Genomic DNA, 62762 nt, shown 5'->3' with positions numbered 1-62762 from the left:
GTCTGGAGAGAACAGGGGTGGTCATATGAAACCCTCTCATTCTTGAGAGCCCCCCAACTCTAACGTTCTTATACCTTTTTCCTTCCCATTCCTCCCACCAGCGGGGGCTGAGGCTCCAAGCAGAGCTAGAGAGGAGTCTGGGGTGGGGGGGGGGGCACCTGCTGGAGGTCGTGGACCCAGCAGCCCGAGCTCCCTGGTGTTGGGTGGGGGGCGAGCAGGGAAGGAAAGGGAAACAGGCTGGGGCCTTTTCTCTTACCCCCCTTGCCCCCCACCAAGCAGCCCATGTCCTCACCTCCGGGGCTGTGAGCTGCCTGGGTCCGGGGGGCTGCTGCCGCCGCCGCTGGAAGTACGGGCGGTTTCGTGGGCGCTGGGGCTCAGGCCGGGAACCATCAGTGGGGCCTTGGCTGGGCTTGGTCTCTCCATCCCCACCTTCTGTGGTAGGCTGCTGGGGTGGCCTGGGGCGGAAAGGCCTGGGGAGACAAGTGGGGGACCCTGGAGGGGGCAGGGAGCCTGTGTGTTCCGTCTCCCTCCCTCCCAGGGCTCCCCCAGCAGAGAGGGTCCAGCCTGTTTCCCACAGCTCTGGGCATCACTCAGCTGCCCTGCCCCCCTTGTCACTAGCCTCAGGCTCCTCTTAGACTCACTCTTCCCCTCCCCCCCCAATACTGGACAGTAAGGGGAAGACAGCCCCAGAAAGGGAGTTTTACCTTCGGTACCGAGGCCGGAATCTGGGAGGGGGGACGCGCTCGTCTCCCTGTTGGTCCCCCTCCAATGGGGCTGTCTCTTTGGGCTCTACCCCGTCGGTGCCCTAGGAACACACAAAGGCCTGGGGGAGCGGGGGGACCACCTGCCGCCCAGGACCCCAGCATTGGGGGCCCTTCCCAGCCTTCCTCCACTTCCTCCGGAGACTTGGAGAACTCTGTCCTCACCGGCGCCCCCTCCCTTCCCAGGATGTGGCAGCAGCTTCCACGAGCCTAGGACCCCCACCTCTATAGGCTGCTGCTGGTTGGGCGGCCTTGGGCCTCGCACAAAGCGCCGTCGGTAGAAGAAGGGAGGTGGGCGCCGCCGCCTGGGCCTCTGCCCAGAGTCCTCGGCTCGCTCCCCTTCGCTGCCCGCTTCCGTCCCACCTGATGGCGCCTGTGCCACCATGGGTGGCGGGGCAGCTGGACGAGGCCGGGGGGTGAACCTACGGAACCTGCGTCGGTTGGGGGCGTAGCGGCTGCCCTTCACCGGCACGCCGCCGGGCCCGGTTACGTTAGCGGCTTCCGCACCCTGGGGGGGAGGGGGGCAGTGAGCTCACTCAGCCTGCATGCCCCACGTTCCCAAACCTGCTTCCCCTTCTGCCAGCTAACCACCCCCCCCCCAGCTTGCTGCAGCTCCTCCACTGCTGCGTTTCCTGCCCTCCCCCAGGGGCCTGGGCCTGCGTGTGGACCCTTCTGGGAGGGCCCCCTCTGTAACTTGCCCTTCCAGAGTAGCTGCTACTGGAGCCTCTTGCGGGGGGAGAAGGTGGGGGGGGAGGAGGGTGGACTGGGGACACGTGGAGTACAGACTGGAAGGGCTCGGTGCATGACCAAGAAACCCGGATGTTGTCAAGGGACGAGAGGGACGCCGTCTGTAGGACGCCAGAGTGGCGAAGGCCGAGCAGTGCTCCTCGGGAGAGCGTGGCCCCGTTCCCCTGGCCTGGGCTAACTGGCCCGCAGAAATGGGGACCTCCCTCCCCCAGCCCAGCCGCCCCTGCCCCGCAGCAGCGCGAACCTTCTCTCCCTCCACGACATCGAACTCCACTGTCTCCCCGTCTCCGACGCTGCGCAAGAACTTCCTGGGGTTGTTCCTTTTAATGGCCGTCTGGCAGGGGAAAGGCCACGAGAAAGGTGAGGGCGGCAAGCCCGGGGTCTCCCTCACCCCTGCTGGGTGCGCCACCCCATTTCGTTGTGTTCACCGTCAGTCATCCGTGTGGCCCGGCCGGAGGGCGGAGCGCGGCCGCAGGCCAAGTTCAGTGGGGGAGAAGCCGCAAAGCAGCCCAAAGCAGCCGTCTCCCCGCGCCTGTGCCCTCGGCCTGTCCCTGGGACGCTCTCCCTCCTCCCTTTACCCCTCAGGGACTTCCCAAGGGGAGGCCGCAAGCAGGCCTGCAAGCAGACCCAAGCGCAGAGGCGCGCTAAGCGGCAGCGTGGGCGGACGGCTCTGCGGGGCTGGCCTGGGAGCTCCTGCCCGAGGCAGCGGCATCACCTGCGAGGCTCGCTCGAGGCCCGGGCCTCCCCCAGCCTCACTGCCTCGGCAGCTCTGGGGTGGGGCCGGAGTGGGCAGGGCAGGGGATGCTGCTGCCGCGGGGACCACGCTTTGAGAACCATGCACCCACGCGTCCCTAGCCTGCGCCCTCTCCCTCAGAACACGGCCTAGGCCTCGTTCTCGTGTTAGCAGGTCCTGACGGAGGGCGTGAGCACTCCAGGGCCGGGGGGCAACAAGCTCACTTCTCACGCAGACAGCGTGGCACACGTGCGGCCAATGCGGCTGATACGGGCACCTGAGGCGAGGGGGAGGCGGGACCATCGCCCGGCGGACACGCGGTTGTGGGGGGGGAAGCGGGGGAAAGGCCGCATGTCGCTGCTGCCGAGGCTGATGGCAAAGGCCTTCCGAGAGAGGGTGGTTCTCCCCCACTCTCCTCCCCCCAGCTCTTACCTGGTGAACAAAGACATCCTCCTTGGTGTCATTCCTGCAGAACAGGAAGGGTTGTTAGGGGGGACCTTGGTGAGGCCTCCCCAGCTGCCCAAGCCTAAAAGCAGCAGGCCCCTCCTTACTGGCCTCCCCTGGCTCCTGGCGGGGGGGTGGGGGGGGGAGGCTGGAGACGGGGCCCAGGCAGAGACAAGAGCCAGAAGTTGGTATAAAGAGAAGTATAGCGAAAACCTCAGTGAAAGCCCTGAGCTTCCTTAGGGCGGAGGGGAGAAGGCAAAGTCACCTTGAAGACGCTGGGCCAGCGCTTTACCTGCTGAGGACTCACCTCTCTGCCCCAGGGGCACCTTAGAACCTGGCAGTGCTGAGTGTAACTATCCCTGGCCAACACCCCTGCCCCAGCCCCTATCATGGCTGGAAAATTCCTCTCCATGTCTTCCCTTCTAGTCTAGAAGAAGGGAGAAAGTGCGGACAGGAGAGAGGTGTAGAACGAGCTTGAGAAGGGGACAATGTGTCTAGAACCTGCTGGAAACATCCCCAAGACTTTGTTCTCACCCTCAGCCCAGAGGGGAACCCCAGAGGCAGGACCCCGCTCAATATACCAAGGGACCAAGGGTGAGAAAGAAGATAATATTCCACCATTCTCGATCACGACTTGCCTATTACCCCAGTTTATCCTAGCACCCCATGGCTGGGAGGGGAGAATGGAGAGATTTTCCTTCAGAACTTCCCAGGAGCCCTCGGTTTCCAGAATTAGAGAGGGACCCTTCCCTAGATCAAATGTTCTCGCTCTAAAGCACTTGGATCTGCACAAAGGTCAGCCTGCTAAGAGGGAACTGGGGCCTCCCAGGAGGGCTGGGCTGGGCAGGGTGCCCAGGCTGGGGAAGGGCCCACTGGGGGAGACCTGGCTCCTCTCCCCAGTAGCGGCAGGGTTGGGGCTGTCCAGCTGAAGGAAGGCAGCAGCCTCTGCCGGGGCTGGCTTCCTTCCCCAGCCTGCCCCCCCTTAGCCTCCGTCCTGCCAGGGTCAGGTGGGGGGATTCAAATGAGCCAGCAGCCCTCTAAGGGAGATGAGTCAGGGGAGTGCTCCTCCAGCTGCCCGAAACAGGAAATGAGTGAGGATTTCAGCCCCGAGCCCTGAGGCGCAGATAGCAGGTACATTCTGCCCCCAAGCCAAGCAAACTAAACCCACAGGGTGAGACAGACAAGCTGGGCCGCTCAGAGCCAGGTTTGCTAAGTTCCGAGATTAACTCTCTCCTGCCCTCGGAGAAGCAGAAGCGCGGGAGCTTCATCTTGCCCGCATTTGCGCAGCGGCTAAAGCCTTTCAATCAGCATCAGCTGGACGTTGCAACCCTGTGCCTCAGCAGGGGGAGAGAGAGGAGGTCGGGAGGGTGTCCAGTCCCACAGGCCAGTTTGGAAGACACCCCTGCCACCCCCTCCCCAGGTTTCTCAGATACCTGTTGATGAATCCGTAACCATTCCGGACGTTGAACCATTTGACAGTGCCCAGGACTTGGATTGCTGCCAGGCAGGGATGCAGTGGGGGCAGTAAGATGGGGGGGAAGAGATGGAGTTGGGCTCAGTTTGGAGACACTCCAAATGCAATCTACCTCCCTTTACCTATTAAGCATCACTTCAAGCCACCGGTTTCACCCAGTAGCTTCAAGGCATTCTTTCTGATCCCAGGTCCACCAAATGGAAGCGCCCACACAGCGGGGCTCAGGCTTTCAAGACACTTCCAACTTTAAGTCACGTTCATCGTGGGCTACAAATCCAGGCCCTTCACCTAGAACCGGGCACTCACCGGGCCCACCAAGTCCTGCCCTCCCAATGTAAGGGTTCCCAGTGCACCTGCTTCCCTAGGCCCGAGTCTCCTGCCGTGGGGCTGTGCCCAAGGCCCCAGCAGGACCTGCCCACCACGCCCTCCCAACAGCGAAGGCGAGGCGGGATTTCCCACCAGGCGAACTCACTTGGGTCAGCTGCCCTCAGCCCAGCGAGTCCTTTGAGCCTCGGGCCAGGCCGGCCTTCGGCTCTCGGGACCGCGTGGGTTCCGCGATGCCCCTCCCCCAGCCCGTCGACCCCATAGAGCCGCTCTGGCACGCGCCCGCCCCTCACCCAGCACCGGCTTGTCCGCCTGACTCCGGGCCGGGGGCGCGGGAGTCCCCGACGCTGCCGTCGCCGGGTTGCCAGGGGTGCGGGGACCCGGCGCCGAGGGGGTCCCGGCAGCGGGGCCCGAGGCGGCTCCGACCCCGCCGCCGCCCGCCCCGCCGCCTGCTTTCTGTGGCTCCCCCGCGGGCACCGGTACCACCACCGCTACCACCCCTGCCGCCGTCGCGGGCACCGTCGCCGCGGGGGCCGCTGTCGCCACCGCTGCCGCCTCCGCCTCGCTCATCCCGCCGGGTCCGGTACCGGCCCCCGCCGCCGCCACCTCCTCCGCCTCCGCCGCCGCCACCGCCCCGGCCCCTCCCCCCGGCTCGCGAACCCGCCGCCCGGCTCGGTCCTCGCGCCCCGAGCCTCGCCCGCACGCCGGCAGCGGGCCCCGGACCGAGGCCAATCGCAGCCCGCAGCTGCGGCGCGCGCAGGCCCCGCCTCCCGGCCACAGGCCAATCGGAGAGGAGCAGCTCCCAGCCCGCACGCCGGCCACGCCTCCCGGACTTCGCGCGGAGGCCGAGGCCAGGTCTCACCGCCCCGTAAGTACACCTGAGCCCCGCCCCGCGGCCGTCACATGACCGCCGCCAGCCCAGCCTATTGGCCGACGGCCCCTTTCCCCTCCCCCTCCGCCCCTCTCCACCGGCCGCGGGAAATCAAACGGGCTGGTCGCGCCCCAACCGCCACCTGGCCTCTACGCGCAGGGCGGGGCGGGGGCGCAGCTCCAGGGTTGCCCCTGACGACCCGGGTGGGGGGCCGGCGCCGTCAGCCTCCGCTCGGGCTGTGGGCGGCACCGTTCCCCTCCGCCCTCGAGACTGCCGGTGCTCGCACACCGCCACTCCCCGGGGATGCTCCGCATGCTCCAAGCCGCGTACCCGCCCGCGCCGTAGAAGGACGACTTTCTCAGCTCACTTTTGCTTTTGAGGTAGAATTCCTAGAACAAAATGCACAACTCCGTTTATCCGTGCGGCCAACACCCTGGTCAAGGCTGTTTTGACCTCGCCCGAGGCAGGACGTTCCCTCGAACCCCCCCCCCCAGCCTCCCCGCGGACCCCCCGTTTCGGGGTCCCGCGCGCCCCGGTCGCCCCGTCCAGCTCCCGGGCCGCTCCGCCCGCCTTCTTCCTTTCCCCCAACCGGCCAGGCTCTGCGGCCTCTCGGCCTTTGCACGGGCACTTTCCTCCACCTAGAACGCGCCTCCGTGATTCTCAGGATGACCTCACTAGCACATCATCCTTCATTTTTCTGCTGGCGTGCTTGAAGATCTGAGTGTCTCTTGCACCTGCCCGTTTGTTCTGTCCCCCCTGCCCCCGCCCCGCGAGGCTGAACTGCAGGGAGGTAAGGACGTGTCCCCATTCCGCAGATGGGAAGACTGAGGTCCCGGCGCGAGGCTTGCCCCAGGTTTCAAGGGAGCCCGGGTGCTCGCCCCAAGCTGCAGTGCCCCTCCCGGACTAATGCGGCTGCAGAAGTCGCTCCTCCAGAGCGCCGCCCTCACCCCCCGACCCGGGCGGCGCGTATTTTTAGCCGGGACGCTGAGCCCTAGCCAGCCCTCGTGCCCGCACGCGCCGCGGGCGCCACGTGCGCGTCCCCAATCCCGGGGTCCGCTCTCCAGCCGTGGCCGCAGCCGCGGCCGCAGCCGCAGCCGCAGCCAATCCCGGTGCCGGCGCGCCCTCTGCCTGCCGCTCCCGGAGGTGCCGGCGTCCTCGCGGCCCTGCCACCGGCTCCTCCGCCCGCCCACCCCTGCGGCCCTGCCCGGAGCGACCGTTCTCTCTGTCCCAGCGCCTCGGGCAACGCGGAAAGAAAAAGGGGGGAAAGTGAGAAAACAACTAAATCACCAGGCAAGGCCGTGAAGGATGCAGAAATGACCACCGTCCCTTGGACTGTTAAGGACCGAGGTTCCTGTGTCCAGCCCCTAGCTCGAGGAAGGCAGAAGCAGGAGGCAGGAGGGCAGGAATGGGGCAAGACAGGAGACCACACAGGGTGGCACGGCAGCAGAGGGAGTTCTGGTGTGGACTGGGTAACTGCACTGTGAGAAGGGTGAGCCCTGTCTGGGGTAAGGTTAAAAAGATGTCAGGAGACCCCCCGGGGTGAGGGCAACAGCTCCGATGCAGGAAACCATTCTTGCTCATACAACAGAGACATGGTCTTTATCTCCACCGACAGGAATGAGCAGATGCTACAGAGATAAGCAGTTAATTTCCCTGTTCAATGGAAGGGTTTGCCCGTGTGATTTTCCGGTGATTTAAATATATTTGTGGGCTAGAGCTAGCAAGGGCTCCAGGCATTCTAGCCAAAAGGCTTCTTCCTCTGCCACCCTCCATTCCCTTCTGTCCATCTCGAGTTCACTGTCTTGCCTTGTCTTGTTCACTGTTTTTAACAAAATAGAAGCGAAACCCCCGCCTCCTTAATTGTCGTTGCCCTTCGCAGCGCCATCAAAGACACCAGGCTTCCTGAAAGCAGTCTTGACGGTCTCTGCTTCCTCGTGTTTCACTCACACCCCACCAGCCCAAATCTGGTTTCTCCCCTGCCACTCCACCGAGATGTCTTCGGCAACTGTCCACCAGCCCTTCCTAATCGAGACAGTCACTGCCTGGTGTCGGGTTCTCTTCCCACTCCGTCCAGAGCCCCGAGGCGGCTTTGCCATGCCCTCCTGCCTCTCCTTCTGCGGCTTGTTCTCCTCCACCGGCCTCTGTCTTTTCTGGACTGCCTTCTCCTGCCTTCTGCCACCTGCCTTCTGCAGGTCATCCTACTCATTATTCACTCCCCCCAGTCTGGGCGGCCACCTGCCACGGATGGCTCCGGAGCCTGCATGTCCAGCCCTGAGCCCCTCCCACCTCCTAGCAGACTGAGCCGGTTCTCTCTAGCTAGTTGACCCCAGGCTTCTGAAACCTGACAAGCCTACATATAACCTCCTCCTTGCCCCCCTGCCCCCCCGCCGCTCCTCGCCTCGCACCCACAAGCAATCATTCTTTGGTGCCCATCACTCACTTGTGGAAGTTTCCCTCGGCTGCCCAGGCGTAGCACAGCAGAGGTGAAGATGCATGATATCAAACTGAGATACTGTCTGAACGATTTAAAAGCTGGTGCCGTCGGTGCCCCTCGTTCCAGGTACTCCCCGCGACTCCCCACCCCAACACACTCACCTTCTCGCTGCCCAGACCAGAGTTGACGCCTTGTCTCCTCTAACACCTGCTCTCTGTTTTCTCAGCCACTCCAGAGAGTGCAGACCTACAGCCTTCACCTCTGCTCCCTGTCCCCTCTTTCCAAGCTCGCCTAGCGCTGCCAGATCCTTGACCTTTCCTCCGCATCTGGTATTACTTACCACCTCCTTGTGGAAACCTCCTCCTTGTTTCTTTTTTTTAACCTGTTCGTAATAAGAGTTAATATTTATTTAGCACCTCACCATGTGCCACACACCATGCTAAGCATCTTAGGTGCCCTCAATCATTAATTCCTTAACAACAACCCTGGGAAATGGGTACTGTCATTATCCCCATTCTTCAGATAAGGAAACTGAGGTGTCGGGGGTTAAGCAACCAGCCCAAGACCACACAGCTGCAGAACAAGCCAAGTGGGGCTTCAAAAGCAGGGCGTATCTTCTGAATCACCAACCTCCTTCCACCGCGCTGGGACCACACTTTTCTATCCCTTCTAGTTCTTCCCATATGTCAGGCTTTTCCTTCCAAAGCAAATTTCTTGAAAACCTGTCTGCGTTACCTGGGCTCTGCTTCTTCCCTTGGCCTGGCCTCCGGGAAAGACATTGACACGTGCCGTCCCACCGAGTTCAGGGGACACCTTTTTGTCCTTGTTCCTCTTCCTCCACCTCGGTCTACGTAGCAGGTGCACCTGGAGACCATTTCGTTCTCAGAGTTCTTCATGGGCTCCTCAGCCTTCCTAAAGGTCAGAGCCCCTAGTTCTTCTCTTCTTCTGGCTCTATGACCTCTTCTTTGGAGAGCCCACCCAGTCCCACCGCTTCAGATAATGACCTGTTATGGGTCAGATTGTGTCCCCTTGGGAACCCACGTTGAAGTCCTAATCCGCACACCTGCGAATTATGACGATATTTGGACATAGGGTCTTGGCAAGTGTAATCAATTCAGGTGAGGTCCTTAGGGTGGCCCCTTCATCCGGTGTGACTGGAAACTGTCACATAAAGGCAGATGCGGAGGGAGAGCGCCCCATGATGACAGGCAGAGGTCCCAGCACCACAAGCTGTCACGAGGCCATCGGCAGCTGGAAGACGAACGCTCAAGACTTCAGAGAGAGGCCAGCCCTGCTGACATCTGGATTTCAGACTTCCCTCCTACAGAACCGTAAGCATAAATTCTGACTTTTAAGCACCAAGCTTGTGGCACTTCGTTATGGTGGCCCTTGGGAACCAAGAGCCAGCCCAAACCCAGATGACTCCCCAGTCCGTGCCTCCAGCCCGGGCCCCCTGAGCTCCACACCCGGGATGGCCAGCTGCCAGCCGTGAATCCCCGGAGTCCCCTGTCTTGGGAAGGGGCTCCACCATATCCGGACCCAGATGGATGAACCCCGCCGACCCCAGCCGGTTCACCCCATCCGCAGCTCTCACCTGCACCCCTCTCACGAGCCTCCCACCGGCTTGCCTTCCTCTTCCTCAGGACTGCCCCCTTCCAGCCCATTTTGCACAGAGTACTCCCCAGCAAAGTAGCCTTCCAGACATCCTGTCCTCCCATCCTGCTTGATCGCCATTACAGTAATTATTCATACCTGCTATTTCCTTGTCCGTATTTTCTTGTTTGTGATGTGTACGCTTGAGATCTTGTCTGTCTCGTTCGCTGCTCTATTCTCAGTGCCTGAAACTGTAACCAACCTCTAGCAGGTGACCAGTAAAGATGCATAGATGAAGTAACTTAATACTTAGGCACCTTCAAAGATTTCTGTATTTATTTGAGAGAGAGAGTGAACACGAGCAGGGAGAGACATATGCAGAGGGAGAGAGAATCTCAAGCGGACTCTGCACTTAGTGCAGAGCCCGACCTGGGGCTTGAACTCATGACACCGGGATCAGGACCTGAGCCGAACCAAGAGTCAGACACTCAACCTACTGCGCCCCCAGGCCCCACCCCCTTCAATATACCTATTCCCTACGGCCAGTAGTTCGTCCATGGGGCACATGGCCCAGAGAGATTCCCTTACAGGTCTGCAAGGAGCCGGGCATGGGAATGGGGAGGTGGGACATTACAGGCAACCTGGGCATCCAGCGCTGGGGGTGTGCGGGGAAAGTGTGGGCGGTGTCCACCTGGCCTGTTCTGCAGCGGTTAGGAGTGACAGTCCCGGGCACTGGCTGGCTCAGTCTGTGAAGCATCTGCCTTCGGCTCAGGTCATGATCCCGGGGTCCTGGGATCGAGTCCCACGTCAGGCTCCCTGCTCAGCAGGGACCCTGCTTCTCCCTCTCCTCCCTGCTCCTGCTCTCTCTTGCTATCTCTGTTGCTATCTCTGTCACTCTCAAATAAATAAATAAAATCTTAAAAAAAATAAGAATATTTCAGGTCAGGGCGCCTGGGTGGCTGAATCGGTTCAGCGTCCGACTCCTGATTTCAGCTCAGATCCTGATGTCAGGGTCGTGGGATCAAGCCCCACGTCAGGCTCTGCACTCAGCCTGAAGTCAGCTTGGGATTCTCTCTCCCTCTGGCCCTTCCCACTCGTGCTCTTCCTCTCTCTAAAATAAATACTTAAGTTACTTAATTAATAAAAATTAAAATATTTCAGGTAGTTTGCAGTAAAATGTATATATTCATTTATTTCTTCAACAAACATTTATTGAGCACCTACTGTGTGCCAGATGCTATCAAAAGGTGTTGTGGACACAGTAGTGAATAAGACACACTAGTTTCCTGCACTCCTACAACTCACATTCTAGTGAAGGGCCCGTGACTAAATGAGTAAGCAGGTGCACGTGATAATTACAGAGAGAATAGAAAGCCATAAAGGAAATGTCCAGACTGACGGGATAGAGAATAAGAGGATGGAGGGGGTGAATCACGCCATCAGGAGACAGTGCCAGGAGGGATGTCACAGTTTATGCTCTGACCTGAAGGAGGAGACGAGGCACTTGAAGCAGCTGGTGCAAAGGCCCTGAGGCAGAAAAGCCTTGAGCCTACCAGAGAAAAAAGTTTAGTGAAGAAGGAGGAACGGTGGGGAAGGCAAAGCCTGGGCAACCAAAGCCTTGGAATCTGGATTTTATTCCAAGAGCGATTGGAATGCTTTGAGGGTTTTAAAAGGGGGAGTGAGTCATATGGCCTGATCTATTTCTTTTTTCTTTTTTTTAAAGATTTTATTCATTTATTTGACAGAAAGAGAGACAGCCAGCAAGAGAGGGAACACAAGCAGGGGGAGTGGGAGAGGAAGAAGCAGGCTCCCAGTGGAGCAGGGAGTCCAATGCGGGGCTCGATCCCAGGACCCTGGGATCACGCCCTGAGCCGAAGGCAGACGCTTAACAACCGAGCCACCCAGGCGCCCTTATTTTTTCTAAATAAACTTTATTTTTTAAGGATTAGATTTTTAGGTAATCTCTACACCCAACGTGGGGCTCGAACTCACAGCCCCGAGATCAAGCATCGCTTGCTGCACTGACAGACCCAGCCGGGCGGCCCGTAAAATAAGCTTTACTTATCAAAGCAGTTTTGGGTTCACAGCAAAATTGAGTGGAAAATACAGAGCTTTCTCCTACACCCCTCCCCCGACACACGCACAGCTTCCCCAACTCTATCTGCTTGGAACACACCCTCGGGTGGCTCTGTGGGAAATAAACCGGAGACAGGGGCGTGGGTGAGTGTGCGGGCAGCGGGGGATGGAGAACAGTGCGCCTCTTTGGAGAATGTTTTGGAAATCATGTCTGCAGGACGTGGTGGTGGGCTGGGTGGGGGGCGAGGAGAAGGGGATCAAGGAATCCAGGGTTTGAGCTCGAGCGAACCTGGGTGGATGGCAATGCTACTCGTTTCTCTGACAAACCCTAGAGCAGGGACCTCGTCGGGCGCTCGGCTCAAGGCTTGTGTGCAACATGGGCGAGGAGATGGGTCTGCAGCCCGGGAGAAAGGCGGGGCTGTGCGCAGAAGGGATTCCCAGCCCTGGGGTGGGGGGTGAGCTCTCTAGGAAGTAGAGAGTGGCTCTCTCTATTCTCATAGTCGAGGAAGCAGAACCAGAGAGGCTACGTGACCAGGCCGAGGTTAGACAGTGCGTGACCCAGGCGTGGGAAAGGCGGGGCGGGGCTGGCAAGTGCAGGAGTCCCTCAGATGCACTGGAGAGCAACAGTGGGGTGGGTAGGCCCCGAATCCAGGTGGAAACTTGCCTTGAACCGAGTTGGCCCCTGAGAGATTGTCCAAAGCCCTTTCCAGGGTCCTCTCGCTGGAATCGAACCATCCCAGGGCACTGACGCCTTGGGTGGCCATGAGGCTTCCCGGGCAGGCTCCAGGAGGCAGTGAGGCCCCGGGGATGTTTTTCTCAGCAAGCTGGTCTTTGGGGCCTTTCAGATCAAACTCTGACATCACAGCTCAGTCCGGGAAGCCGAGGAAGCCCTTAAAACTGACTGCTCAGATGCACGGAAGGGCTGACCTGGAGGACTGCCTCTTCCTCCTGGGCTGGAAGGAGGAGAGATGGCCTCCTCTCCAAACAGGCAGGAGACTTGGGCCCCAAGGAGGGGCAAGCCTCTTTCTCGTCTGAGTCCCACCTTTGAGGCCGCTTTCCCCTTTGGAGGGATTCGGATTTGGGGAGTCCCACTCATCTCTGAGCTGTGCAGCCTCCTTTCCCTTCCAAGAATCGGGTCTCGCGTAAGCACGGCGCTCTAGGCGTGCTAACCGATGCTGCCACTTGAGCTCCCTACAGGGAGAGGAGGCCGCTGGGGGGGGAGGAGGGCACGTGGATCTCAGGCCTCGTTCCTGGGCAGTCAGGACAAGGAGGCGCTGAGGCGTGTCCACACTGCGCTCTTAAACCACTGGCTTCAAACTCCCATCTCCCTGTTTCTCCCTCCTCTCTCTTCTGGATGTTTCTCCTGCTTGGTTGCCCTCCCCCCACTGCCCCATCCATTCCGTGTATAAGCATTCGGAGCTAGCCGCATGCCAGGCTCTGTCGTGGATGCTGGGGAGGCATAGACACACACACACACACACACACCCGCCCCCGGCAGCCTGGGTGCGTAGACAGCCACGTGGTCTGTGGGACAACTGCTAGGGAGGCTGATCCCAGAACTGGGGAAGCAGAGAAGATGCCCTCTAAGGCAGCCGGGCTGGCCAGGCGGCAAGGAGGTCCACAGGAACGGGATTAGGATTGGGATCGAGCGCCGGTGAACAGGACTCGGACCGGAGATGTGGCCAGTGTCCCTGTCGGAGCCGAGGCCCCCCGTCTGCCCTTCGGAGCTTTCTCCTCCGATCCTTACCTCTGCCCTTCCACCTTGAGATAATTCTCTTCATGGGTCTGGACCAGCCCTGAAGGGTCGACACCCAGCTAACGTTTCTTTATCTCCTGTATACAGAACTCCCTCACCCTGTTGCTGGCCGGTCCTTCTCCAGGGCCCTCAGCTCTGATGTCTCCCTTGCCCGAGGACCTGCCAGGCTGCCCGGCTGGGTTGGGCCCCGTCGTGGCGCTCACTCAGCAGCCGCTGTCCTTGCAGTGGGGCCTCGCCTGGTTAGCTCTGAAGTCCCCGGCCTGGCCACGCTGAGCAAGGCCTCTGCTACCCCCTGGAGAGGGAGTGAATGGCCACCGGGAACACTCTGGGGTCATTTGCCACTGGCTCCTTGAGCTTCCTTTCTCAGTGAGCTGGGTCTATGTTCTGTCCCCAGCCCTGGTCCCCACGCACTGGTCCAGTTCCGACGCAACTTGCCGACTCCTTGCTCTAGCACCAGGCTCAGCAAGGCCTCTGGGAATGAGGGATGAGCGGGGCTTTGGGGTAGGGCTTTTCCTCCAGGCCCAGAACCAAACTTACCTCATTCTTCCGCCCCCTCCACCTTCTTTTTCTTAGCTTTCGAAGAGGAAAGGTCACCATCACAAAGGTCCTCCAGACATCGTCTCAGGAGGTCCTCCTCCTCTCCTACCAACTACCACTCGTTAGCCCATCGCGCACTGGGCTGGACAGGTACTGAGCACTCAGGCCAACGTTCTGTATTTGTTGATTATCTGATAATCTCCCCCTCCCAACTGTGGGGAAGGGACCGTAGGGAAGGTCACCAGCCCTGTGTCTCGAGTGTCTGGTACTTCACAGACTCCGCAGATATTCATTGTATGACCGGAGGAATAAGTGAGTTCAGTCAGAGTTTCTGCCCAGACCCCAGCAGCTGGGTGCTGTGAGAGCAGGGCCCAGAGCCCCAGCCCGAAGGGTTCCCCATTTGCCCAACCTCAGGGTTCATTTGGAGTGTTTGACTTTTATGCAAGCCCTTGAGGGTAGAAGGAAGAATACAATAGTCCCTGCCCAGACCCCCCCCCCCAGGAATAAATTCTCATTGTGAAATGCTTGTACCCCCAGGGAGCCCCACCTCGACCCCCAACCCTTCCCTGTTTTCTTTCTATCTGGGAACTCCTTCTATTCATTGACTTAATTTACCACACGGAATCAGTTCATGGCGCTCTCAGATGGATCTTTTAAAAGGCATAGCACAAAGTTTGTAGGAAAATACAGTCAAACATGAACAGCAGCTGTCTCTGGGTATTGGGTGTATGGTTCATCTGTTTCTTATTTTCCACAATGTTTTTGCAAAAGAGTTCTATTTTCATAATAACGAGAATTTGACAGAATTTTTTTTAAAAAGATTTTATTTATTCATTTGACAGAGAGACAGCCAGCGAGAGAGGGAACACAAGCAGGGGGAGTGGGAGAGGAAGAAGCAGGCTCATAACAGAGGAGCCTGATGTGGGGCTCGATCCCAGAACGCCGGGATCACGCCCTGAGCCGAAGGCAGACGCTTAAGGACTGAGCCACCCAGGCGGCCCGACAGAATTTTTTTTCATCATTCTCTTGACACACCTGGAGCCCCTTCCCTTTCGGTGAGGGACAAGTTGTCCTGAAAAAAGGTTTGTCCTCAAACCCAGTCCCACCCACCTTCCCAGGCTAGCTTGGCTAAAGACTAACATGCACACCCCATCGACTCCGAGCTGGCTTCCCGAGAACCTCCGGATCCCAGAATCTTTTTTTAAAGATTTTATTTATTTATTTATTTATTTATTTAAGAGAGAGAGAGAGCACAAGCAGGGGGAGTGGCAGGCAGAGGGAGAAGGAGAAGCAAGCTGCCCGCTGAGCAGGGAGCCCGACACGGGACTCGATCCCAGGACCCTGAGATCAAGACTTGAGCTGAAGTCATACCCTTAACCGGCTGAGCCACCCAGGTGCCCCAGCATCCCAGAATCTTAAGAGTATTTCCCAACCCCTGCATTTTCCTGCAGGAATGGCTGGGCTGATACGTTCTGTCCCCCAGCCACACAGACCGAAGGCACCGTTGACCTACTCTTCGAGTTCGTCTTCTTCATTCGGTTCACCACTAAATTCCATCAGTGAGATCTCCCAGACGGCCCCGGTGCTCATCTTTTCCTCCCGGCCTCGCCACCAGTGCCTGGATCCGGGTCTTCTTTCTCGCTCACTTGAGCTACTATTAGAGATCTCCGCCAGTCTTTCACCTCCGGTCCAGCTCCATTCCCCGCCCCCCCCAATATAGAATAGGTTGATTTTTCAGAGCAGTTTTAGATGCACGGCCAAAGGGCGCAGAAGCTGTGGATAGTTCCCACACACCTCCTGTCCCCGCACACGAGTGGGACATTTGCTACGGTTGATGAAGCTACCCTGACACGTCGTGATCACCCAGAGCCTGTGGTTTACGGCCCGGCTCACCCTCGGTGTAAGTTCTCGGGGTTTGGACGAACGTGGGAAACATGCATCCGCCCTTATAGGAGCACACGGAGTAGCCCCGTGCTCTGAACGCTCTCCGTGTGTGCGCTCCCTAGACCACAGCGCCATCAGTGACAGGCATTGCCTCTCCCTTAGCTGCAGAGGAAAGACCCCCCTCCTCTGCAGGGATTCGACACTCCATGATCTCGTCCGGGCCTCTCTTCCCCCGCTCCACTTTGCTTTGCGATCTCTGGCCTCCACCCCGAACCACTGACATGACTCTTCCTGTCTTCACTCTGCACGTTTTTCCTTCCACGTTTGCCCTCCCTGCTCCCCTTTTCTGGACTGCTCTTTACTCTTTTAATTTAATTTAATTTTGAAGATTTTATTTATTAGTTTGACAGAGAGAGAGAGCACAAGCAGGGGGAGTGGCAGGCAGAGGGAGAAGGAGAAGCAAGCTGCCCGCTGAGCAGGGAGCCGACGCAGGACTCAATCCCAGGACCCTGGGATCGTGACCTGAGCCAAAGGCAGATGCTTAATGACGGAGCCACCCAGGCACCCCAGGAATGCCCTTTACTGTTATTTCTACCTTTCCCCCCAGATTCCACCCATGTTTTAAGGTCCAGTTACTAAAACACTGCTTTCTCAGGAACTCCTAGACCAAACCCTCATTGCTTGCTATCTGAGCCACGTGACCGCTTCCTACGGTCCTTCTCACCTCCAGTCCCTTACTCCTTCAGCCCATCTCTGTCTTGGGCTATCTTGATCGAACACGACTCTGTATACATCAGAACCACCTTCCCTATCCAGCAGTACTGTGCTGCTCAAAGTTTAGCAACCGGGTCAGGGTACAGGGACCCCTGGATCAGCACACAGCACCTGCCAGTTTCCATGGTGTGAGTACTTCCATCACGGCCACGTTCAAACTACCGGCAAGACAGTATTGAACATGTAGTTCGGAAGAGACATGCACAGGGGCGCCTGGGTGGCTCAGTTGGTGAAGCGTCTGCCTTCGGCTCAGGTCATGATCCCGGGGTCCTGGGATTGAGCCCCACGTCGGGCTCCCTGCTTAGCGGGGAGTCTGCCTCTCCCTCTCCCTCTGCCTGCCGCTATGCCTGCGTGTGCTCTCTCTGTCTCTCTGTCAAATAAATAAATAAAATCTTAAAAAAGAAAAAAAGGAAGAGATATGCGCAATTGGTTCTTATAAACCTATACAAGCAGCCTTCACCACACCATCGGCTCCCATCGAAAACTTCCCTGTTGCTCCTTAACGTTCTCCTCATGCTACTGTACAACTCCTCTATATATTTAAAATTATTTCAAAATAGAAGGTTTAGAAAGTCTCCCAGAGTAGATGTAAACTCCTTTGGCAAACTTCTTTCTCAGCAGAACATAGGTGCCGTCCAAATGATTACCCTCTGAGAAAGAAATGAGACAATAACGAGCAGGATTGCCAGGACAGCATCCAACACCATGGGAAGTCTACAGAAAGGTCGCTGGAGAGTTCTTCCCGAATGTCTGACTTTCAATCTCGGTGAGTGGGTGTAACCCCAGAAGGTGGGAAAGAAGTGGGAATTGCCATTAAGGTGGGATCTGACCGACTGGATTCAAATCAGTTCTCAAGAAGGCAGCTTCTGTGGGAACTGAAGGGGGACACTCTGTATGTAAACCATACAAAGAAAAAAAATAATTTTCAGGGGAGTTCTGGCCCAGGATTATCACTGTCCCAGGATTCTTTTTCTTCTCCTTCTCCTTTTAAAGATTTTATTTATTGGGGCACCTGAGTGGCTCAGTCGTTTAAGAGTCTGCTTTCCCTGGGTCATGGCCCCGGGGTCCTGGGATCGAGCCCTGCATCGGGCTCTCTGCTCAGTGGGGAGCCTGCTTTTCTCGCTCCCTCTGCTTGCTGCTCTCCCTGCTTGTGCTCTTTCTCTCTCTCTCAATTTGAGAGAGCAATCAAGTTGGGGCAAGAGAGGGAGAGGGAGAGGATCTCAAGCAGACTCCCCGCCGAGCCTGGAGCCCGACCCTGAGATCCATCTCACAATCCTGAGATCCTAAGCCTGAGCCAAAATCAAGAGTCAGATGCTTAACCAGCTGAGCCACCCAGGCGCCCCTACAGGATTCTTTTTGACGTGGAGACAGACTGGCCTCTTTCACACTGAAGACAAACGCACTGTGCTCTTCGGGCCGCATGGTCTTAGTCATGAGGTACATGCAGTTAATTCCCTTGCCCAATTTCAAGGTTCCTTGACTCGATTTTGTCTTTCCACTTGTATTTTCTTATAGAAAAGAAAGGAGAGAGGGACTGGCCAAAAGCAATGTTCTATTGCCCTTCGCCATTTCGATCCATTTATAGATGAGTTGATATCGCCACTCTCGTGTCATTCTATCATGAGTCTGGTTACCTTGGGCACGTGCACCTTTATGCGACAGTAAACGGATCTTTACGGTGTACCAGATATTTGCCAGGCAGAATTTTGGGAGCTGTGAACACAGTAATGAGCAAAACAGACGGGTTCCCAACCCCATACAGGTTTTATTCTAATGGGGGAAGGCCAGACGTTACCAAAGCCACGACACAAATGGATATCAACAGTATGTGGCCAAGGCTGTAATGTTTGCTACGGGAACACAGAACACGAGATGCCGACTTAGGCTGGTAGGTCAGGAAAGGTTTCCCTCAAGAAGTGACTTGACTGGCAACATAACAGGTTAAGGCTTATGGCGCTGAGGACTCCGCCCTGGATCGCGGGGACCCCACGCGCAACGCTAGGAAGGTTCTCCCAGGGACTATCTCATCGCTCTACAATCCTGTACAGTATTTTGCCTTTTTCTTTCTCTGAGTGTGTATAACTCAGTCTTCTATCAAGATGATTTGTGCCTTTTCCAGTTTGAATGGGAGTTCTTAGGGGTTGTCATCCCCCGGCGTCCTCCATGATATGGTTTACATATCATGGAACTTGCGCCTGAGGTCAGCTAGGATGCTTCGCCAGCGTCCCAGGGAAACGAACCAATGAAGACGGCCACACTATGCTCAGAAGGTAGTATTGCCGTACAAACATGATAGTACTTTTTTTTCAAGTAACAGCTTTATTGGGATACAATTTGCATACCATACAATTCGATTATTTAAAGCGTGTAATTCAGTGTTTTTTAGTATCTGAAGAATGCAACCTTTGGTCCAATCAATGTTGGAACATTCTCATCACCCTAAAAGTCATCCTCTGCCCCTTTCCCTGTTCCCATTAGCCGCCACCCTCCGTCTCCCCATTTCCCTCTAACCTCTCAACACGAGGCAAAACTCCATGTCCACTGGGGCGCCTGGGTGGCTCAGTGAAGTGTCTGCCTTTGGCTCAGGTCATGATCCCAGGATCCTGGGATCGAGTCCTGCATCGGGCTCCCTGCTCAGTGGGGGGCCTGCTTCTCCCTCTCCTTTTGCTGCTCCCCCTCCTTGTGCTCTCTCACTGTCAAATAAACCTTAAAAAAAAAAAATAAAAATAAAACTCCATGCGCATTAACCCCACTGTCCATTCCCCTCACCCACCCCAGTGCCTGGCAGCCACCAATAAAAACAAACTTTTTGCTTCAATGCATTTACTTATTCTGGATATTTCATATCAATCAAATTGTAGGATATTTCATGTCATTCAAGTCATAGGATATGTGACCTTTAGTGTCTGGCTTCTTTCCCTTAGCATGATATTTTTGAAGTTCATCCAGTTGAAGCACATATTCGTACTTCCTTTTTTGGGATTGAATAATATTCCATGACATATACAGATCCACATTTGATTTGTTGATGGGTATGTGGGTTGTTTCCATCTTTTGGCCAGCGTGAATAGCGCCGCTGTAAATACTGTCCTGCCAAGATTTGAGTACCTGTCTGTAATGATTTGGGGGCTTACACCCAGGAGTGGAGTTGTTGGGTCGTGGGGACAATACATCTGTGGGGAGAGCAGGTTTGGGCTTTACACAATGCGCCCAGGCAGTTGGGGGTTTTCGTTTTTGTTTTTTTTAAAGGAAAAGGTAGAAATTTCAGACAGTGGAGTGGAGGGAACGGGGAGTGATGGTAAAACAAACTCCGTTAACTTTTAGTTCAAGCTGGTGTTTGCAGTTCACATGGACCACGTCATGGGATGCCTCCAAGCCCAGGTATTGGGCGGCTCGTCTTTTTCTACAGCACTGTTGGAAACCTGCAAACCGGAGGGAGGAGACTACAAAGTGTTGGGGAAAGCGGCAGCTTTCTTCCCTACAAGGAGGGCCGGGGAAGTGCATCCCGAGGCACAGGTCGTCTCCTGCTTCATGGTCCTCTGCCATGACTTCGGGAACGCCAGTGGAATTTAACGCGCCACTCGTCTTTACAGAGTTCGTTCTAAGGGTGCTCGAAGACAACTGATTTGGAGACGGCAGAGAGCAGCCGGGGGTGGGGGGAGAAAGGCCACGGAAAGCTCCCGGGCGCTCAGGGGTACGGCCGCCTCTCCGGCCGCCCCAGGGAGGCAGCCGGACCGAGCGCTTCGAGAAGATGGTGGCCGCCAGGCGGCCGCTCTAGCTCGCGGCTGGAACTCTATGGCACAGCCGAAGCCGGCCGCGCAGAGCGGTGAAGCTGAGATGGGCGGTAACCCGACCACACTAGCGCGCTAGGAAGTGTGAGCGGAAAGAGCACTCCCGCGCATGTGTGGAAGGGGGGGGATGGGCTTTGAGACGAGGGGCCCACCCCGCAGTCCAAGTTTTCTGAAACGTGTGAGTCGTTTAAGTCCAGTTAAAGCCGAGGTGGGGCGTTCCCCAGACGCATGCGTCCTAGCCGAGACCAGCGCTACAGTGGCGTGGTCTTTTCAACGCCCGGCGTACAGACGACGTCTGAGGTGGAAGGGGCGGGCAGGATTCCCAAAACGCATGCGCTTTGAGGCCGAGGCGTTTCCTTCAGAGGGTGTGGAGTGCAGAGCTCCTCTTTGCGCAGGCGCAAGTCCTGTCTGGTAGGGCTAGTGGTCTATCACGGGAAGGGAAGAGGAGGTTGAAGGGCTTAAAAAACCGGGTGCGCCTGCGCACTGCTTACTGGTGGGAAGAGCTCTGGATTTGTGAGGGGCGGGGTCACGCATACGCGTCATTGGATGGGTAGGTGGGAGGGAGGGTGGAGCTCGGAGAGGATCTATGCGCTTGCGCAGTGCGGGGGTGGAGGGCGGAGGGGATAGATAGCACGCTTGCGCGGCTGTCACAGGGCTGCTTGGTTGGTCAGTGGGGAGTCGGCGCCTGCGTACTAAGACCCGTGTGCAGCAGCGGCGGCGGCGGTAGAGGCGGCGGTAGAGGCGGCGGCGGCGGCGGCAGCGGGCTCGGAGGCAGCGGTTGGGCTCGCGGCGAGCGGACGGGGTCGAGTCAGTGCGTTCGCGCGAGGTGAGAGCGGGCAGGGCGCGCGTGCGCGGAACCCTGGCTTGGGCCTGGGAGTGGAGGTGGAACTGCGCGAGGGTCGGGGAGGGGGCAGAGGGGAGCGGCGGCTGCCGCCGCCGCCGCACAGGACTCGGTCCGCGAGCCGCCCCAGGTGCGGAGAGGCGCGGGCGCGCGCCCAGGTTGGCGCGCGGGGTGACGGTTGGGGCCGGCCGGGTGACGTTGGAGCGACGCAGGGCGGGGGACGGCGAGCCGCGAGGCCGCCACGCGGGAGAGGCCGCCGGGCGGCCACGCCGGGGCGAGGGCCGGGGGCCAGATCGGCCCGCCGGGGCGAGGAGACCTGGGCCGTTGAGAACCGGGCGCCGCGCGGCCACGTGAGGTGGGGGAGGGGGCTATTCGGTGAGAGGGCATGGGGGGGGTTGGCGGCCGGCCGGGGGGGAGGGGAGGCGGCGTGGCTTCGGCCTGGCGCGGCCTTTGAGGAGGGGGTGCCGGCGGCACCGGAAGTGTCCCCTACCGGAGGCTGCCCTCGGGGTCGGAGGCCGCATGGCCGAACGTGGACGGGGGCCGCATGGCAGCGCGGGGACCCCTCCCCCCAGCTCCCGGCCACCGGAAGCCCCAGGAGGCCACATGGTGGGCGGGAGCCGGCAACCCCCCAGCGCGGGGAGAGGTAGTCTTCGCGGGCGCCCAGGGGAGCTTGGAATTTCGGGGAGGGGGAGAAGCCTGAGGCCCGGATCCTGATCACCCCGGAGAGCCCGCTGTGGGCATATGTTAGCGCTCCCCCGCCCCATGAGCCCCTGGAGCTCTCCCCCCAACTCTGATGTGAAGTGAGGCGGCCCGCCAGGTGTAAGTAGCACTCTTCGTGCTAGGTGGCCGGAGAAACGGGGAGACCCCGGCCGATTGGACGGCAGCCCAACTCTTGGGGGTCGTGCCGACAGTGCCTTCAAGTCCCGGGTGGAGAGTTCCCCGCCGTGCTTTTCACCTTGTTACTGCCTGCCCCGCTGTGTCGGGCTTGGGAGCGCTGACGCCACCAACCCGACAGAACTTACACTACTCACTACCGCCAGCCTTTTGCTTTCGTTTTATTGTCATTCACTCCCCACTCCTCCACTTTACACTGAGCGCACAGGCCCGGCCTGAAAAGCCGACAGGACCGGTGCATCCTGGGAAAAGTGGGAGGGCCCTCGAGGAGAGGCCGGGTTCCTGGGTTCCTTTTGGGAAACGAGATGGAGGTGTTCGGCAGGGGAGAAGTTAGAAAACAACTTTACTTTCTCTCCCTCGGCTGTGTCTGCAAATGCATGTTGGAGAGGCGGGAATCCCCCAAAGAGGCCTTGTGGTTTCCTGTACCAATGAGTGGCTCGTGTGTGGATAGGGTGGGGGGTGTAACAGAGACGGGTGGGGCCCTGTCCTCCGGTCTCCACCCTCCCCTTCCCCCCCCACGATAGCCCCGCCCTTTTGCTGGCTCATGGCTGCTCACCTAATTATAGCCCTGGTTATGTGTGGGGAAGAGGGGTGGTTGGTTTCAGTGGCAAGTAACACCTGAGTCTTTCCCTCCCGGGAATCAGGCCTTTGCCCATCTCCCAGATTGGACATCCTAACTGCCTGGAGCCTTCCTTTCCCAAACCACCCCTTTAGCTTTCATTTGGGCTAGGGGTCCAGCTTCTGTCCCCCACTACTCGGACACACACCAGTTCTTAAGTATTTGTGGTCCCAGTCAGTATTTAATCTGGGCACGTTGACTCTCTTTTAGGTGAGCGATGGAAGAAAAGCACTGGGGGTAAAATGAAGCCGTGTTTCCAGAGAGGAGTGCGGCAGATTGAGAGCTCTGCTGACCTCCATCCTGACTGACTCGGGTTCTCTTTTTGACTCTAGTTGGAATCGAAGCCTCTTAAAATGGCAGATGATTTGGACTTCGAGACAGGAGATGCAGGGGCCTCAGCCACCTTCCCAATGCAGTGCTCAGCATTACGTAAGAATGGCTTTGTGGTGCTCAAAGGCCGGCCATGTAAGATCGTGGAGATGTCTACCTCCAAGACTGGCAAGCACGGCCATGCCAAGGTTAGAACTTGACCTCTCCACATCTTGCCTTCCCCACACTTCCCACATCCGTGGGGCTCCCAGCAGCAAGCTTTTCTCAGTCCCAGCCCCCTCCGTTCCTTTAGTGCTGGCTTACTGTCCAGTTCCTTGCATTCAGCCCTGGATACCTTTCACCTGCAGCTCTCTGAGGCCTTTAGCTCTTCCTGGGTGACCCTTCCCTTTCCCCACGCTTGTGTAAAAGTCTCTTAACTTCTCTAGGTGCTCTGTTCAGCTCTTCTACTTCCTTCTTCCTACTTCTTGTCTCTCTTCCCTTGACTGTTCATTCCCGACCTCTCTCCAGGTCTAATACTGAAGGCAGCCTTTCGTGGAGGGTGCCCGTGTACCTGAGCCCTGAGTCACCTTGCTGCCCCACACTCATGCCAGCTTTCCCTTTGGATCTCTGATGCCGTGTCAGCCGAGTCTCCGCCTGCCCCCTCCCTTTGAGTTCCCTGAGCCGCCCCCTAGCTTTCTAGGATCCTAACATTCTCGCTAGCACTTAGTTAAGATTTTTCTCCCCTCCAGAACTTGACCTGGTCCATCCTTGTTGGATTTCTTAGGGTTTTTTTCCCTGGTTGGGTTTGTCTTCTGTTGGCTTGGCATTCATCCTGGCTTCCCTTCTAATGTCTAGATCCTTGTCTGTGTTCTTCCCTAGTTGCTTGTTTCCTGTTGCATAGTTCTCCTTGAAGTTATCATTTTCTCCACTTTCTCCCTTTCTCATTCTTTCTCGTTTTCCCAAGTTGTGCGTTTTTTTATGTGGATGTCCAGACGCTCTTTCAAACGCTTTACCTGGACTCCTCCCATTCCGCAGGCTCCTTGGTCAGTGTTCCCATAGCTCAGGGTAACTGGCTGCCCCAAGCCTGCCCTACGGTTTCCCTTGTCAGTCACCCCCAACCTCAGCGGGAGTCTCTCAGCCTCCAGGTCTTGCTAGACACTTTATTCAGTACTTTTTCCTTGAGTCAATTGGCTCAATTCCACCTCCTCTGATTTTTGCCCTAACAACCTAGTCTGACTTCCCTTGCTTGTCAGGGGCACCACGCGCCTTTCTTTCTTCACCCTAGAGTTTGGTTGGGTTTCTCTTTCACGTGATGCATATATACAGGTCCACCTGGTTGGTATTGACATCTTTACTGGCAAGAAATACGAAGATATCTGCCCGTCAACTCATAATATGGATGTCCCCAACATCAAAAGAAATGACTTCCAGGTACGTGGGTGGGTTAGTGGTTTGTCGGGGAGGGGGGTTAACCAGAGGGGCTTGTGCTGGGAGAGAGAGGGAGCAACAGGACGAGGGGGAGTTTGGTGTTAGCAATTTGCCACTCCTTTGTCTTCAGACCCTTTATCCTCAACCTACTTGGGCCAACCTTAGCTTCCTTCCCTCTCTGCCCCCAGCTGATTGGCATCCAGGATGGGTATCTATCACTGCTCCAGGACAGCGGGGAGGTGCGAGAGGACCTTCGTCTGCCTGAGGGAGACCTCGGCAAGGAGATTGAGCAGAAGTATGACTGTGGAGAAGAGATCCTGGTACGGTGCCCCCCACCTTGTGCCCAGCTGCACTCTGTGCTTCTTCTGAGCTCCCTTCTGACTCTCCCCTTTGCACCCCCAGATCACGGTGCTGTCTGCCATGACCGAGGAGGCAGCTGTTGCAATCAAGGCCATGGCAAAATAACTGGCTCCCAGGTGACTGTGACGCACCCCGGCCCCCGTTCTGTTGTCCACATTGAAAAGCTGCTCCAGTCCCTAATCCTCTGGGCGTCCTTCCAGGCCCCAGCATGGTCCTCACTCTCCTGGGGACGGTGTTCTCCTGTCTCACCTGGTCTCTCTCTCCTACCCAGGGTGGCGGTGGTGGCAGCAGTGATCCTCGAGCCTGCAGAGGCCCCCTCCCCCAGCCTGGCCCAGCTCTGGCCCGGCCCTCGGCTGGACAACACCCACACAATTTATTTGACGTTTTATTTTGGTTTTCCCCACACCCCCTCAATCTGTCGGGGAGCCCCTGCCCTTCATCCTGCTCCCTTGGCCAGGAGCGAGTGCTCCATGGCCTCGGTGAAGCTGCCCTCCTCTTCTCCCCTCGCACTACACCCCTGATTGGGGAGAGGGGCGGGTGCTGCTTGTGGTTTAGTGGTTTGTTTCTTTTTTTTGTTTTTTTGTTTTTTTTTTTTAATTCAATCTGGATTCAGAAAGCTGTGGATTCTGGCAAATGGTCCTTGTGCACTCCCCGCACTCATCCCTGCTCTGGTCTCTTGTTTTCCCATGGCCCTTGACCCCAAGCACCACCCCACAGACTGGGGACCAGCCCCCTCCCCTGCCTATGTCTCTCCCCAAAATGCCTTTAGCTGGGGAGGGAAGAGGAGGAGAGGGGAGGGGACCTGTCCCCTCCTCAGGCATCTGGGAGTGCCCTGCCCCCATGGGCTTCACCTTTTCCTGTGGGCTCTCTCCCCGACACATTTGTTTAAAATCAAACCTGAATAAAACTACAAGTTTAATATGAAGGCCCCAACTCAGTTGCTTCTTTGAATTAAATGGGTAAGACTAGAATGTAAAGTTAGAAACCATGGACGCTGAACTTTGCTGCTGAGTTCGTTACCCACCCATTGTCCTCCTGGGACCTGCCCACCACCCTGTACCCTCCATACAGCCAGAGAGGGAGGCAACACAGCAGCCAGGGGGGGTGGCAGGTAGATTTTATTGGACTGGTACACACCAGGGGCCCTCACCCGTGGCAGGGGCTGGGGGTGAGCTTGAAGATAAAATCTGATGATCACTTGTGGTAGAATCGTGGGTTCTGGCTGTGCTGGATGAAGGGGAGCCGAGGGCCAGGCTGGCTGGTAGCTGCAAAGCCCGACTGGTGGTGGTGGAAGGGGGGCTCTGTTGGTGTGCGCCCTCCCCCTCAATCCACACTGGTACTCCCAACCGCCACCACCCACCCCCAGAGAGCCGGAAAAGGAGGGGCGGGGGGCCGCCTCTCCTACCCAGTTCTGTTTTCCCTGGAAGCGCAGGGCTTCAGACGGGTGGGATTCCCATCCTTACCTTTCCTGCTGGCTGCATCTGCACAGGGAGCTGGGGAGAGGCAAGGAGTCCAGGGGCTGGATGCAGAGCTTGGGGATGCATGGGGCGCAGGGAGGACTGCGGAGAAGAGAGTCAGGACCTGAGGCAGCCCGGGGCGCCCCTTGGCATAGCACTGCCCCTGACCTCCCGAGACTCCATACTCACGGAGTCTGAGAAACCGGTCTGCTGGTTGGCGTGTTCCATCTGCTTCTGTAAGGACAGGGCACCGCCAGGCTGGAGGAAGCCTAGGGAGGGAGGGGCGTGCTGCATGAGCAGAGCACGGGAAAGGGAGGTGGGGGGCACGAGGGGCGGCCTCACCTGTCTGGGCGGGCTGGAAGTGGCCGTGCACGGCGTAGGGCTGGGGCTGCGGCTGTGACAGGTACTGCACTGCCGGGAACGCTGAAGGCGCTGAGGAAGGCAGGGCCACAGGCGGTCGGCCTCCTCCCGCTCTCGAAGGAAGTGCCCCCCGCTCTCCCCCCACTCACCTCTGAGCTGCTGGCTGGGGCTATAGGCCGGCTGCGTGGGTCCGTAGTGGGGTGGGGGCTGGGCGGTCCCATAGGCACCGCCAGGGCTGCCTTGGAATTGACCGTGCTCCGGGGTCCCCGCGAAAGCAGCCGCCGAGCCCACGTAGTGCCGCGTCTGCGGAGGGAGGAGCGCTCACTGCTGCTGTAAACTCCTCCAGAGCAAACCCCAAGCGCCTCGCGTATGCCCCATTTTCGACCATACGGTAAAGCATCACACAACGTTCGCGACTCCAGCGCTCGTTTCACGAAGGCGCCTGGGTCTGCGGGGAAGTAGCTGGGAAAACCCGTGCATTCCGCACCCAGTCCTACTCCTTACTGTAAGCACTTGGGGTCCGAACATCTGTTTGGCCCTGTCGGCCGCCATGAGGGTGCCCGGGCGACTGTGTCCTCCAGGGCTCCCTAGACGGGGAGAGGGGCTTCGTGAGGCTGAAGCGGGGAGCTGCAACCCCCAGCAGGGCGCGTTCTAACCCGCGCGGCCCTCGTGTCTCACCCTGCATGCTGAGGAGGTGAGTGCCTGTGTGCACCGTCAGGCTCTGCGGGTACGCGGCTGAGGTCAGAGTGGTCAGGTCGCTGTGGTGGAAGGCAAGCAGGGCAAAATCAAGGACAAGGACAAGTGCCCCCTCTTCTTCCATCAGACACCCATCTGTTGTTACCCGATCCCAGTTTCATTCTGCCCCGATTTTATTTTTAGCTCTCCAATCCCACCTCTGCTCCTTTCGCCTCCGTTTCTCTTCCTCGTGTAAAACTTTCTTGAGCTGCAGGAAGAGCTGGTGCTTCTCTTCCTGCAGGGCCAATAGCTTCTCCTGCAGCTTCAGGATCTGCGAAGGGAGAGGAGAGGAGCTGAAGACAGGAGCCAACGGAGGAAAGAGCTGGGACAGATCAAGCGCCGCTTACTTGTTCCTTGGTCTCCTCTAGTGACATTCTCTCCTCCATCTCCTTTTTCTTCCTCCTTTCCTGCTCTTCCTTCATCTTCTGTTCCATCATCTTGTCCACCTCTTCTTCCTCTGGAGAAAGAGGCAGAATAGGAAGACCACGGGTGGTTAGAATACTAGAATGTCAGAGACTGAGGACCTGCAAAACCCGGTTATCACAATGCTCCCTCTGCCCCCTCGGTAACCGCTCTTTCTCTGCGGAGGGGACAGGGAGGGAGGATCTCTTAGGTGCTCTCCAAGGTCCTTCCCGACCCAAGGGTTCTGGAGCTCAGTCCCGGCCTCCAGCTCCCACCGCCGGTGGGGCCGTCCGGTCCCATCCCTCCTCCGCGCGGCCGCGGCGCGCTGTTCCGCCCGTGGTGGGGGCCGGCCCCGGCGGAGCGCTGCCGCCCTGGGCCGTGTGTCCTCCCGCTCGGGCCCGCTCACCCTGCCGCTTGCGCTCCCGCTCCATCATGATGTGCCGGTGCAACGCCCGGGCCATGGCGTTGGAAAGCTTGGGGCGCTCCAGGAGCGCGGGCATGGTGCTGCCGGGGGCGCTCGGGCCGTGGGCGCCCGGCTCTGTCACGGACTGCCAGACTTCGGACCGGGCCTACCGGGAGGCGGGCGCTTAGGGGGGTCGCGCCGGGCGGGCCGAGGCGGAAGGCCGCCCGCCGCCGCCGCCCGGGTCACGTGCCCGGCGCCCGCCACCCCCCGCCTCCCCCCGGCCGACCCCGGGTGCTCCGCGTGCGCCGGCGGGCAGGGGTCTCCGGCCTCGGCGTCGCCCGCCCCCCGCCCCGCCGGCCCCTCCCTACCCGCCTTCGCTGCGCTGTCTCCGCGGCCCCTGCGCGCCTCGGCCGCGCGTCACATCCGGCCGCCGGGCCGACTCCTTCCGGAGCCGGGGCGGCCGGCGGCCTCGCGGGTCGGGCACAGGGAAGGGCGGAAGCGGCCGCGACGGGTGCCGGGGGCGGCCAAACCCCGTCGGCGCGCCCGGCGCCCCCAGCGGGGCGGGCCCGGGGCTGGTCGGGGAGGGCGGCGCGAGAGAGACAGAGAGAGGCCGAGGCGCGCGCTCCGGGACGGCGTTTATTGGCTCCTTGGAAACCCGCGTCCGTAACAACTGTACAGAGGCCCACCTTCCCCGCGCCCGCCCTCCCCTCTCCGCCCGGCGGCCCGGGAAGCGGCGGCGGCTCGGGGCGGGGCGCGGGGGTCCGGGGAGGCTCCTTGGGATTCACAGTAACAGGAACGAAAACGGAAATAAATTAAGTGATACGGGGGAGGGAGTCCAGGGAGTCGTGTTCCCCAAGTCAGTGCATGAGGGGGGCCGCCGCCCCGAGGCGGACTGAGCCCGGCTGCGGCTGCCCCGCCGGGGACGTGCGCCCTGCACGCGGAGATGCGCTCCCCTTCCAGCGGCACGGCGGGCGGGCTCCGGGCGCATCCGCCGACGCGGCGGGGGTGCTGAGACGGGGCCGTGGTCACGCAGAGTCCGCGGGCCGAGGCCCCACTGTGCTTGTCGTCGAGACGCCGGTCCTCACTCCACCCGCACCAGCAGGGCATAGAGGAGCGTGGCCCCCTTCTCCTTGGTTACCCACTCGAGTTCAGCTGGGCTGAAGTGGGGGTCGGGAGGTTCTCGGAGGGCGGCCGAAGGGGGCCCGGGGGTGTAGGAGCCGGGGCGCACGCACACCTGGAACGCCACCTGGGCCTGGTGCGTCCGCTGGGACTTGGGGTCCCGGAATCTGTCCGGCAAGAAGCAAAAAGCCGGCCGTGAGGAACTCAGGCGCCCTCCACCCCGTGCTACCTGCACCACGGCTCCCGCCTTTGGGGTCACCCCCGCCTTCCAGGGTGGCCGGGCTCTGGCGGCCCTCCCAGCTTGCCGCCGTGTCCCCCGGCGCCCGCTCCCTGGCTTCCTTCTCCAGGCCTCTGCTCAAACCTTATTCAGGATGGCCACCCTGACCACCCTCCAAGCGCGCATGTGACCCACTGCGTCCCACGCTACTGTATTTCCATAGTACTAGTCACCTTCCAAGCTAAACGTTCTAGGGTGTCACGGTGGGAACGTGGACGGCAAGCCAGAGACCCCAGCCCCACCCCGTGTACTCACTGCACTTTGGACGCCAGGGTCTCGGCCCCAGCATACTGGAGGGAGGGGGAGAGCAACACTGGAGGGGGCTGCTCCTCCCGCGGGGGTGCGCAGTTCTCGCCAGGCTCCTCAAACCCTACCCCAGGCTCTCCTTTCAAGGGCCGGCAGCTCAGGATGGAGGCGGTGCCTGCGGGGAGAGCCAGGTCAGGGCCGCCCTCCTGGGGCCCAGGCCCTGCGGCCCTGCCTCTGCCCCCATCCCGGTGGTACCTGCTCCCAGCTCCCCTCGGTCCAGCACCCTCCGGACGGCTGCCACATTGCTCCCATGATACGCCATGTGCCACTTCTTGGTCAGCGTCCCAGCTTCCAGGCGGGGATTCACCCTAGGACAGACCCAGGGCACACTGGACACAGCTGGCTCCCCGACATCACTCCCTCAGCTGCCAAGTCCAACGCATGCTCCCGGGAGCCTCCCCGTCAGGGGGGAAGGGAGGCACCGCCCCTCCCGTACCTGAGGTTGAACCTGCACCAGCCCAACGGCAGAGCGTACTCCCGAGGGGGCTCCCCACGGCGCCTGTGGGCCTCGTCCCCTCGAAGCTTCCGGCAAGACTCACAGTAGCACAGGCTCCGCTTTGGCGGGGGCATGAAATAATCCTCTGCAGGAGAGCGAGGGGTGGTCTGGCTGCTGTGGCTCCCGCCCCGGGGCTCCGCCACACGGCCCCCTTCCCGCTGGGCTCTCGGGGTCTGGGCACAGCCCGGCCCCAGGAAGCGCGGCGGGACTGGAGGGCTGCGGACTCACCAGGAAGCAATAGCAGTTCTTGGAAGCGGGAGCAGAGGCTGTGGTACTCGCAGCTCTTGAGAGGGCTGGCGGCAGGCAGCGGGCCCCAGCACACGCTCTCCTTGATGCCTGCGAGGGCACAGGGGGGCAGGGTCACAGCAGCTGGCGCTGTGGGGCAGGGCGGGGCCGGGCCCCTGGGGGCTGGGGGCTGCCTCACCGTCCACCATGTCCGCTTTCTCCATGTCACCCTGGGTTCCACCACTCTTCCCGCTGGTAGCCCCTGGTTCAGGACTCACGATTGTCACCTGCAGGGGAGGGCGGGATGAGGATGACCCAGCCCCCAGGGCCTGCCGATGCCCTCCCACACCACGGAGTGCCCGGCGCCCCCTCCACCCTGCCTCCGTCCCGCTAACCTGCTCACACTGCCCGTAGAGGTCCACGAGCGCGTGACAGGGCTGGGGGACGTCGGGCACAGCCACGCCCTGGTCCATGCCGTTGACGTGCAGATGCAGCCCACCCGAGCTGTCCAGCCGCAGTCCCAGGACGGTGCCTTCCGGACACGTGTCCAGATTTGGCCCAAACTTCTCACAGATCTGGGAGGAGACACCTACTGTCTTCCCAGAGATCAGACTCCCGCCAGCAGCGGCCACGCCGGACCTTCTCTCGGTTTCCGGTTGCCTGAGCCTGGGCTTTGCCTCCCCGCTCTCCCCACCCCCAGCTCCCCATGCCACATTCTCAACGGCAAGGACGTAGGAGGCTGTGATAAGCCGGAGAGTCCAGACACCGACGTGCTCTTGATCACCTGCTATGGGGGGCTACCCGCACGGCCCCTTGATACCTGTGACCCCACCACCAGGGCTGGGTGCCCCTCTTCTCCCTTTGGGCCAGCCCCTCCCGACTCGAGTCCTGGCCCTGGCCCTTCCCTCTGCTCCCCACCCACCTTGAGACCGTTGTGGAAGATACCACGACCCCGTAGCAGCCAGGCCGCCCGCTTGAGGGCACAGGCAGAAGCAGGGAAGTTGAGCCTCTCGGGGGGGCAGGTGATGACTCCCAGAACCAGGGAAGATGTCCACTGTCGGTTCAGGAAGTCTATCCTCACCTGGGGGAAAAGGCGACTACTCCCCGGTCACGGCCCCCTGGCAAGAGGCCACCCACCCAGCAGCGCCGGGCTCCCTAACCCAGCCAGGGAGGGATGCTGGCCCTTCTGAGGCTGGAGAGAGCGCAAACTCCAAATTCACTAGTTTCCTTCCGTTTCAGCCTTGGTCCTGTTGTTGCCTGGGTAAGGGTTCCTGTAAGTCTCCCTCCTCTGGAAGGCCCTCTTGGCAGCCACATGTAGGACCCGGCATCTTTCTCGGGACCCCCAGCCCCTCCCCGTTGCTCCCCTACCCAGTCCCGGGGGCGGGGGGGGCTTCCTGACGATCGATCTACAAATCCCACCTCAGGGTACGACCAAAGCCCAGTAAGCTCATCCAGGGGCTTGCCTCCACTCTGTCCTCACATGGGGAGGGGTTTCTCCAGGAGGGTTGGCCCTGGGTGACCCCGAGCAGGGGGAGCCGCGGAGGAGGAGGCGAGGCCCACCTGGACCAGCAGCTGGGGCACCAGGGGCTGGTTGACGACGACGATGCCCTGATTGTAGCTGGCCACCCGCGTAGCCGTCCGGTTCCCGTTGGACAGGAGGATGTTCTTCCCGTGGTTCTCCAGGAACTCGAGGGCCGTGGGCATAACGGCCACTTGATTCTGGCCCTGGTGTGGTAGACAGACAGAGCTGCTGGGGCTGCCCCTGCGAGGCCCAAGCCACCCCCTTGGCATTTTACACAGGGCTTGCGTCTACGCCTCTGTCCACCCAGGGCGGACTCAGAGAACCCCAGAGCACCCCGGTGTCCACAGGGTGGACATCCCCTGCGCCCCACCGTGGCCTCTCACCCTCAGGCCGTGCTCCTCCCCGTCGTTGTCTTCCTCGCCCTCACTGCCAGTGTCCGAGCTGGGAGACGGCGGCTGGGTGCCCTCCGGCTCCTCCAGCCTCGTGGAGCTCACGACAGACACGCTCCGCACCGGCCCGTAGAGATCCAGCACAGCCCACACGTTCTGGGGGCACACACGACGCAGGAGGCAGAGGTCCGTGGAAGGCCTCGAGCCCTCCGCCCAAACCCAAGAACTGTCTCGGACCTACCTTGGCGATGCCGTTGGCTGCGGGCCCCATGTCCTCTCCATCCACCAGGACGTGCATTGTGTCATCTGCGCCCCGACGGATGCCCACCCGGCTCCCCACCTAGGACCGAGGGGAGACAAGCAGAGGAGCTCAGCCACGTCTCCCCGCCACGCCCGCTCCCGCTTCCACCGCGCCTCGGGAGCCAGCTGCCTCACCCCCAGCCTCTCGAGGTTCCGGCCGTAGTTCATCCTCTGGAGCTGCCCGTCGCGCCTCACTTCACAGCTGGACACCATCCAGGTGGTCTTCGTCCGGAGCTCCGGGAGGGAGGGGGGCAGCCCCGGGCCCCCGCCTGCGCCGGGCCCCATCTCCCCGGGCGCCAGCGTGGTCAGCCCGAGCCGCAGGGAGCCCGCCCACTTCTCGTCCAGCTCCTCCACCTTCACCTGAGGGAGAGACGGCACAGCCGCTGCCGCGGGCGCGGGGCGCGGGGCGCGGGGCGCGGACGGGCGGCAGCCCGGGCCCAGGGCGGAGGGCCCAGCGCCCACCTCAAAGACCTCCTCTGGCTTGAGCTCCTTAGTGCTGAAGACGAGGCCGTGAGCGTAGCCGGCCGCGCGCACCGCCCTCGTGCCGTCCTCCTCCAGGGTCACGTTCTTGCCACAGGTGCTGTGGAACCGGTGAGCCACGCCGGCCACTGTGGAGAGATGGTACCACAGGAAGGGGTGGCATTGCGGCCACAGGCTTCAGGAGGGACAGGGAGCAGAGCTTTCGAGTGAAACAGGAAATCGCCCTAAAGGCCCATTTTGCCGTCACTCCTCCGACGCCTTTCCGCGCAGCCAGACCCGCTCCCGAAGCCCACGTGCCCGGCTTCCGGCGTCCGGGTGCGGCGGCAGGGGAGCCCCCTCCCCCATTCCCGGGGGCTTCGGATCCTGGCTTGTTCCCTGCCCTCCGTCTGCAGCTGCCTGGGCGGCCTTGTCCTTGAACAGCTATCCCCCGCCCCGCCCGGGGACACTGCGTCCCTCAGGCCCACAGCACACAAGCAGGGCCCAGCCGAACCTGGGGAGTGCAGGGGGAAGGACTTCTCGGTGGCGGTGTTGCTGGTCGCCAGGCTGTTGTCCATGGGGCCGGTGGCACTGGTGATGGACACCTGGACACACTGGCCGTACAGGTCCACCACCGCATACACCTCTGCGTGCAGAAGGAGGGCGTCAGAGGCCGGACGGCCCGGGCTGGGCTGGCGTGAGGCTGGCAGGCCGAAAGCCAGCGAGCAGTCACCTTTACCCGGAGGCAAGCCTGAGCAGGCGGCGCCCTGGTCCTGGCCGTCGATGAAGTAGTGCAGGTCGCCCTTGGCGGTACGCATCATCCCAATGCGCGCGCCCGTGCCCAGCGCGTCCAGGTCGCAGCCATAGTTGTTGCGCATCGTGTTCCCGTCCTGCATGATGGCCGTGCCGCTGCAGGGGCGACAGCAGGGGCCGCTGAGCCCCCGGCTCCCCCCACGCAGGCCCCCGCGCGCTCCCTCCTCGTCAGAACCTTCCAGGCCCCGGACCGGCATGTTGATCCGGGTGGGAGGCCCAGTGCTGTCTCCTACGCCTCTGGGATCCCCCCGAGGAAAGCAGGGGCTCCCCTCCGAGGAGAGAAGGCTGGGCGGCTGGGGGTGCGCGGTGACGTGGGAGGGCCTCCCAGAATCAAAGGGAAGGGGCAGCCAGAGCCCTCAGGCCTGTCGTCGTCCAGGGCCACCGCAGGCCCCAAACCCCGCTTCCCGCATGCGTGCCCGCCCCACCCAGCCCTGCGGGCCGGCCCCAGAGCCGGCAGCCGAACCTGAGCATCCACGTGTCGTAGTCGATGTCCGTCATGGTGTTGGGGAATTCGAGGTCCTCCGGCCGAATAGCGGTCACTCCTGGCAGGAGGCAGGGGCAGGTCAGAGCCGAGCCCCCCGCAGCAGGCAGGCCGCGGCCCCCTGGCACACACAAGCTCGCACGCGCCCCTCACCAGCCTCGATGGAGCCTGACCAGCGGTCCACCATCTTCTGAATGACGATCTCAAACAGCTCTCCGTCCCGCAGGGCCCTGCCAGGACAGCGGCAGTCAGCCAGGCCCCGCGTGGCGGCTGAGGCCGGGCAGCAGGAGGCCGGGGCCGCGCCAGCGCGACACTGACCGGTTGGAGATGACGATGGCGTCGTTGAACTCGCTGCGGCAGTTGTGCCGGAGCGCGGTGCGGCCCCCGTTGGTGATGACGGCGTTGCTGCCATGCAGCTGGTGGAAGCGCAGGTCGGAGCCCCCGGCCCCCGACGACGGGGAGCTGGGCGACACCTGGTTGTTCCCTTCGGGGAGTGGCTCGGGCACCGGCGGCACCTCTGGGAGGCGGTCATCAGCCGTGAGGCCTCCGGGGGTCTCCGAGGCCCCCCCAAGGCTGCCCCAGCCCCCAGCCCCGGCCCGGCCCTCACCCACGTCGTCCACGATGGTGGCCTGGGCCGCCTGGCCATACAGGTCGACGACAGCGTAGACGCCCGGGGGCACGTTCCAGGCCGCAGGGCCCTGAGTCATCCCGTTGACAAAGAAGTGCAGAGTCCCGTCCTCCCGCCGCACCACGCCCACCGTGTCCCCTGCCTTGGAGGAAGGGGGGCTGGAGTGAGGAGTCAGGCAGAGTTCCCGTGAGGGCTGGTCCTAAGCCGCCCCGCCGTGCCCACCCCTGCTCGCCAAGGCCCAGCGGTACCCCGCGCTCCCACCTTGAGGCGGTCCAGGTTGTGACCGTATTCGTCCAAGATGGTCGTCCCGTTGTGCATCACCCCGTTCCCAGTCATCATCCAGGTTCCTAGGGGGACAGGGAGCGGCAGAGGGCGTGAGCGGGAACCAGGGCTCCGCTCCTTTATACGGCAGTCCCCACGCCCCTCCCCAAAGCCGCTGGCCCGGCCTGCCCTGTCTGACGGCCAGCTTTCTTCCCAGGGCCGGGCAAGAAAACTCTGCAGGTCCCACACCCCACAAGCCCCATCCACGTGGCTCAGTGCTCAGCCCCCGAACCAGTCGTCACGAGCAGGACCAGTAAAGACAGAGCTGGGGACCAAGTGCCAGGGCTCTGGGGGCAGCTTCCTCCCTGGGACCCTCCCTGGGAGCTCACCGGAGCGCAAATTGGTCATGGTGGAGGGCAACTGGAGGTAGGCAGGGTTGTGGGTGGTGACGCCGATCTCGATGGAGCCGGCCCACTTGTCCACCATCTTGTCGATGCGCACCTGGAACACCTCTCCGTCCCGCAGGGCCCTGCTGCTCAGCACCACGCCGTGGTTGAAGTCATCGGTGGCACTGAGGACAGCGATCGGGGACTCAGGCATGAACACACTCTCCGAGCACGCCCAAGCTTCGCCTGGCGCTGCCCACCGGACGCCTGCTGCCCCCGGTCAACCAGAGAAACTTCCCTCTCCACGAGGCTGCCCCCTTTTCTGTCCAGGGCTCCCCAGGTCAGAATCCCTCTTCCCCCATGCTTCTCCGCGCCCCCACCCCATAGAGCCCCTTCTGCAGGCTTCTCCCCACCCCATGGGCCATACTGGGGCCTCAGGGCCGTGCGTCCCTCGTGGGTGATAGCTGCCTTCTGCCCGCAGTTGGGGTGGAAAAGCAGGCGCTCGGGCTCTGCCTGAGCAGCGGGGGCCGTGCGGCGGAGGGCGCCCTCGGGGGACAGCGCCCGCAGGATGGCATTGTTGCGGCGCAGGCGGTCGCTATGGTTGTTGTTGTGCACGATGGTCACCTTCACTGCCATCCCGTACAAGTCCACCACCCCGTACACCACCGGGGGCGTCAGTGGGGTAGCCACGCCTGCGGCGGGGAGGCGGGGAGACCACCATCAGAGACAGCCCCCGAGAGCCCTGGCCCAGCGGCCCGCTCTGGGCGCCCCCTTACCCTGGTCGATGCCATTAATGAAGAAGTGTAGGGCAGAGTTGGACTTCCTCGTGAGACCAATGTGGTCGCCTTCCTAGCCAAGGCAAAGAGACGAAGGTCTGGAGTCCGTCCCCCAGCAGGCGCCAGACTCGTCCTGGGGCCCCTGAGAACAGAGGGGCTCCGAGGCCTTCCCACCAGCCCCGGCCACAGGGGCACAGCTCCCAAGGCGCCGGAGTCTTGAGCCCCCGAATGCTCACGGCGGGAAGCCACCCTATAGACATCGCCTCACCCAGCTCTCCGAGCACGTTACAGAACACTAGCGGGCTCGGCTCAGACGTTAGAAGAAAAGGGGAAAAGGAAGAAAGCCCACCTACCAGAGACAACGCGCCAGTTTCTTGCCTCTGGTCACTACCCCACACGGCTGCACAGTGAGAGAAAGTGACCTTCTGACTCCAAAATCTCAGTGCCTACCTACCGGGCAACCCTGCCTTCTCAGAGGAACCTTCAGGCGACAGAGCAGAGGCCTTGCTCTAGGTCACGGCGGAGACCGTGGAGCCCGGGCAGGGATGCGGGGTGACGGGCTGCCGCGGATGGCGGCCCAGACTCTGCGCCCCGCCCCCCTCACCTGCAGCTCGTCCAGACTGAATTCACAGTACTCCCGGCGAGTGCCCTTGCCGTTGGTCAGGATCCCGCAGCCGCTCATCATGATGGTGCCTGGGGGAAGGTGGACACCCTAGCTAGGCCCCGGGCTTCCCTCGCCTTAGGAAGGGGCCTCCGCCCTGCCAGGGGCTGGTACCTGACTGCAGGTTGGTCATGGTGGCTGGGTACTCCAGGTTGTTGGGGTTGTGGGTGGTGACGCCGATCTCAATGGAGCCCGACCACTTGTCTACGAGCTTGTCGATGCGGATCTTGGGGGGAGCGACAGCAGAAGGGGGAGGCGGGGCGTGTAAATGCCGAGAAAGGACCCTTGGCCCTTGGCTGTTCCCTGGGCCCCACACTGCCACGGTCAAGGGTCCAGCCCCGTCTTTGGTTCCCGGAGGGTGAAGCGCCAGCCAGAGCCCGGGAGCTGGCACACCTCAAACATCTCGTTGTCCCGGAGCGGACGGTTGGTCATGACAACGCCATTGTTGAACTCGTCCAGGGGCCGGCGGCGCTCGGCGGTCTTATTGTTGTTGCTAAGCTTGATGAGGGTCCCGCACTTCTCGTGAAAGAGCAGGGCATCGTTGGAAGTGAGGATGGGCGAGGTGGCGGCACCGCCAGACCCCAGTCCGTCCCCTGCCGGCGGGGAGCTCAGGTTGACATTCAGGAGCCCCCCGTTGTAGGCAGACAGGATGGCGTTGCCCACCACCTCGGACAGCTCCATGCTGGCAAAGTCTAGGGTGGCGGGACGGGGGAGGGAAGCTGGCATGAGGCTCTACTCTTCTCAGGCTCACCACTCTCCCCCCAGCCCTCTCCTGAGGCCCCTCCCCTCCCCTCAACCACCTCACTTCCCACTCCCCTTCCCAAAGATTCCCGGAAGCCCTCACCATTGTGCGACTCAAGGCTGTTAGGAAACGTCTCCGGCCGGGCCTGCGCTGGGGACACCATGAAGGCTGGGGACCAGGCAGGATGGGAGGGGAGTAAGGGTTCAGCCCCTGCTGCAGGGCCCACAGCCAGGAGACCCCCCTCCTCTAGTCCCTGTTTTTCCCTTCAACAGATTCGGGGGGGGGTCTGAGGGACCCTGCTCACACCCAGCCTCGTTGGTCACTTTGTCTCCCCCATGCCTTCAGCCCTCTGCCCCACCCCTCCACCACTACCCTAGCTGTGTTCTCACCTTCATCCCCAGAGGTCCCCTGTTCAGTCAAGGCGGAATCTTCGGGGGGCGCGGAGGGCTCAAGGGGAGGTGTGGGGATGGGAGTAGGGGGGCTGAAACCTGGCTCAGGGGGTAGCACGGTGATCTGGGTGCACTTGCCGTAAAGGTCCACGACGGCCCAGACACGAGCGGGAAGGCCCGTGGCAGCCACCCCACAATCCCGCCCATTCACCCAGAGCCGCAGCTCCCCGGCAACTGTGCGTTCCACGCCCACACGGTCCCCTTCACCAAGCTGGTCCAGGTCCTGACCGTACTCCTCCAGCACAGAACGTCCATCCCTCAACACCGAGCAGCCCGACACTACCCATGAGCCCCCCTTCAGCCCCGTGGCGCTGCTTGGGAAGTCCAGCACACTGGGGTCCAGTGCCGTCACCCCAATCTCAATGGAGCCACTCCAGGAGTTGACCTGTGATAAGGGTGGTGGACAGAGGCTCAGGATGGGTCACGATGGGTCTCCCACCACTAGGAATCCACATTTCACAGACAGCCATGTCCCCCTCTTCCCACATCTACGACAGCTAACTGGCTTTTCTCTCCTGAGACGAGAAACTCCAGGAGGCAGTGGCCTCAAGCACCCGGGGTTCACAGCTCTCATACACCACTCTCCTCCTCCCCCTGGCCTGATTCTCTCCGAGGCTCTGGCTCCACTCAGATCCCACCTCTTCCCAAATTCCATCCCTGTGCACCTGGCCTCTCCACCAAATCACAGGCATGCACACCTCCCTCTCCCGGAGTATCTCTCTTCACCCATCTTTCCGCCCGAGTTTATCCTCCAATGGTTGGTTCTTTCCCTGGTTCTCCCCTCTCCTCCTATCACATCCCTGACATCCCTCCATCCTCCACCTCCCAGAAATGATTCCGGGAGATCTGGTCCCTAACCATTCCTGGGGACGAAGCCCCGTGTCCCTGCTCCGCTGCTCCTGGGTCTTGAGGAAACTCCAGTTCTCCTCATCCCTTTCCCCGTCAGAGCGAAGGTTTCTGCTCCATGCTCCCCTCCTGCCCGTCACCCGGTGTCCCGGTCTGTCGGTCCCCTCTCGGTAGCCGGCGATGTGGGCTGGCCTGGCTGTGCTACTACTCCGTGTCTCCCGCTCGCCCCCTCCCACCACCCTCCACATTTCGGTTCCGCGGGCCCCGCTCCGCACCTTGCGGTCGATGCGGACGGTGAAGACGCGTCCATCGCGCAAGGGTTCCCGGCTCAACACCAGCCCGTGGTTAAACTCCTGGCCCGGCTGCTGCCGCCGCGCTGTACGCCCACAGGCCGACAGGCTCACCAGGCGCCCAGTGCGCGGGTGCAGCTCCCCGCCGCTGCCCAGACCCCCGCCGGACCCCGACCCTGCGCCGCTCCCGCCGGGGCCCCCACCCCCACCCGGCCCCGGCCCGGGGCCTCCCCCAGAGCCCCCACTCCCACCCGACCCCGCCGCCATCGCCGCTGACACCGGGGCCGCGCGACAGCCGCGCTTGGCGGCACCGTGGCAACCGCGGTGCACAGACACCCGGAGGGAATAGGACTCGGGGCTGGGGCCGGGTATGCTTTACGGCACTGCCGGGCAATGGAGCATCCCGGGCTAGGGAACTAATGACCACCACGGTGGGAACGGAAGGACGACGGGGTCGGGCAGGCTTGCTTTACGGCACGGCGAGGTGACGGAGTGGCTCCGACCGCCGTGCAGACTTGGGCCGGGAGCTTTTGCGACAGTGGAAGAAACGACCGCCGCAGGCATCTTTACGACGCAGGGGGGTGCTAGCCCCCACTTTCAGCTTTGCGACAGCGGCTCCGACGACCCCGCCCTCGCCGAAGCAGGCGACACCTTGAAGTATTCGCTTTACGGCTAGAGGAGGAGGAGTCTTCCCTTCGCTCGGCACCCTTTGCAGCGGGGTGAGCGGCGTCCGTAGGATTCAGAGAAGGGACCCGGTAGTTTTATAAATGAAAACCTCTGCCTGCGCTCCACCGAGATCGGATATGTTTCGCGACGGTGTCACCACCCCTCCACTTTGTATCACATCTCGTGAGAGGCAAAACGGGCCGACTTTTGGGGGGGAGGGTGGGATAAAAAGCCTCGCGATATTTCCAAATAAGCCCACCTTGAACTCCAATCCAGCCAAACCCTTAAATCTTAAAGCCACGGATAGAGTCCAATGAAACCCTGGTAGGTGGTTTACAGCAACGGCCCTGACGGCCTCCCCCCAAAACTCCCGAGCTATGAACAAGCTCCCGGCCCAACTCTCCGAACTCGCGCAGAGGTTGGAGGACTGTGACGTCACAATTGAGGCTTCTGGCCCCATGACCAGGACCACTGATTATGATTGGATAATTCGGATGAAGGCGGTGATGGGGAAGAAGGGCGGGAACAAGTCCCAGAGACAAAGGAAGAAAGCCTGTGGGTGGGACAGAGAGGGAGGGGCAACCCTAGCCCTGGGTCCCTATATAAAGCTTGATTCCGGGGCCGCGGTTCTAGGGAGCGGAAGGGGACCCGGGCTGAGCATCCCCAGCCCGGCGCGGTGGGGGCGGGGCCCCGGGGCGGGGCTATGTGGAACCTGGAGGCGGGGCGGGACAGCTGAGAGTGGCCCCCGGGTGGGGCCATGGAGAAGCAGGAGGCTCTGGGGACTGCTGGCGGCCTCAGTGGGGAATCCCCGGGAGAGGCAAGCAAGGGTGTGCCAGGAGGAGTCCGAGGAGTCGAGGCAGACGACGGGCCGCCCTCCGGCGTAGTCCTGTGTCACAGTTCTGGGCCCTCCCTGCACGCCGGGGGCGTCATAACTTGCAGTCCCGGTTCTAGCAGGCCCTCCGGGGGGGTAGCAGTCCACGGTTCCGGGCCCAACCAGCACCCTGGGGAGGTTGCGGACCTCAGCGCTGGGTCCCGCACCTACCCTGATGGATTAAACGCCCCCTTCCCTGGAACCAGTGTATCCGGGACCTGCAGCCCCGGGTCCGGGGGCTCTGGGGTGTACAACTCGGAATGCAGTCCACCGCGCTCCGGGCCAACTTGCTTGCACCCCCACAAACCTTGTGAGGACCGGCCCCGCAGTATCCTAAAAAACAGCACCTCCATCTTGATGCAGAAATCCCCCAGTGCGGAGAAGTAAGGAGTCCTGCTCAGCCGGCACCCGGCGCGCGGAGCCCGGAGGGAGGGGTTCCGGACACCGGCGGGGGCCGAGCTAGGGAAAGGGGTGGAGTCCTAAGAACCGAAATGTGAGCAACTGCGGGTAATTGGGTGGGAAATCGGAGGTCCCAGGCCTTGGGAGGGCAGCAGGTACCCGATAAACGCTGGCTACACAGTACACGATAATCACGAGGTGTAACCCCCATCCGCAGGCTCCTCAGCCCCTGACACGACGGGAGGGTACGAGGAAAAGTTTTTGGATGACTGGAAGAGGGAGGGAGGGCTGTGAAGAGGAGGTCGCTGGGAGGCTTCCTCCCCCTTTCTTGTGTCCTTCCCCTACTCCAGGAAAAAGTCCCAGCGGTGGGATGAAATGAATATCCTGGCCACATGCCACCCCGCTGACAAGGATTACGGATTTATGAAGGTGGATGAGCCCAGCACCCCCTACTACAGGTGCTGAGCCCTCAGCCCTAGCCCTCCAGCCCAGCCCCCTCCCTACTCAAAGGGGGTGGGGGAGGCAGAGAGGTCTCAGGGACTGGGTGCTGCCTGCCTCTCAGCACTGCTCCCTCCCTCCTCCGCAGGCTGCAGGACGGTGCTGAGGACCTGCCTGGGGCATCGTCTCACGCAGTGACTCCCCAGGCGCTGGCAGAAAGGTGAGAGGCCCGCCAGAGATCAGTAGGGATGTGGGGCCTCTTCCTTCCTCCACCTCTGGGGTCAGAGCCCGTTCTGCTTTTTGGCCACCAAAATGGGAGGTACTTCAATTCCCATCAGGACTGACCGAGGCCAAGGTGGGGGAGTCAGCCAGCTAGGCCCCATCTACCCCCTGGCCCCCTGTCCTCTCCCCTTTGGCGCCCCCAACTAGTCTCCCTCCCCTTCAGGTTTGCAACAATGGACAATTTCTACCCCAAGGTCCTGCAGTACGGTGATAACAGAAGCTCAGGGTCTTCAGACAGCTTTTCCAAGACATGTGAGATGAGGGGTGGGGACTGAGTGGAAAGGGGGTGTCAGAGGGAACCCTCGGCAGGAGCCTGGCAGGAAAGCCAAGCTCTTACAATGGCCCACAGACTCCAGTGATTTTGACAAGCACCGAAAGTCACACTACGATGAAGGAAAGTTCCTCAAGGCTCAGAAAAGTCTTCCCTTCAGTAACAGCAAGCACAGCAACGGGGCTGGCACCAGTACGGGTGGCAGCAGTCGGAGCGTGATGTGGGACCCAGAGCCCAGGCCTATGGAGAGAGGCTGGACGGGAGGGCTGGCCAGAGGAGTCAAAGATGAGATTGGTCTGGTGACCAGGAACCACGTCCCCGAAGTCAAGGGTTAGCCGTGGTGCCCGAGAGGGAGGCGATGGGAGGAGAACCCGGGGGAAGACAGAAGGCAGCTGGGGTGGGGTCCTCAGCACGACTGTCCTCAGGAAGCCCAAGAGAGGCGTGGGGGATGGGGAGATCACTGGCGTTTCCTAACATGGGAGGAGGGCATAGGATGGAGAGGAGAACCGGGAGCTTCTCCCCTGTGCAGGGGGGGCATCATGGACACCTGGGGATCCTGGAGGCCCCCGGTGGCCGTAAGACTCAGAGTGATTGGGGTGACCCTTCAGATTCCCCTACCTTCAGAAATCAGTCCCCACCTTCAGCCATCGTCGTGTCAGACCAGGAGGTCGATGTGCAACGCAAGGAGTATTACAGCAAAGGAAGGTACCTCAGGTGCTCTCCCCACCCAGAGCTCGAGGAGGACCCCGAAGACGAGCCTCCGCAGCAGGCCAGTGAGAGCTGGGCTGGATTGGCCTGGGGCAGGGGCTGCTGACAACCAGAAGCCTGATGGGTGCCCCAGCCTTGATCCCCTGATCCTTCCAGGCTCCACGAATTTGAACTGGGTGATTGAGAATCCCATAAGCACTGAGGTCCGTCTGCTGGATCATACAGGAAGCCCCGTTCAGGATCGCCGGGCCTCTGAAGAGTCCCTGGCAGTGCCAACATGGCAGCCTGGTGAGGGCACCAGGCCACAATGGCTGGCTCTTGGCCAGCTCCCATCCCCCCATCCCCCCTCCTTTGCATACCGGTACATGGGCAACAGATGCTAAGAGCCGCCCCAAGCATCCTGGTGTGTAAGGCCCATGCTGTACAGAGAGGAAGGGGGGGTGCTCAGAAGGGGCTGGGACCCCCTCCAGCTTGGCACTACCTGCTGGCCCCACACCTCCTCCTTGACTCCTCTCTGCCACACACCCCACTCTAGGTGCTGCCTTGTCCTCCAAAGACAGAGCAGACTCAGGCTGGTGTCGGTGGCTGGTATCCAAGGGGCTCAACTGGCGAAGCCCGGAGAGCTTGGAGAAGGAACCTGGAAGCAGCCCACACTCCCCACACCAAAACCAATGCAGACGTGAGCCCAGGCGGGGGCTGGCCAGGGAGGGAGAGGGCCTGAGTGGGTAGGTTCTAGTGAGTTTCAGGGGGACACGGGCCAGATCTCCCACCTGTTACAAGAAAGCCAGTGACCCAGTCCTTTCTCTCTCCAGACGAAACCCTGCGGCTTCGATGGACACAAGAGGAGGAAAGCAGACAATGGAAAATGTAGCCAGCCGGGGATGGGGTGGGGACAAGCCTCTCCCAGCCCTCACCACCCTCGAGGTGGACAATAAAGAGAAGTGCAGGAGTCTGGGTGCCAGGAATCGTTGGCGGAGGATGGGCCTGCTCAGTCACTGAGGACAGGGGAGGAGGGAGGGACCTCGGCGCACAGGAAACCACAGCAGGCAGAGCGGAGAAGAAAGCTTGGAGCAGCCTGGGGGACTGGACTCAGCAAGGGCCTTCGAGGCCCAGAAGGCCCGGGTGCAGCAGGGTGACAGCGATTGGTGTGGCTCGGCCAACCCTAAATGTACTACCTTTAGCATCTTGACCAAAAGTAGTAGCTTTCATTCTTCCAGCAACCCTGGGTGAGGGATCATCGTCCCCATCTCCCAGATGAAGTAACTGAGGAATCAGCGAGCTTGCCCAGGGCCCCATACCCTCCGAGGGTCAGAATCGGGACTTGAGCCTATACTGCCAGACCCTGTCCCCAGAGGAGAAAGTAGCCGAGGGACTAGGGCTCCGGGTAGGAAGGGGACAGCAGAGTCTTGGTGGGCGGGGCTGTGGGTTCTCTGCCTGGCCCCGCCTCTGCCCCTCCCAGCGCTGCCAGCAAGTGTGAGGTGAGAGCTCCTCCTTGGACACCCCTTACCCTCAGGGAAGGAATTGAGCCCCCCCCCCCAGGCTCTTCCCCAGGGAGGACCCCCTCCTCCTTCCTCATCAACCCCTCCCGGGGCAGGGAGCGCCTCCACCTGCACTCCCACCCGTCCGGCCCCGGGGACAATCAAGCCGAGATGACCGTCAAGCTGGATTTCGAGGAGTGTCTCAAGGACTCACCCCGCTTCCGGTAAGTGTGTACAGGTCTGGGGCGCACAGGGGGTGAGATCTGACCCCCCCAATACATACACGCACACACACAGACACTATGGACACAACAGACAACCTGCCCCAGGCCTGATGTCCTTCCAGGGAATGAGTTCGCAAAGGGACAAGATCCGCGCTCGCTAGTGGGCCAGGGCAGCACCTGTGCTGCGTAGCCCCAGGCTCTGGTGCTCTCCACCCCCTTTCTGGGCAGAGGGGGCCTCTCCAGCCCCTCTTACCTCCAGAGCTGACATTCCCTCCTCCTGCTCCTGGGGACCCCTGCCCCTCCCCCAGCACCTGCTGGGGCGGTTAGCAACTTCCTGCCCTCACCACATCCACCCTCCTTTTACCCTTCCTGCTCGGGCCTGCGCCCTACTGGCTCCCACACTGAGCAGACGGAGGGAGCAGAAGAGGGCGCAGAAGAGGGCGGGTGGTCGGGTCCTCTTCACCCATCAGCTTTTTCTGTCTGTCCCCTTACCCACGAACCCCCAACCCCAACCTTCCTGGGGCAGACAGACCCGATGGACCCAAGCTGTGTTCCCGTGACCCCATCCCTCTCTCCCCAGAGCCTCCATTGAGCTGGTGGAAGCCGAGGTGTCGGAACTGGAGACCCGGCTGGAAAAGGTGACATGGAGTGGTGGCCCAGGATGGCATTAAGATGAGAGGGGCGGGGCCAGGGAGAAAACTGGAGACTGCCAATGAGTTCCAAGCGTTGTTGAACGCTAATCGTGTGGGTAGATACTGTGGGGGCTACAGAGAAGGAAGTAGGGGCTCCGTACCCTCAAGGAGCACAGGATCTTGGAAGACCAAACTCCCTGTGGGCTTCCTGGGTCAGCTGTGAACCCAGCCTTACGCTGGCCCTGGGCCTCCAGGGGTGGCAAGACGGTTCTGCCCCCAGGGAGCTCACAGAGGGCCTTGGGGAGATAAACCAGCGAGGCACTTAAGCCAGGGACAGGAAGGCCCTCCCCGGCCACTCTTCATAAGATGTGCACGCCTCCGCCCCGTCCTCGGCTTGATTTTTCTCTACAGCGCTCGCCCCGCTCCCACGTGGGATGTCTTTTTTTGCCACATTCGCTTTCTGCTGCCGTCTAAGGAGTTACTGCAACCATAGTGACTGAAGCCAGCTCACGCCTGTTAGCACAGCGTCCGAGGCTCGGGAGGTGGACGCAGCCCCGCCGGTCCTCTGCTCACGGGCTCACAGGCTGCAGTCCCACCCGAGGCTCAGGGCTCCCCTCCGAGCTCGTGGGGGTGTTGGCGAACCCTGGCTCCTTGCTTGCTGAGGCCTCCACCTGCTCACGGCTGCCCACGGTCACCTGCCACGTGGCCCTGGCCCTGGGCAGCTTGCATCATGGTGGCTCGCTTCTCCAAGGCCGGCGGGAGGGTCTCTCTGGTGGGTGCTGCCAAGGTGGCATCAGTGTGCATCGAAATGCGGCCACAGGAGCCGCGTGGCTGTCCCCTCTGCCCCACGGCATGACCTGATCATGGGAGCACTGTCTTGTGGCCTTGGCCATGTTCTGTTGGGTAGAATCAAGTTGCATATCTCATGCTCTGGGGGGCGGGGAGGGGGTGATGCAAGAGAGGGGACCATCCGGGGTCTGAGAGTGTGTCTGTCACGCTTGCCAGTTTTTGTTCTTGTTTGTTCGCCCCCCAACAGAACCTAAGTGCCATGAAGGCACTTTTATGTTCTATTTTTGCTCCTTCCCCAGTGCCTCTACCGGAGTCAGAAATTTAGCAGGTGACCAATGAATAGATACACATTTTTTTATATAAACTTCCTTATTTTTAAGTTTCTTTTTAAAGATTTATTTATTTTAGAAAGAGAGAGAGTGCGTGCAAGCGGGGAGAAGGAGAGAGACTCTCAAGCAGACTCCCTGCTGAGTGTGGACCCTCTCCCCTCCCCCCCCCCACCACATGGGACTCAATCCCTCAACCCCGAGATCATGACCTGCGCCAAAATCAGGAATCGGGCACTTAAGCGAATGAGCCACCCAGGCGCCCCTAAGCTTTTTTATTTTGAGTTAATTACAGACCTGCGAGAAGTTGCAAAGATTGTGCAGGGGGGTCGCACATACCCATCACCCAGCTTCCCCCAACGGCAGCCTCTTGTATAATGCTGGTCTGTTACCAAAACCAGGAAATTTGATGTGGGCACGATACGATGAACTGTCTACAGACCTTACTTGGATTTTACCTGTTTTGCATCTGCAGTTGGCCTTTGAACAACGTGAGGGTTTGCAGCGCCGACCCTCCGTACCATCAGAAATTTACATGTAACTCCTGACTCCCCCAAAAGTTTATTGATAGCCCGCCATTGACCAGTAACGTAAACAGTTGATGAACGCGTATTTCGTGTGGTATATGTATTATATACTGTTCCTACAATACAGGGAGCTAGAGGAAAGTGTTATTCAGAAAATCACAAGGAAGAGGGGCACCTGGCTGGGTCAGTCAGTAGAGCGTGCAACTCTTGATCTCAGGGTCGTGAATTCAAGCCACATGTTGGGTGGGGCGCCTGGGTGGCTCAGTTAAGTGTCTGCCTTCTGCTCAGGTCATGGTCTCAGGGTCCTGGGATCCAGCCCCATGGCGGGCTCCCTGCTCAGAGGGGAGTCGGCTTCTCCCTCTCCCTCTGCTTCCCCCCCCCACTGGTGTTCTTTTTCTCTCTCTCAAATAAATAAAATCTTTTTTTAAAAAAGCTACATGTTGGATGTAGAGCTTACTTAAAAAAATAATAAGTAAACAAAATTTTGAAAACAATGAATCGTAAGGAAGAGAAAATATTTATCGGAAAAAAGTCCACTTAGAAATGGACCAGAGCAGTTCAAACCCATGTTCAAGGTCGACTGTACTCATTTTCCAGAGTCTTTGTGCATAATTCAATGGCACTTGATCACATGCATAGGTTCTTGTAACCAGCATCCCATTCGAAACACAAAACTCCTGGGGCACCTGCGGGGCTCAGTCAGTCAAGTGTCCAACTCTTGATTTCGGCTCAGGTCATGATCTCAGGGTCGTGAGATCGAGCCCTGCGTCCACCTCTGTGCTAAGCATGGAGTCTGCTTAGGATTCTCTCCCTCTACCCCTCTACCGCTCTCGCATAGTCTCTCTCAGAAAAAAAAATAGAAAAAAGAAAAGAAAAAGGGAAAAAAGGCACAAAACTTCTCTATCACCACAAGGCACTCTTCTGTGCGACCCTTGATCCTGATACGCTCCCCGCCTTCTCTAACCCGCGGCAAGCACTCATCTGTTCTTCTCCAGACTCCTGTCATTTCTAGAATGTTGCATAAGTGAAACCACACAGTATGTGAGCTCTCAAGGTTGGCTCTCTCTGTTTCTTCTCTCAGACTGTGCCCTTGACGTCCGTTCAGGTTGTTACGTATCAGTATGAGTAGTTCCTACGTGGATAGTCCGTTCCTTTCCGTTGCTGAGCGCTATTCCATTGCATGGATGGACCAGTTTATCCCTAGTTCAGTCTTAGAAAAGCTCACCTATAGGGAAAGGGTGGTGGGTAGAAAAAAACCCAGATGCTCAGGGCCCCAGCTGCCCCCAGTGAAGTTGCGAGCGTCTGAGTCCTGGTGCCTGATCACAGACAGCTCGTGGTGACATCTGATGAGGTTGGACTGTGGCCGGTTTCCTGACCATTACTGACCCTGTTGGCCACCTTCAAGTCCAGCTCTCGGGCCCGGCAGCCTTCGTCAGCCCTTGAAAGTGTCTTTCAGTTCATCGAAAGTTCACTGATAGCCCACGGCCCCAGCTTTCTGAGCCCCTGCTGCCCCGGGATTTCCACGCACAACTTCCCTGCTGGTCTCCTGTCCCCTGGGCTGACCTGAAGGGCTCCACAGACTCTTACCCCGTCCCAGCCGTGTTGACTCAGGCCAGAGCAACTGGTGTCACCTCGGGGCAGCGGTTCCCAAACTAGGGCCCAAGGTCAGGAGACCTCACTTTGGTTTCTGACCCAGCCGCCTGGCTCTTCCTAAAGGGACCCTCCTCGGGCCAGACGAATGGGTGCTCATGGAGCACCCTAACATGCCGTCTTTGCCCTGGCCCCGTGGCCAGATGACTAAGGAATCTCTCTGAGGGGAATGCTCCGTGAGCACAGAATGGCACGACTGCAGACAGGAGGGACTGTCGAGCCCACCAGCCACCAGCAGCCGGGTGGCGCACTCATCCCCGAGCCAGACGCTGCACGAGGATGGGGTTCCTGGGGGGCGCTGGCTCCAGGCAGTTGGGGCAGGGAGGAGACATGGCAGGGGACAGAGAAAGACGTTTTGGAGGGGAAGCTGACCCTGGCTTTGGTGAGGGGCTGGGAGGAAGTTTCTGCGGGGCACGGAGCAGTGGGAGCAAAGACGCAGAGATGAGGAAGCAGCAGGTGTGTGGAAGCCCGGGAGCGCCCAGCTGGGCTGCAGAGAAGCAAGGGCCAGGTTGGGAAGAAGGCACAGTCCTGCAGAAGGGAGAGGCGGGGGACCAGTGTGGGGGTGCCGGCACGGATCGGCATAACGCCCCGTCGCCCTGTTGCTTCTTAGCTGCTCAAGCTGGGGAATGGCCTCCTGGAAAGTGGGCGCCATTACCTTGCCGCTGGCCACACCTTCCTTGCTGCCATTTGTGACCTGGCCCGCCTGGGTCCACCGGAGCCCATGATGGCGGTAGGTAGAGCGGGCTGGGGTCTGGAATGCAGAGATCCTCCGGGAGGGGAGGGTCGGCCTGGGGTTTCCAGGTCTCCAGGTCCCAGGCCGGGGCAGGGCTGGGGCTGGGGCCCGAGACATCCTGGCGGGCGGGGTGCAGAGACGGCGGCCTGCGCCTGGTACTCTCTCTCTGCCTCTCCGTGCCCAGGAGTGTCTGGACAAATTCACCGAGAGCCTCAGGCACAAGCTGGACAGCCACGCGGTAAGGGGGAAGCAGGGGGGCCTGGTGGTGGGGAGCAGGGCTTACTGTGGCCTGACCCTCACCTGCCCATTTCTGCTTCCCCCCACCCCCCAGGAGCTTCTAGATGCTACCCAGCACACGCTGCAGCGGCAAATCCAAACCCTGGTCAAGGAGTGAGTGGGGAAGGGAACCCGTCCTCCATCCCTCATCCCGTCACCATAGGGACCTCCCTGAACCAAGGAGCTGTGAGGTCGGGGGTTTCTGGTGGTCCGACTGCTGTCTCCCATCCCCGCACCCCCTTGGAGTCCCTTGGGGTCCCAACCGGAAGGCCCCGCGTGGGCCTCCGCCTGAGACTTCTCTGGGGGGGGGTAGGGGTATCTGGTTCTGCATTTCCCCTCTCCCACAGGGGTCTCCGGGGTTTCCGAGAGGCCCGCCGGGATTTCTGGAGGGGGGCCGAGAGCCTGGAGGCTGCTCTTATCCACAACGCGGAGGTCCCCAGGCGCCGGGCCCAGGAGGCAGAAGAGGCAGGAACTGCCCTGAAGACGGCGCGGGCCGGGTACCAGGGGAGAGCGCTGGATTATGCACTGCAGGTGCCCGCCCCGCCCCGCCCCCCCACCTACCCTGGGATCCCAGGGCCTCCAGGCCCTTGAGGCTGGAGAGGCCCCTGTGTGCAGTGGGAGGGGGCGCTGTGTTTTCAAGACTGACCTGAGGTCTTTTGGGGCCCCTCAGATCAACGTGATTGAGGACAAGAGGAAGTTTGACATCATGGAGTTCGTGAGTTGCAGCGGTGGTGAGGGCGGGGTGGAGAGGAGCCTGCCAATGGGGGCAGGAGGGAAGAGGAAAAGACAGAGGAGTCCCCTGTCAGCTCGGCCCCCTGCCCGCCTTGTCGCCCAGGTGCTGCGTCTGGTGGAGGCCCAAGCTACCCATTTCCAGCAGGGCCACGAGGAGCTGGACAGGCTGGCCCATTATCGCAGGGAACTGGGCGCCCAGGTGGGGCCCCGGGGAAGGGGGGGGAGGGGCAGGCCGTGGTGGAGGGAGAGGAGGGGACTCTGAGATGCCTGGCCTGGCTTGGTTGGTGGAGACCAGGGCACGTCTGAAATGCCCCCTCTTGTCCGCCCAGTTGCACCAGCTGGTCCTGAATTCGGCTCGCGAGAGGAGGGACATGGAGCAGAGACACGTGCTTCTGAAGCAGAAGGTGAGGCCTCTGGGGCCATGGGGCATGGGCCTCTGCCTGCTCCAGCTGCCCTTTGACCCTCTTGTGCCCCCAGGAGCTCAGTGGGGAGGAGCCAGAGCCAAGCCTAAAGGAGGGGCCTGGTGGGCTGGTCCTGGAAGGCCATCTCTTCAAGCGGGCCAGCAACGCATTTAAGACCTGGAGCAGGTGAGGGGGGCACCCCAATCACCCAAACCCGCTCAATTCAACGTTTCTTGGGTGGTGACAGTGCGCTTAGCACAGTGAGAAAAACAGACAAAACCCGCTGCCCCCACGGACCTTACGTCCCATCGACAAAGACGCCCAGTAAATTCTGTTATGTTGGAAGGAAAGAGCGAGGCGGGGAAACATAGGAAAGCAAGGGGTGCGGACAGCTGGGGAGGGGCTGCAGTTCCAGATAGGGTGGCTGGGGCAGGCTTCTTGAGCAGGTGAGGACTTCTGAGAGAAGACTTGAAGGACATCTGGGGGCAGAATGATCTCGGCAGGAGGAGGAGCCAGCACCAAAACTGGGAGAGTCCGAGGGACAGAGAGGGGCACGGGGTGTGGACAGAGGGAGGGAGGAAGACACGGGGTGGGCGTGAAGTGGGAGCCCACGGGGGTGTGCACCACGAGCGGGCCTTGTCGGCTTCCGTAGGGACTTAGGGGCCGTGGCAGTGCGGAGCAGGGGGTCCTCTGCTCTGACTCGGCTCCTTCCCACTGGGGATATTTGCGTAAATCGGAAAACTGAGCCCCTTCTATGAGAAACTTCCATCTGTCAAAAAAATTGTGGCAAAGGACTCGGGGCACCTGGTGACCCCGTCTGTGGAGCCTGTGACTCCTGATCTCGGGGTTGTGGGTCTGAGCCCCACGTGGGTGTAAAAAAAAAAAAACAAACTTAAAAAAATTATAGGAGACTAATTTTATTGGAAAAAGCATTTTACTGCCATCTGCTGGAAAGTTGTCTTCACAAATGATCAAATCTGGGTTGTCCGCGGTGTGAGTAGCGCCGCCTTCCGTGTCCTGGCCCCGCAGAGCCCTGTGCCCCGCTGACCAGGTGTGAGGGTCAGCCCGGCTCTCTCAGCACAGGCCTTCGGGGCAGAGGGCACAGCCTCTCCGCTGTCCCTGTCCCGAGCTCGTCCCGATGCCGCCCACGTCCACAACTCTGTTTCCGCCTCCCCCAGACGCTGGTTCACTATTCAGAGCAACCAACTGGTTTATCAGAAGAAGTACAAGGTAGGCAGGCCCGGGCCCGGAGGCCGGGGCCCAGGGACACAGCCCTTGCTGCAACTGGTGCACGGCTGCCCCTCGTCACCTTCCCCTTCCAGGACCCCGTGACCGTGGTGGTGGATGACCTCCGTCTCTGCACCGTGAAGCTCTGCCCGGACTCGGAGAGGAGGTTTTGCTTCGAGGTCGTGTCCCCAAGCAAGTGAGTGCCGACGCCTGACGTGTCTGAAGCTTTACCAACGGGAAGGCGGGCCGATCTTGAGGGCATCTTGGAGGCCCCCATGTAGCATCAGGCATTATCCCTTCCATGGTTGGATAGGGGGGCAGTATTGGGGGGTGTCCTGGGGGGAGGGGGGAGGGCGATGGGGGATATTTAGAAAGATCGGACCGATTGGTGTCAAATCTCTGTTCAGCTGGTATTTCTTATGTCAGGACAACTGGGACCAATTAAATAGTGTGTCAGCCAGCCTACCCTGCCTCTTGGCTCCCCGGGCCTCAGACCACCCCCTCTGCTCCCCGCTCCTGCCCAGGTCCTGCCTCCTGCAGGCTGACTCTGAGCGCCTCCTGCAGCTGTGGGTCAGCGCCGTGCAGAGCAGCATTGCCACAGCCTTCAGCCAGGCTCGCCTCGATGACAGCCCCCGGGGGCCCGGCCAGGTGCCTTCACGTGGGGGGTGCAGGGCCAGGCGGCCCCGGGAGGGGAGGCACCCCTTCCCCAGGCCCCATGGCCACTCTCTGTCTACCTCTGGCTCCCCCAGGGCTCGGGATACCTGGCCAGGAGCTCCTCGGCGACCCTGGGCTGTGGCGGGATGGCCTGGGGAAGGGAGCCCGGCGGAGTTGGGCACGTGGCAGCCCAGGTGCAGAGCGTGGATGGCAATGCCCAGTGCTGTGACTGCCGTGAGCCAGCCCCGGAGTGGGCCAGCATCAACCTGGGCGTCACCCTCTGCATCCAGTGCTCCGGCATCCACAGGTCACTCCCCGCCCCTGCTTCCGGCTGGGGGAGGGGGAGGGGGCTGGCTAGAGCCATCGCTCAGGCTCCTCCCTCCCACCCTGCCCTGGCTGGCACTGGTCACCCTGTCCTGGTCCGGCCAGAGGAGTGTATTGGTGTGACTGGAGGTGTGAGGTCAGGGCTCTTGAGGGCAGGGGAACCCATGAACAGCAGAGCAAGGGGAGAGGCCATGAGGCCTCAGCAAGTCTGGGAGGCCCTCCGCCTGAGTCCGTCTGGTGGAAGGAGGGGAACAGCAGGGCAAGAGAAGGGAAGTGGCTGGAGAGGATGAAACCCTAAACCTGAGCTGTAGGAGAAAGGAGAAGAGGGGCCGGTGAGCAGGGCCAGAGCCTCTGCGTGGCCCCTGCGCGCCTCTGCCCACTGCCTCACAGAGGGCCTGACTCCCACTCTGGCCGTCCAGGAGCCTCGGGGTTCATTTCTCCAAAGTCCGGTCTCTGACCCTTGACTCGTGGGAGCCAGAACTGGTGAAGGTGACTTGGGGTGCCCCGATGAGAAGCGGGGGCGGGGTGAGTGCAGGGCTGCAGGGCCCCTAGGGCTCAGACACTCACCTCCCTCCCACATGTCTCTCTGCCTCTGCCTGGGCCGCTGGAAGCTTATGCGCGAGCTGGGGAATGTCGTCATCAACCAGATCTACGAGGCCCGTGTGGAGGCCATGGCCGTGAAGAAGCCAGGGCCCAGCTGCTCTCGGTGAGGTCGGGGTGGAGGTGCGGGGGCTGCCTACTTGCGGGGAAGGAAGAGGGTCTGGGACCGGAGGAGGGAAGACGGTCCCCCTCTTCCCCGCCATACTCTGCCAGGCAGGAGAAGGAGGCCTGGATTCATGCCAAATACGTGGAGAAGAAGTTCCTGACCAAGCTTCCTGAGATTCGGGGGCGAAGAGGTGGCCGGGGCCCCCCCAGGGGGCAGCCTCCTCTGCCCCCCAAGCCTTCCGTCAGGCCCCGGCCGGGGAGCCTCAGATCCAGGCCAGGTATAGCGTTGCTCGGACATTTACGGAGCCCGGCTGAGTGCCCAGCACTCTGCCCGGCCCGGTGAGGAGGCTGAGAGCACGAGGCCCCAGCCTTCCCCTTGCCAGTGTTGGGGGGGCCCAGACCACACCAGCACAGGTTTTTTTTTTTTACAAGGCAAGATTTTCAGGGCATAAGTGAAGAACAGGAAGGAGCGTAGGGCTGGGGATAAGCAGGGAGGGTCTCAACAGCATGAGAAAACTCAGGAGTGAGAAAGAGCTCGCTGCCCCAGAGGCCTGTGGAGGGTGTGAGCTCGGCCAGAGCGGAGGGAACCTGGAAGCTGAGTCTGAGTGTCCGCTCACTTGTGACGTTCTAGGCAGTCCAGGTAGCTGAACAGGGAGAGGGGAATGATGCTATCCGTGCCCCATGTCCTAGGGGCCCTGCACACACACCCACACCACCTCCCACTGCAGTCCCCGGAGTCCCGAGGGCCTCCCCACAACTGAGGAATGACCTGGCCCATTAGAGCATCTGGGGACTGTGCTGAGGGTTTCGTACCAGACTCAGCCGATTCCCTCCACCAGAGCCCCCGTCCGATGACCTGGGCAGCCTCCACCCTGGGGCCCTGCTGTTTCGAGCTGCTGGGCACCCTCCATCCCTCCCCACCATGGCCGATGCCCTCGCCCACGGAGCCGATGTCAACTGGGTCAACGGCAGTCAGGAGAATGCCACGCCACTGATCCAGGCCACAGCAGCTGTGAGTCCCGCTGACCTCCCTACCCCACCCTTAGGCTCCTTCCCTCTGACCCCTACTCTGACTTAGGGCCCAGCTCTTATCCCTCCTCCCACCCCAAAAGGAATGATAAGCGAGAGAAACTGGTTGCTAAGGTTGTGATTTGGAGGCAGACAACCTGGGTTTGAATCCAGGATCCCACTATTCACAGGTTGAACCTCTCTGTGCGTCGGTTTGCTCATCTGTGAAATAGGGATAACATACCTCGTGAGGTTGTGCTGTGGACTTAACATACGAATACAGCTGAAGAGCTCTAGCAGAGCCTGGCACAGCCCTACCTCAGCCCCTGGACTGACCCCATCCTAAAACATCTTTGGTCTGCTTCTAAAGATGCCACCTTCTCTCCCGTTCTCAACCCCTCCATGCAGAATTCTCTTCTGGCCTGTGAGTTTCTCCTCCAGAACGGGGCGAACGTGAACCAAGCGGACAACCACGGCCGGGGGCCGCTCCACCATGCAACCATTCTGGGCCACACGGGGTAGGGGCGGGCAGGGATGATGGCTGCGGGAAAGAAGGGCGCGGGTGGGGTGAGTGGCCGGCTGGACCTGGCTATCCTTTCCAGGCTGGCCTGCCTGTTCCTGAAACGGGGGGCCGATCTGGGAGCTCGGGACTCTGAAGGCAAAGACCCTCTGACGATCGCCATGGAAACGGCCAACGCTGACATCGTCACCTTGTGAGGCTGCCCGGGGACGGGGCTAGCGCTTGCCCTACCCACCTTGGGGCGGAGCTAATGCTGGGACCTGGACCGGCATGTGGGCGGGGCTCGGGGAGCAGCGGGCCAGCTCCCGGACGTCGCGCACCAAGGCTGTTCCGAGTGTAGACTGGGGCGTGGAGTAGGGGGGGGGGGCGGGTAGGGTCCACGGATGGTGAGTTTCTCCCGAGTGAGGGGCTTTGTGGTTGTTAAGCGTCTTTAAGCACTGGACCCCGGGGGACAGGTGAATTAAACAATCCCAGCTCAGAGGATGGGAAGTTGGAGTGGGGACAGTGAAGAGAAAGTCACTGGGGCCTTAATTCCTTCCCCTTCAGGCTACGCTTGGCAAAGATGAGAGAGGTCGAAGCGGCCCAGGGCCAGACAGGTAAAGTTCCTCCAGGCCCGCCCCACACTGTACTTCTGGGCTTCTGGCCCCTGAAGGACCTGCCCGGCGGCGCCCGGCTGCATTGATCAATTCCATTACTTATTCCACAAATATGCATTGGGCGCATGCGAGGGCGCACGTCTTCGGAAGCACGCGAAGAACGCGCGAGCCAGCGCTCCGGCCCGGCCCGCGGAGCGCCCAGCCCTGCCTCCCTCCCCGCAGGAGACGAGACGTATCTGGACATCTTCCGAGACTTCTCCCTCATGGCGTCGGACGACCCGGAGAAACTGAGCCGGCGCAGTCACGACCTCCACACGCTTTGATCCCAGGCCTCCGTGGTTCCGCACCCCCGGCCGCCTCTCCCCCTACCCCCGCCGGCCCCTGGGCCATTAAAGCGTCTGTGCTTTAAGCTTCCCCTCGTGGTTCCTCTGCAGGAAGCCCCCCTCGGGCCGGGCTAGGGGCTGGGTGCTGCGGCCCCCGGGCGGCGGGAGCGGTGGGGGTTTGCGAGTTCGAGTCACGCGAGGGCCACTCCCGGACAGTGAGGCGGGGGCGTCGGCCGCAGCCCTAGCACCGGGCGGCCCTGGGGCGGGGCTCCCGGGCTCGGGCGACGTGGCCAGACGCGTCCGGCCGGGGAGAAGCCGCCCGCGTGGGCTGGGGGGCCGGCCTCCCGTAGGGGGCAGCTGGCGTCAGGCCGGGACGGAGAGGCTGGCTCCGGCCACCCCGGCCCGGAGGCATCCCCGGAATGCGGCGGCTCAGCACCCGCCCCCTCGGGAATTCCCGACGGGAGCGACTGGGAGGGCACCACCCCCAAGCCCGGGAAGGCCGGGCCTCGAGCCCCGGGCCGAGCTGCAGACGTGAGGTCGGGCACACCTGAGAGCCTGCGGGGCGGTCGCGGCCACATCCGGAGCGACGCACCTGAGTCACGCTCCGGACCCCACCCCCGCCCGCGTCCGCCCGTCCGGCCCGTCCGCCCCGTCTCTCCAGTTCCAGACTCTCGGCCCCCACCTCCACCCAGGCCGCGCGAGCACCGCGGGGGCGGGGGGCGGGGCGCCAAGGGGGCGGGGCTGTCCCTTAAAGGGTCCCGGCCGCTGCCCTTAGGCCACTTCCTGGGGGCGGAGAGGACTGCGGCGGCTGCGGCGACACCCGGGGAGGCGGCGGCGTCCGGGTCCCGAGACTCCCGCCTGCTTCCAGCAGAGCCCTCCGGTGGTCCCGGCTCGCGCTGAGCGCGCATCCCCGCTCCCCAGCGGATAGGGAGGCACCTCCGCCGCCCGCTCGCGTCAGCCCCGCCTCCGTCTCCTGAGACCTGCGCCGGAGCCGGGCCAGGCCTGGCCTGCGACTGGCCCCCGGGGCCGTGCGTGGACTCGCCCGCGGCGACAGCAGCGATCTCCCCGAGAACTCGGAAGCTGGGCACTTCCAAGTGTCGGCCTGTGCTCGCCACCGTCACCTACTGGTTGGATTCCGGAAGCCCGCTGTCTGAAGACCTCCGAGAGGAATTGCTGACCCTCCGCCCAGAATCGAATGCGTCTGGACCGCAATCTCCTTGCCCTCTCTGGCTTCTGTGCTTTTCAACCGTTCTCTCAAGCTTTCGGCCGTGTCTGTGACCGGAAACCGTCCCCCACTACCAAGGTAGCTGGGGTGAGCCCCAGATCTTACTGCCTTGTGCTCCAACCTGTGCATCCAACCCAGAGACAGTCTGAACTTTATGACCCAATTCTGCCCACACCCCGAGAGTTCTGCCTTTTCTTCTCTTTCGGTGTCTCCTGTACTCCCCAAAATTTCGCCTCCTCCGGTGCCCTCTTCGCCCCCCTCTTTTGGGGGCCCTGTGACCCTGAATGTGGGGGGCACACTATATTCCACCACTTTGGAGACCCTGACTCGCTTCCCAGACTCCATGCTGGGGGCCATGTTTAGGGCTGGCACCCCCATACCCCCCAACCTCAACCCCCAGGGAGGTGGCCACTACTTCATCGACAGAGATGGCAAGGCCTTCCGGCACATCCTCAACTTCCTGCGGCTGGGCCGCCTGGACCTGCCCCGCGGATATGGGGAGACAGCTCTTCTCAGAGCAGAGGCTGACTTCTACCAGATCCAGCCCCTCCTGGATGCCTTGCGGGAACTGGAGACCTCTCGGGGAAGCCCTGTACCCACAGCCGCCCTGCTTCACGCAGATGTAGACGCCAGCCCCCGCCTGGTGCATTTCTCTGCTCGCCGGGGCCCACACCACTATGAGCTGAGCTCCGTGCGGGTGGAGACCTTCCGAGCCAACATCTTCTGCACCGACGCCGAGTGCCTGGGCGCCATGCGGGCGCGATTTGGGGTGGCCGGTGAGAACAGGGCAGAGGGAGGCCCACACTTCCGTCTGGAGTGGGCCCCCTGTCCCGCGGAACTCCCCGAGGTGGAGTATAGGAGACTGGGGCTGCAGCCTCTGTGGACTGGGGAGCCGGGAGAGCTACGGGAGGTGGTGGGCACACCAGGCTTCCTGGAGGAGGTGCTGCGGGTGGCCCTGGAGCACGGCTTCCGTCTAGATTCTGTCTTCCCTGACCCCGAAGACCTGCTCAACTCTCGATCTCTTCGCTTTGTGCGGCACTGAGCCCATGGCCCTCCCGTCCGACTGGGGTGGGGGGAGAGGATGGACAGCAAAGCGAATGAAGGCCCCCGTGAAGATTCTTCTTAGCTCTGCCTCTGGAGCTGTGAGAGTCAGGGGTCCCACTGCACCTGACTGGAGCCCAGGTGTGGGCAGCGATTCCCAAGTCTGAGCCCGCGGAGCGCTCACAAGCCACGTAAAGGGTCTGGACTGGTGCTAATCCTGGGAGGGGTGGGGAAGGTTCCCAGGCTTGTTCCTGCTTGAGGCTGGCGGCCTCACAGCATCTCCTTGTTGGAGCTCAGTATTCAAGGTTCTAGAAAAGTAGGGACACCTCTCTGCCCAGGCTAGGCCTAGCAGGACCCTGGAGGGACACTAAAGTAGGGGAGAAGAACTTTGGATTGCTGTAATGTGGTCTCCCGGACCATGGCTTCTCCTACCCCTGAATGGCCTGGCCCGGCCTGACCAAAGAGAGACCAGAACATTCTGGAATATGAGAAGGGGAATTCTTGGCTGTGTCTCAGGTCACTTACTGATCAAGACAAAGGCTACCCCCTACGCTAGGCTGGCACAAGGGAGCTAGCAGAATCCTCATTAACCATGAGGCTGGAGCCCCAGACTCTAGCGACCTAAGTGTTTTCAAGGGCCCCATATTGATGGCTTTGGCCACCGGCAAGAGGACGGCATCTTCTCGGGTCTTGGTCTTACTTCGTTCACGTGCGCATGTGTGTCACCCAGTGTGTCTGACCGACGTGTGGGTCTCTGCGTCTGCGTTGCCGGAGACAGTATCTGTGTGCCGGTCTTTCTGTGGTCTCTGCGTGTCCAGGCCTGTTTGGGGTTGCCCAGCAACTCTTTAGGCACCAGGGATGCGCGTGGTGTGGGTGTGAGTAGATTGAGAATTAGTAGTTTAATCGGAGGGGTTTGTGTGTCCGCGCAGGCATGTGTGTTCACATCACCACGTAGGCAGGAGGGGCCTGCCGAAGCTTGAGTCACTGGGATCTTCCTGGTGAAAGGTGAGAGAAGTCACTGGGCCCAGCCGGCCGGTAGAGAACTCTCCGTTGCTAAGGCAACCATGGGCATGTTGCTAGGAGCTGGCTGGGAAGGCCTGAGGCTGCCCAGGGAGAGGGGAGATGAAGAGAAGAGGTGGGGAGAGTGGGGGGACGATAGGGGAAGGGCTGGGATTTCTGGGTCCCTGAGGAATGGGGTACTCATGCGCAACTTCTTCACTGGGGGAGTCACTCACTCATTATTTATCGCTGGTCATGATTTACAAGAAGGAAAATAAAATTGCTTCGTGGAACCTCAAACTTGTTAAGGCTCCTGAGGGCCAGGTTGGGGAGGGGGGGTTGCGGTCGCCTTTGCAGCAGAAACCCTGCTTTCTCTGCCCAGTCTTCTTCTGGTCCTCAGTCCCTTGGGCCTCCCCTTTGCCCCAGCCACAGATGGACCAGTGGTACCATTCCAGAATATTCTAGAATCCCCCACTGTTCTGGAACACGCTAGGCTCTCCAGGCAAAGAGTTGGAACCAGGATCGTAGCATTCGGAGGCCTTCCCAGCCTCAGTGGGGCCGGCCCCTGTCCGCCACTCGCCAGCAGGCCTCATGTGGGTGCTGGCATTGGGTGGGGTTTTCCTGGCAACTGCCCAGGGCTGTGTCCTCTGCCACCTCCCAGCCCGTGACTTGTCGGGCCGCCTGGCTCAACTCTGCAGCCGAGTGGAGGTTCTGTGGAAGAACTGTGGGGCCTCCTGGAGCTTCCCCGCCTTTGCCTTGGGTAAACTCAGACGTCCAGGGACAGGCCGGGCAACAGTCGCCACCGCACCCAGAGTGGGGCAGCCTGTGGCTTCCCAGCCGGGACCCTCAGCCGCCCCCTCAGTCCACAGCCCTCCCTGGACACACCGGCCTCTCCCGGTGGGAGAGCTGCTTCAGGCCCTGGGAAAGTCAGGGAAGAATCACAGGTCCCTGCCCCTCTCCGCAGATGAGGCGTCCATGAACAAAGTCACAGAGAAGACTCACAGAGTCCTGAGGGTCATGGGTGAGGTCAAGGGCCAGGCACGACCCAGGGGCTCTGAGGGGCAGCGGGCAGCGGGGAGGGGAGGTAGAGGTGGGGGAGGCAGGGAAGGGTGGCGGGCAGGTGGAGACGGGAACGTGTGATCCGGGAGGTGCTGGGGGGAGGGGGGAGGAGAGCCGAGGGGGGAGGGGAGCCTGCCCTGGCGAGGCGCCCCGCAAAATCGCAAAATCGCTGCTGTCTCCCCAGAGATCAAAGGGTCTCCTTCCTCCCTCCGTTTATATTGGCATTGGCTGCAACACACCAAGCTCCCCGCGTACACCAGGGAAGGTACTGATGCAGGCAGGGATGGGGGGGTGCCTGGGCTCTGGGGCGAAGGAGGCGTGGCTGAGCGGCTCCCCTCCCCCCACCCTTCGTTGTCTTTGGTTTCAGCTCTCTGCGCTCCCGCCTGCCGTGAGTAGAAAAGGGAAGAGGAGTGAGGACAGGGGCACCTGGGGTACCCGAGGAGAGCCTGGCAGTTACGGCAGAGGCGGGCGGGGGGGGGGGGGGGGGGCGTGCTAGAAGGCGGGAGCTGGGGCTTCCCCGCCCCAGCTGTGGTCCCGCTGTCTCCTGCAGGGGGCAGCACCATCCTGTATAACTGCTCCACCTGCCAGGAGTTCAAGGTGCGCTGCTGGCCCCGAAAGCGCTGCCTCCCAGGTTCTACCCCTCGGCCTGGCCTCCCCTCGCTCGGGTCTCTGAGCTCTCAGCCCCCCCCCCCCCCCCCCCCCCCCCCGCCCCACGACGACTGGTGAGGTCCCTGGGATCACTCACTGCTTCCTGGGTTCCCTGCAGGAAGTCACGATCTTCGCGAAGCCAGGATTCTGCTCCTCTCGGTCTTAGTAGCTGCCCTGCTGCTGGGTGTTATGAGCCTCGTGGTGGAGTGAGTCCGGGGGTGCAGGGGGGGGGGGCGATAAGAGTGGAAACGCCCTCACCACTGCGGACCCCCCAGGACCTTCCACCACCGTCCCTGCCCCATCTCCGCCCTGCCCTGCCCTGCCCAGGCCTCCCATTCTCTGTCTCCCCTCAGGTCCCGTTACCACCTCGAAGCAAAAAGAACAAGTGAGGACACTGACAGCCTCCTGGCTGCCGGTTCTCAAGACCACGAACCCATAATCTCCACTTCCCCCGGAGGGGATCAGCCAGCCCCTTAGTTCCAATCCCACAGGTTCAGCCTTCCAGACCCCAAGCCCAGACGTCCCCAAGATCCCTGTGTCAGAGGGCCGCCAGGGACCCAGGCGCCCACAACTGGGAAGCTCCTCCCCCCCAGCCCTCAACTAATCAGACAGGAGCAGCCACTGGTTCCAGGAAAATATCTACAGAAGGAAAGAATCCCCTCCCCACACCACCCTTCCCACACCCCCTCCTGCCTGTTCTCGGAAAGCGGGGGCTGTCTGCCCCAGAAGCTCCTCTTGGCCCTCTCGTGACTGATTGGGAATCCGGGAATGGGTGTTTTGGAAAAGTCCCTCCCTTTAGAGTTGAGACCACATCAGTCAGCTGCTGGCATGCTATCCCTCCATTTAACATTGTGAAGCCTTGGCCTCCCACAGACGCGTCCCTCCTGCCAAGGCCAAGTAAACCTGTTGTCAAATGGCCTCCACCCCTGCCTGGCCTCTGTCTGCAACTGGGGAGGGCAGAGGGGGGACGGGAGACTTGGGGTGGCACAGTGGTTCTCAACTGGGGGGAGGGGGGATCTTCCACCCCAAGAGACATTTGGCGACATCTGGAGACATTTTTGATTGCTTTCATAGGGGGATGTGCTCCTGGCATTTAGTGAGTGGAAGCCGGGGATGCTGGCCTCCATGGCGTCCCTGGCCCCCAGGACGCACAGGGGAGTCCCCCCAACATTTAGCCGGTCCCAGGACCTCGGCTGCGTGTGGTCGAGAAACCCTGGCGTTTGGTCCCTGGCTGTCAGGAGGCTTGGGTTGGGTAGGTGGAAGATGAAACGTAAGAGTTAGCCCGTCACCAGCCCCAAGTCTCAGACCAAGGGCCTGGGCCCTGAAGGGATCCTGGCCTGCACCTAGCCTAGTGGTTTTCAAACTGGGGTACCTAGAGGCTTCGGGGCAAAAGTTCTCATCCAGTTTCACATCGCAGTCATCTGGGCAGCTTCAAAAACTATCCATCCCGGGGTGCCTGGGTGGCTCAGTCGGCTGAGCATCTGACTCTTGTCATGATCTCAGGGCCCTGGGATCGAGCCCCGTGTCAGGCTCCCTGCTCAGCGGAGAGCCTGCTTCTCCCTCTCCCTTTGCCCCTCCCCACCATTCATGCTCTCTCTCA

General features: G+C 61.0%; 8 protein-coding genes across 16 annotated transcripts in view; 5 read left to right on the top strand and 3 right to left on the bottom strand.

Annotated features, from left to right (window-relative positions):
* YBX2 (Y-box binding protein 2) overlaps positions 1-5053 on the bottom strand; it is a 5605-nt gene extending 552 nt beyond the window's left edge. Inside the window, exons 1-8 of the mRNA XM_026520823.4 lie at positions 4777-5053; positions 4119-4182; positions 2674-2707; positions 1753-1842; positions 985-1269; positions 705-805; positions 293-470; positions 1-2 (exon numbers count right to left, since the gene is read on the bottom strand). The exon at positions 1-2 is cut by the window's left edge and continues 83 nt beyond it. Coding sequence (XP_026376608.1) covers positions 1-2; positions 293-470; positions 705-805; positions 985-1269; positions 1753-1842; positions 2674-2707; positions 4119-4182; positions 4777-5053 — 1031 coding nt within the window. The remainder of the gene's footprint in view (positions 3-292; positions 471-704; positions 806-984; positions 1270-1752; positions 1843-2673; positions 2708-4118; positions 4183-4776) is intronic.
* Positions 5054-20293: 15240 nt separating this feature from the next.
* On the top strand, positions 20294-25575 carry EIF5A (eukaryotic translation initiation factor 5A). 4 transcript variants are annotated; one of them, XM_044391765.3, is made up of 6 exons: positions 20294-20377; positions 22886-23071; positions 24189-24293; positions 24479-24610; positions 24693-24766; positions 24922-25575. In XM_044391765.3, exons 1-5 carry the CDS (start codon positions 20309-20311, stop codon positions 24753-24755), a joined length of 555 nt encoding a protein of 184 aa, XP_044247700.1. In that variant the 5' UTR covers positions 20294-20308; the 3' UTR covers positions 24756-24766; positions 24922-25575. The 4 variants fall into 4 exon arrangements, with proteins under 4 accessions (XP_044247700.1, XP_048082899.1, XP_044247701.1 ...); XM_048226942.2 differs by lacking the exon at positions 20294-20377 and adding an exon at positions 21055-21170; XM_044391766.3 differs by lacking the exon at positions 20294-20377 and adding an exon at positions 21287-21395.
* On the bottom strand, positions 24944-28479 carry GPS2 (G protein pathway suppressor 2). Of its 2 annotated transcripts, none has more exons than XM_026520842.4 (11): positions 28376-28479; positions 28011-28173; positions 27550-27659; positions 27361-27473; positions 27146-27225; positions 26972-27054; positions 26617-26770; positions 26450-26539; positions 26297-26341; positions 26114-26209; positions 24944-25928 (listed from the first exon to the last, which is right to left on the bottom strand). In XM_026520842.4, the coding sequence occupies exons 2-11, from the start codon at positions 28102-28104 to the stop codon at positions 25585-25587; spliced, it is 1209 nt and encodes a 402-aa protein (XP_026376627.1). In that variant the 5' UTR covers positions 28105-28173; positions 28376-28479; the 3' UTR covers positions 24944-25584. The 2 variants fall into 2 exon arrangements, with proteins under 2 accessions (XP_026376627.1, XP_026376628.1); XM_026520843.4 differs by having other exon boundaries at positions 25747-25928; positions 26297-26376; positions 28376-28478.
* Positions 28480-28629: 150 nt separating this feature from the next.
* Positions 28630-39697, bottom strand: NEURL4 (neuralized E3 ubiquitin protein ligase 4). Of its 4 annotated transcripts, none has more exons than XM_044391716.3 (29): positions 39416-39697; positions 38235-38679; positions 37948-38013; positions 37497-37795; positions 37218-37329; positions 37047-37135; positions 36443-36515; positions 36094-36358; positions 35670-35851; positions 35281-35366; positions 35003-35177; positions 34710-34908; positions 34545-34621; positions 34374-34452; positions 33831-34006; positions 33612-33743; positions 33104-33249; positions 32777-33001; positions 32583-32681; positions 32336-32497; positions 31991-32155; positions 31353-31511; positions 30826-31005; positions 30630-30717; positions 30434-30541; positions 30146-30290; positions 29905-30017; positions 29659-29824; positions 28630-29293 (listed from the first exon to the last, which is right to left on the bottom strand). In XM_044391716.3, exons 1-29 carry the CDS (start codon positions 39695-39697, stop codon positions 29089-29091), a joined length of 4698 nt encoding a protein of 1565 aa, XP_044247651.2. In that variant the 3' UTR covers positions 28630-29088. The 4 variants fall into 4 exon arrangements, with proteins under 4 accessions (XP_044247651.2, XP_044247652.2, XP_026376609.2 ...); XM_044391717.3 differs by having other exon boundaries at positions 33837-34006; XM_026520824.4 differs by having other exon boundaries at positions 34999-35161.
* Positions 39698-39936: 239 nt separating this feature from the next.
* Positions 39937-44014, top strand: LOC113271124 (uncharacterized). The gene is made up of 9 exons (XM_026520839.4): positions 39937-41350; positions 41717-41824; positions 41953-42024; positions 42250-42338; positions 42436-42687; positions 42966-43130; positions 43222-43353; positions 43601-43744; positions 43878-44014. Exons 1-9 carry the CDS (start codon positions 40854-40856, stop codon positions 43934-43936), a joined length of 1518 nt encoding a protein of 505 aa, XP_026376624.2. The 5' UTR covers positions 39937-40853; the 3' UTR covers positions 43937-44014.
* A 101-nt stretch (positions 44015-44115) lies between these two features.
* ACAP1 (ArfGAP with coiled-coil, ankyrin repeat and PH domains 1) lies at positions 44116-56276 on the top strand. Of its 2 annotated transcripts, XM_026520828.4 has the most exons (23): positions 44116-44543; positions 44660-44767; positions 45348-45405; positions 49302-49421; positions 49609-49662; positions 49756-49814; positions 50048-50231; positions 50371-50415; positions 50536-50631; positions 50762-50836; positions 50910-51019; positions 52012-52063; positions 52156-52256; positions 52585-52708; positions 52810-53021; positions 53458-53527; positions 53650-53744; positions 53852-54021; positions 54583-54755; positions 55160-55269; positions 55354-55464; positions 55818-55867; positions 56090-56276. In XM_026520828.4, the coding sequence occupies exons 2-23, from the start codon at positions 44715-44717 to the stop codon at positions 56188-56190; spliced, it is 2223 nt and encodes a 740-aa protein (XP_026376613.1). In that variant the 5' UTR covers positions 44116-44543; positions 44660-44714; the 3' UTR covers positions 56191-56276. The 2 variants fall into 2 exon arrangements, with proteins under 2 accessions (XP_026376613.1, XP_057167346.1); XM_057311363.1 differs by having other exon boundaries at positions 44116-44767.
* A 683-nt stretch (positions 56277-56959) lies between these two features.
* On the top strand, positions 56960-59755 carry KCTD11 (potassium channel tetramerization domain containing 11). Its single transcript, XM_026520850.4, has one exon. It carries the CDS (start codon positions 57570-57572, stop codon positions 58455-58457), a length of 888 nt encoding a protein of 295 aa, XP_026376635.1. The 5' UTR covers positions 56960-57569; the 3' UTR covers positions 58458-59755.
* Positions 59756-59856: 101 nt separating this feature from the next.
* On the top strand, positions 59857-61445 carry TMEM95 (transmembrane protein 95). The gene is made up of 6 exons (XM_048226641.2): positions 59857-60215; positions 60420-60476; positions 60699-60779; positions 60882-60902; positions 61065-61145; positions 61281-61445. The coding sequence occupies exons 1-6, from the start codon at positions 60047-60049 to the stop codon at positions 61370-61372; spliced, it is 501 nt and encodes a 166-aa protein (XP_048082598.2). The 5' UTR covers positions 59857-60046; the 3' UTR covers positions 61373-61445.
* Positions 61446-62762: the final 1317 nt, after the last annotated feature.

This window comes from Ursus arctos, unplaced genomic scaffold, assembly GCF_023065955.2.
Source record: "Ursus arctos isolate Adak ecotype North America unplaced genomic scaffold, UrsArc2.0 scaffold_14, whole genome shotgun sequence".
NCBI lineage: Eukaryota > Metazoa > Chordata > Mammalia > Carnivora > Ursidae > Ursus > Ursus arctos.
This window is presented reverse-complemented; position numbering and strand designations above follow the sequence as displayed.

Excerpts from the sequence above, each read along its gene's own strand:
- TMEM95 (XM_048226641.2), top strand. The coding sequence starts at position 60,047 with ATGTGGGTGCTGGCATTGGGTGGGGTTTTCCTGGCAACTGCCCAGGGC. Across the intron at positions 60,477-60,698 it reads CAGAGTCCTGAGGGTCATGG|AGATCAAAGGGTCTCCTTCC; the intron begins GTGAGGTCAAGG and ends CTGTCTCCCCAG. Across the intron at positions 60,903-61,064 it reads TCTCTGCGCTCCCGCCTGCC|GGGGCAGCACCATCCTGTAT; the intron begins GTGAGTAGAAAA and ends TGTCTCCTGCAG.
- EIF5A (XM_044391765.3), top strand. The coding sequence starts at position 20,309 with ATGTGTGGAAGGGGGGGGATGGGCTTTGAGACGAGGGGCCCACCCCGC. Across the intron at positions 23,072-24,188 it reads GCAAGCACGGCCATGCCAAG|GTCCACCTGGTTGGTATTGA; the intron begins GTTAGAACTTGA and ends GCATATATACAG. Across the intron at positions 24,294-24,478 it reads TCAAAAGAAATGACTTCCAG|CTGATTGGCATCCAGGATGG; the intron begins GTACGTGGGTGG and ends CTCTGCCCCCAG.
- LOC113271124 (XM_026520839.4), top strand. The coding sequence starts at position 40,854 with ATGGAGAAGCAGGAGGCTCTGGGGACTGCTGGCGGCCTCAGTGGGGAA. Across the intron at positions 42,688-42,965 it reads CCACGTCCCCGAAGTCAAGG|ATTCCCCTACCTTCAGAAAT; the intron begins GTTAGCCGTGGT and ends GTGACCCTTCAG. Across the intron at positions 43,354-43,600 it reads AGTGCCAACATGGCAGCCTG|GTGCTGCCTTGTCCTCCAAA; the intron begins GTGAGGGCACCA and ends ACCCCACTCTAG.
- NEURL4 (XM_044391716.3), bottom strand. The coding sequence starts at position 39,697 with ATGGCGGCGGGGTCGGGTGGGAGTGGGGGCTCTGGGGGAGGCCCCGGG. Across the intron at positions 33,250-33,611 it reads CTTCCCCCTGCACTCCCCAG|TGGCCGGCGTGGCTCACCGG; the intron begins GTTCGGCTGGGC and ends ATCTCTCCACAG. Across the intron at positions 30,542-30,629 it reads GAAAGCGGACATGGTGGACG|GCATCAAGGAGAGCGTGTGC; the intron begins GTGAGGCAGCCC and ends GTGCCCTCGCAG.
- GPS2 (XM_026520842.4), bottom strand. The coding sequence starts at position 28,104 with ATGCCCGCGCTCCTGGAGCGCCCCAAGCTTTCCAACGCCATGGCCCGG. Across the intron at positions 27,226-27,360 it reads CGGAGGCGAAAGGAGCAGAG|CGACCTGACCACTCTGACCT; the intron begins GTGGGATTGGAG and ends CTTCCACCACAG. Across the intron at positions 25,929-26,113 it reads AGATGCAGCCAGCAGGAAAG|TCGGGCTTTGCAGCTACCAG; the intron begins GTAAGGATGGGA and ends CACCACCACCAG.
- KCTD11 (XM_026520850.4), top strand. The coding sequence starts at position 57,570 with ATGACCCAATTCTGCCCACACCCCGAGAGTTCTGCCTTTTCTTCTCTT.
- ACAP1 (XM_026520828.4), top strand. The coding sequence starts at position 44,715 with ATGACCGTCAAGCTGGATTTCGAGGAGTGTCTCAAGGACTCACCCCGC. Across the intron at positions 53,528-53,649 it reads GGGAGCCAGAACTGGTGAAG|CTTATGCGCGAGCTGGGGAA; the intron begins GTGACTTGGGGT and ends GGCCGCTGGAAG. Across the intron at positions 53,745-53,851 it reads CCAGGGCCCAGCTGCTCTCG|GCAGGAGAAGGAGGCCTGGA; the intron begins GTGAGGTCGGGG and ends ATACTCTGCCAG.